The 72089-nt window shown below is 33.4% G+C and overlaps 2 protein-coding genes and 1 long non-coding RNA gene across 3 annotated transcripts; all 3 read right to left on the bottom strand.

Annotated features, from left to right (window-relative positions):
- Nucleotides 1–28742: 28742 nt before the first annotated feature.
- On the bottom strand, nt 28743–31203 carry LOC141570138 (uncharacterized). The gene is made up of 3 exons (XR_012494043.1): nt 31016–31203; nt 29338–29452; nt 28743–28852 (listed from the first exon to the last, which is right to left on the bottom strand). It is a non-coding gene; the product is annotated as an uncharacterized LOC141570138 (long non-coding RNA).
- Nucleotides 31204–44596: 13393 nt separating this feature from the next.
- LOC109454228 (NKG2-A/NKG2-B type II integral membrane protein) lies at nt 44597–46655 on the bottom strand. Its single transcript, XM_074326011.1, has 4 exons — nt 46441–46655; nt 45955–46050; nt 45396–45449; nt 44597–44886 (listed from the first exon to the last, which is right to left on the bottom strand). The coding sequence occupies exons 1-4, from the start codon at nt 46625–46627 to the stop codon at nt 44723–44725; spliced, it is 501 nt and encodes a 166-aa protein (XP_074182112.1). The 5' UTR covers nt 46628–46655; the 3' UTR covers nt 44597–44722.
- Nucleotides 46656–59119: 12464 nt separating this feature from the next.
- LOC109454307 (NKG2-A/NKG2-B type II integral membrane protein) lies at nt 59120–70795 on the bottom strand. The gene is given in 7 exon segments (XM_074324910.1): nt 59120–61057; nt 61290–61393; nt 68890–68955; nt 68957–69041; nt 69566–69619; nt 70109–70204; nt 70593–70795. Coding segments are annotated over 5 exon segments (471 nt in total). The 5' UTR covers nt 70780–70795; the 3' UTR covers nt 59120–61057; nt 61290–61393; nt 68890–68906.
- Nucleotides 70796–72089: the final 1294 nt, after the last annotated feature.

The raw sequence follows: 72089 nt of genomic DNA, 5'->3' as shown, positions 1-72089 counted from the left end.
TGAAGCTCTTCCTACACCATATTCAGGGCCTGTGTGTTTCAGAGACTCTGTTTGCTCCTGCAGGGATCTGCCCAGATAGATGGCAGCAGGGGGCAGGGTTGGTTGTGAGATGTGGTTGTGAGCAATGGCGGTGACCACCATCACAGCGCATCCTGCATCCAGGGCTCCCTGCCCTTTGCTGGAACTAGCTGGGTTGTGAGTCCGTGGCTGTGGGCTGCAGTTCTCAGAACTGAAAATATTCTGTTCTTTCGATCTGACACTGCTACCATTCATCTTCTAGCTCTGGGAGGGTGGGAGGGGGTGGCTAGGCTCCACGCCTAAGCCTTCCATCCACTGCTTGGCAGTGAAGGCTTAAACCTCCGTTTTTACCCTTCTTTCCTCATTCTTTTATCTGAGGTCTCTGCTTTGAGCATTGGGTTCAGCCATATTATATGCTGATCCTTCAGGCGGTACTGTTGGCTATAAGGGGAGCACTAGCAGTCTGAATTCTTCCCTCTCCCACAGCTGCAGTAGCTCTGGAATGCAGTGAGCTCAGAGCTCTGAGCTATGTCTGTGTCCTGCACACATGGGACTCACTTCCTGCTTCCCTCCTCCCCAGCTCACCCAATTTGCCCACCTTTAGATCATTTCAGTTGTGTGTCTCTTAGTCTTGCCTGGCTGCTGTGCAGGGAGTCCTTTGTGGCATTATAGTTGTTCAATTTTTTGTAAATTCTAGGGGAGATTTCAAGAGGCTCACCTCATGCTGCAATTTCAATGACATCCGTAAAATGCATGTTTGGGGAAATAAGCCTAAACAACATTCTTAACTTCAAGATATTAGTGGTATTTCAGAAAATTCTGAAGGGAAAATGATATCTAATACCATTTCTTTTCCAAGTTATCGTGGAGATTCCTTAGCACATTTAAGACCACCACAAGAAATTAAAGGCATTAAAGATACAAAAACTTAAATATTTTTGATGATGATATGTTAATCTATATAGAAAATAAAAAGTAATTTAATGGTCAGTGAATAGAAATAACATTAGTATAACTAAATGTAGCATTAATTTGCAAAAGCTGTTATATTAAAGGTCAATAATAAACAAAAACAATAAGTTTTTAATATATTAATAAATTAACAACAACAGGAAGCACTATAAAGTAGTTATGAGCAAATCTAACAGAAGTAAATAAGAGCTATATGGAACATATTATATAATTTTATAGAAATTTGTTCAAAAATAAACATTTTTAAATTAAATTCATTAGGATAACATTGGTTAATAAAATTAGGTGGGTGCAAAAGTAATTGCAGTTTAAAAGGTTAAATATAATTGCAAAAACCGCAATTACTTTTGCACCAACCTAATATATATTTCAAGTGTACATTTTTTTTATATTTGTTGTCTTGCTCATTTGTTGTTTTCAGTGTTATATTCCACAGATGTGTGAAATCACATAGTTTTTGGCTTTTTCTGTCTGACTTAATTCCCTTAGCATGATAATTTGATAGGACTACTGGATCTAAAATAAAGGTGTCAATGATCCTAAAATATTTTAGAGATTCAATTCAATTCCAGTTAATATCCAAGGTTTTGTTGTGAAACTTACAAAGCAGAATCCTAAATATTCATTAGACTGCAAAAGCCAAGAGTAGCCTGTTACTAACTATTGAAGATGAAGAAAAGGTAGAGGCCTTGTCCTGCTAGATATTAAGATCTTTGCTAAAGCTTTGTTAAGACAAAGTGATATGACAACATAGATCAGACAAACTGAAAAAGAGAAAATATACAGACATGAAAAAGCCACATGCATATATGAAAAAAATATATGAGGTACCATTGCAGATAAAGTAAGAAATGAAATAAATAATTAGTGCTGGGAAATTTTTTATACAAATAAAAACATAAAATTGGACCTCTACCATTTAGACATCATACGCAGAAGTATTAGGAACTTGTATACACATCCCTGTTCAGCATGAGAAAAATAAATAGATGAGAGTTGATATCAATTAAGAAGACTGGTTTAATAGATATTTTATTTATATTCATTTATTAAAAATAAAGAGACAAAATATAAAGTAAGATAAGGTGATAAATTATTACAAAATTTTAAGGAAAAGTAATCAAAATTCTTAAAGATAAATTTAAAATGGAAGGAAAACAAATTTTGTGTGGTGATATTTGAATAAACATGTTTATTCAACACATTTTTTTTTTAAGTGACTACCACTTTCTAGGTGCTATTCTAGGCCTTGAGAATATCAAAGTAAACAACTCAGACAAAATTTCTTGCCTTCATGAGGTTTACATTTTTGTGTATATGACATAAAATGGACAAGGAAGTATAAATAAGTTCAAGAATAAACAAGATAAGTGAATATAAAGCAAGTTAAAAAATGTTCTCTTCTGACATTCTTATACCAATGTCCTCTTCAGCTAATCAACATTGGTCATTAAATTTTATACATAGTAAAATAAGATATATGTATAGAAAATGTAAGCAGATATTTTCTTACAACCACATTTTTACAAATATTTAGTTCATAAGAAAAATAATGGATATTTAAATGTGGGCTTCTATGTGGAAATCTAAATCACACTTGTCTGAAGAGTTATTTTTATGTTAGTGCTTTAAATCTGAATGAGATTATGTCTTTCTTAAATAGAATACCGAGGAAAAAAGATAGGAGTAGGGTAGATATAGAGCATCTGAATAGTCTACTAATTTTATTTATTAATAGTTATAATAGAAACTTACAGACCTGTGGGGAAGTCACAAAAACATTATCTGCAAGTAAATTTCTTGAAATAAATACCATGATAAAGCTAAGCATGGCAGTTACGGTGTCATATGTAATAGCCCCTAAACAAATAGAGTGAGGAAAGGATTCTTTTTGAGAGGTGTATTTTATTTTATTTACTTTTTATTTTTTATTGAGGGATGATTGGCATATAACATTTATTAGTTTCAAGTATAAAACCTAATGATTCTATATTTGTATATATTGAGAAATGATCACCACAGTAAGTCTAATTAACATCTATCTTTAAGAATTCTGAAAGAGGCATATTCTAAGAGGAGTCCAGGATGTTGAGTTAAAAAAATTGAAAAGAAGGGGAGGTAAAAAAACAAAAAATGTACTTGTATAAGGAGATGTTAAGTAAAAAGAAATTCTAATTTTATTCTCAGTGTCCAGCATGTATTCACTCTGCATGTGTCATGATGAAACATCTGTTGAGAATTTCCTAAACATCAGTGATACTTCGGTGATATGTGAAATTAAAAAAGGACATGATGTAGCTATCAGAAAACATACTTCCTAATAAATAAAATTAAAACAACAAAAATGAATTAATGCATAAGCAATAATTTGACTACAAAAATACATGTATGAGCTTCATATATACATATTTACCTCACTTCTTAAAACTATTGGAAAAAGTTACAGTGCTTTGCAAGGGTCAAGTCATTTGAGAACAACGACCACTAATTCTATGAACCATTTAGAAATTACTTTTCTTAAGTGAGAATAACTACTAAGGCCTAACGAACAGGTCATCTTGGCAAGTAAGCTACAGGCTGACCTACAGGGCTGACCATGTGTTCAGCACTTCCTGTGTACCATAAGGGAGGAGGCGATGAGACCACAATGCAACTTTGTGGTGAGAAACAGTCTTCTTGACAGGATGCTCACTTCAAACTGACACCATAGCTGCATGTGGTCAGAGGTGTTTACTGGATGGTCGTCCAGAAATGGAAGCATAACATGTGTGGTTATGACCAAATGAAACTTGGGCAGTCTTGATTTTTTTTTATTAAAATTTATTGAAGTGACAATTGTTAGTAAATTTACATAGGTTTCAGGTATACAATTCTGTAATACATCATCTAAATATCACATTTTGTGTTCACCACCCAGAGTCAGTTCTCTTGATTTTTCTGTAGATGTGCTTGAATTGATAAGAGACATATAAAAAAGACAAATTCTAAAATTCACATGAGCAATTAAATTTTAAAAGGGGGACTGGAAGAAATATGGCTGAATCTGGATATGCGTGAGTATACTGAAGCAGAAGTGACATTCTGAGAAATACAGCAGTAAAAAATCTACAAACATACCTGAAGAAATATTTATTCAGAACCTATTAATTTAGAACCTAAAATATTTATTCAGAACATTCAGTTAGGTATTATGTACTCAGCTAGGCAAATATAATGTCAGTGAGTACAGAAGGCAGAGATCCCACAACTATTGAATATGTACTTCAGTGGGAAGAGAGGGAGAGTAGGTCACCATCCTGGTAACTAATTAATATTGCTTGGTACAGGTTCCTGAGCTAGTAATGGAAAAATAATTTCTTGGCCCCATCTCAGTTGAAACTTTCTGTAATTCTAAAAATAAGCAATTCTACTGATATGTCATTTCTTTCACAAAGAAATATTTTCATTATATTAACTTAGCCCATGCTAAAGGACTTCATTATTTTGTTTGTTTAATATCTATCTATATAATACAATAGAAAAATGTTTTTCCCTTATGGTATTGTCTTAGAATTTGTAAATAAATGGTCAAATATACAGCAAATCTTTTCAAAATTACTCTCATGTAGATCAAATGCATGACTTACAAATCAGATAACTTCAAATTTCTATTAGCATGATGGTTGTTTTTCTTTGATGCTTATTTGCTTTCCACTGAACCTTACATTTCCTACCACCATGGTAATCTACACATGCATAAAAAAATGCCATTAACAATTTCTGCATATTGCAAAAATGGATTTTGTGTTACTTCAGTGTTTTAATATCAAAGAATTAAAGAATTTTGTAAATGTCATAAAATATGTAAATTACTTTTCTAAAGTGCCTGGGGAAATAAACCTAGGGCTCAGACAGCACTTTTCCAAAGGAAAAAGTCTCATTTGTTGCAGATCTGGATAGAATCAAGGTCTCCTAAGTTACAATTTTAGTTTTTTTTTAATTCACCTAACAGCAGTTGGTCAAATTCTAATTGACTTATTATTTCTTTCTTTATTGCCTATAGATTCATTTGTGTATGCAAGAATAAAAATGCATGTGGTTTTAAACTCTACAATTCCTACCTTACCCGCTTGGAGCATACGAAAATAACCACGGAAAGTTTATAATGTCCCTTCTGTAGTTTTAGCCAATCTCCTAGAGCCTTTCTGTACTGCATTAATTTTTGTTCTCTACTATTTTACACAGAATGAACAACACCAGAGCATAACAAAATATGTAAACAAACAAACAAACAAACAAACAAAATTATTGATATTGTCATGAAGACTGTTTCCTATTTGGTTTTTGAGCTTGTATTTATTGAGAACTTCTGTGGCAAGCACATCGTTTGGCAACGGATATACATAGTTGAATAAAGTAAAAGCGCAGTTCCTGTCATCTAGTTGTTCACATTCTATTTAAGGTATAGACATATGCATTTGATTTTAAATCAATATGCAATTTAGAGTGGTAGACAAAATTACTGGGTATCATAGAACTGAAGATCATAGATGACAATTTCATAATGCATTGCCAATATCAACTATAAGAAAATGGTGTTATGAAAGGTGTCCTGGATTAGGTGATTTGGGAAGAGTGTTTTAAAAAATGGTTAGATATCAAGGGGAATGAGGTTAAAACACACCAAGAACTGAACAATATTTATGGGCAATAGAGTAAATAGCATTTTTTCACAGCCTTTGTTAAGTTTATTCCTACGTATTTTATTCTTTTTGTTGCAATTGCAAAAGAAATTTTTTTTTAATTTCTTTTTCTGAAATTTTATTAAAATTTCTTTTTCTGAAATTTTATTCTTAGTATATAGGAATGCAATGGATTTTTGTGCATTGATTTTGTATCCTGCAGTTTTACTGTTTTTGTTTATTGTTTCTAATAGTTTTTTAGTGGGGTATTTAGAGTTTTCTATATAAAGAATCATGTCATCTGCAAAAAGTCACAATTTAACTTCTTCATTCCCAATTTGAATGCCTTTCATTTCTTTCTCTAACCTAATTGCCCTGGCTAGGACTTCCAAACTATGTTCACTAACAGAGGTGAGAGGGATTATCCCTGTCTAGTTCCCGATTGTAGAGAAAATGCTTTCAGTTTTTCACCATGAAGAAGGATATTAATATCAGCTGAGAGATTGTCGTATATAGCCTTTAATATATTAAGGTACTTTCCTTCTATACCCATTTTATGAAGTGTTTTAATTATAAATGGATATTGTATCCTGTCAAATGATTGTTCTACATATGTTGATATGATAAAAAGGTTTTTATCCTTTATTTTGTTTATGTGGTGTACAACATTGATTGATTTGCATATGTTAAACCATGAATAAAACTAGACTGCTATCTCTCACCATGTTCCCAAATTAACTCAAAATGGATCAAAGACCTAATTATGACCTGAAAAAATTAATTTCATAGAAGAAATCCATTAAATTTATGGATATTGGGTTTAGAGAGAATTTTATGAATTTGACCTCAAAGACAAGGGAAGTAAAAGCAAAAATAAATGAATGGGACTATATCAAATTGAAAAGATTCTGCACAGCAAAAAAAAAAAAAAAAAAAAAAAAGTTATCAATAAAACAAAGAAGCAACCAACTGAATGGGAAAGATATTTGCAAACAACACCTCCAATAAGAGGCTAATATCCAAAATATATAAAGAACTCATACACTTCAACAACAAACAAATTCAATTAAAAATGGCCAGAGGATCTGAACAGATGCTTCTCCCAAGAACACAAACAAAAGGCCAAAAGAGATATGAAAAAGTGCTCAACTTCACTAGTTATTAGAGAAATGCAAATCAAAACTACAATGAGATACCACCTCACACCTATTATCACATTATCAACAAGACAAGTCATAATAAGTGTTGGAGAGTCTGGAGAAAAATGAACCCTCATACACTGCCAGTGGTAATGTAAATTGGTGCAGCCACTATTGAAAATGTAAGGAGTTCTTCAAAAAATTAGGAATAGAATTACCATTTGACCCAGCAATTATGCTTCTGGATATGTACCAAAAAAATACTGAAAACATTTATTTGCAAATTATATGTATTCCTATGTTCATTGCAGCATTATTCATGGTGTCCAAGACATGGAAATAACTGAAGTATTCTTCGATAGTTGATTGGATAAAGAAGATGTGATGTGCATATACATATTGGAATATTACTCAGCCATGTTATTGCAAAGAACATGATGGATCTTGAGATTATCGTGCTAAGTGAAATAAGTCAGGCAGAAAAAGTAGAGAACCATATGGTTTTACTGACATGTAGTATATGATGACCTATTATGTGCACATAATAAGGTCCAGCGGGTATTTTTAATCAATTTTTTAAAAAAATACAAATGTACCTCATGGGATTTAGTTTTATGATTCAAAACACAAAAGTTCACTTTCTAAATATCTTTAATTTTAGACAGATTATTAAACAATACTCTACGGTTTGTAGAATTTTCTCTTAGTAAGTAATGTCCAGGAGATGAATTATATGAAATTTAAAAAGTGACAAGTTCTCAAAGTTAACGTGAATAATCATTGTTACACTAAAATATTGTTCAAGTGTAGCTCCTAAATGTGATTTAAAAAGCAGAAAGCAAAATATTTCTTTGTAATCAAATGTATTTTTAGATTATTAAAGATATATGTTTGTATCTTTTATAGTAGTAATTCACATTTTTTTTTTAAATTTGGCCATTTATATGTATTTTTAAATTAAAGTATATTAGGGTCACAATTGTTAGTAAAGTTATGTAGATTTCAGGTGTACAATTCTGTAATATATCATCTATATATCATATTGTGTGTTTACCACACAGAGTCAGTAATTCACATTTTTAGTCTGAGGGAAGTAATGAAGTCAAGAGAATGCAAACCATCTAAAAAAAACTTTCAAAGTATGTGCATCATTTCTGTTTTGTTTTTGTTTTCAGTACTCTGTAGTAGTCAAATAGTCAATAGCAATGTTTCTTGCCCTTCTTGACCTATTCTTCATCTCCTTTCTAGCTTTCTAGCTTCATTTTTGTTTTGTTCCCCAGGAACACAATATTTCTAATTCAAGACATTTTATTTTCTACTTCTGCAGATATTGTTTTCATTTTCCCAATAGATTCATTATTTTCTTCACATTCTGTTTAAATATTATCTTCTAAAGTTGTATTCCTGAACACAACTTAATATGTTTTATTAATATGTTATATTTCTTACTTTAGTTTGTTTTTACTTGTATCATTTATTCTACCATGTTTATTTTGCTTTTAATATTTCTTTCTCACCAGACTATAAATTCTGAAAGGAAAGGGTGTTTGTCTTTTTATTAATGTACCTTTTGCATATAGAATAATCTACGGCACATACTAAGTGCTTAGCAAACATTAGTATGAGTTTTATGTACTTTTCCATTATTTATTTGGCATCAAATATAATCTATTCTGTGAATATAACTCAGTTCCTTGCACTAATATAAAAATATATTATGATGGTCTTCATCAACATTGTCTTAACTACTCTTGGTGTTTGTCACATTATATAATTTAACATTGAAAACTGAATCCTGGCTGTGGACCCCAAAGTTGCTTGTGAACAAGCTCCAGCCCCTCTCCACTGGGATGGGGAGTCTTTGAAAACATCATCTTAGACAATCATCTGTTGACAAGAGAGCACATGTGGAAGTCAATGTTTCTAGAGAAGTTCCAGCACACCACTGGAGCAAAAAAAACAACAACATATGTATATGAGTTTGGATGCATTGGAAAAGGTAAAAGGAGCAGCTTGACTTTACCCACATTACCCTTCCTAAAAATAACACCACTTAGGGCCAAGATCTTCACAGTCCATGATTTCCCTCACTGGGAAAAGTTAGAGTGTGAGTGAGCACCAAGCTACCATAGCTGCATAAGATGTTGCCAAAAAAGGCTCATTTCTCTCTCACCCCACCCAGAGTACTAAATCGTTAGACGTATAAATGTGGGACAGGTGGAGGCAGAGAGTGCAGCAGATAGGACTCTCAAAGGGCATTAAAGGGCTGCAGATCTTACTAACTGTGTCATAGACTCCATCAAAAATGCTGCTCGTGAGCTACTGGAGTGTCTCAGCTGTGGATCCCCCCAAATAACCCATGGGTACCCCCCAGTACTCAGTGCACCTTACTCCAGCACACCCAAACCCTATAGCCAACTCCCTATGGGCACTTCCAACTGCAGTAAAGAGAGCAAGCTTTGGCAGATGGACAGTGAGCACATGCAGAAATCCAGTCTGAATTTGCAAGCCAAGGAGAAACCACAAACTTGAGCTTTAGCACAACTTTTGGGAAAACAAAAGGAATGCTTTCAGCACCGAGCTTCACAATTCTGCCACAAGAGGGAGCAAGAACTGTGGAGCAGATGCACTCGTAGAAGGTTCTAGAAAGCCTCAGAAACACTAACAGAAGAGATGGAAGAGGATACTCTCCCAAAGGCAGTTAATAACGACTGGTAGAGGTGACTGATACTTCAAATACAAAGACGGCAACACAAAACTTCAAGGAGCATGAAAAATGACACCAATAAATATCACAGTAATCTTCCAGTAACCAACGCCAAAAACATGGAGATCTGCATTTTAACCAATAAAGAATTCAAAATGACGGTTTTAAGGAAGCTCAATCAGCTATAAGAAGAAAAGATAGATAATTCAATGAAATAAGGAAAACAATAGACTTGACCTATAGATCAGGCCAAACAAATCTAACATTATCTATCTATCTATCTATCTATCTATCTATCTATCTATCTATCTATCTACCTACCTACCTATACAAAACATTCCAGCCAACAGAGGCAGAATACATATTCTTCTCAAATACATATAGACCATTCTCTACATTGCATCATCTACTGATCACAAAATAAGTCTTAGCAAATTTAAGAAGATTGAAATCATACCAAGTATCTTTTCTGACCTTAATAGTATGACACTAGAAATCAATTACAAGAAAACAGGAAATTCACAATAATAAGGAAATTAAACATGCTTCTGAACAATCAGTGAGTAAAAGAAGGAATCAAAAAAGAAATTTAAAAAATACCCTGAGATAAAATAAAATAGAAACACAACATATCAGAACTTATGGAATGCGGCAAAAAGAGTTTTAAGAGGGAAGTTAGCAATAAACACCAACATTAAAAAAAAGGAGCTCAAATAGATAATCTAACTTTATGCTATACAGAACTAGAAAAAGAAGAAAAAATTAAGCCCAAAGTTAATAGAAGAAAGGAACAAAAATCAGAGGGAAAATAAATGAAATAAACAATAGAAAACAATAGAAAAATCAGTAAAACTAACAGGTGGTTTTTTGAAAGATTAAAAAAAAAAACAGAAAATATATTCACTAGACTAACCAAGAAAGATAGAAAAAGAACCCAAATAAATACAATTACAAATGAAAAAGGAGACATTCAACTGATACCACACAAGTATAAAGGACCATAATAGACTCAATGTACCAATTATGACACCAATGGAAAAACCTAGAAGAAACAGACAAATTCCTAGAAACATACAACTAACCAAGATGGTATTAGGAATATATACAGAATATGTACACACTTATTACTAGTAAAGGTAGTGAATCAGTAATTAATAACATCCCAACAAAGAAAACTCCAATACCATTGGCTTCACTGGCAAAATCTACCACACATTTAAAGACGAATCAATACCAATCCTTCTCAAACTCTCCCAAAAATATTGAAGAAGAGGAAACACTTCCCAACTCAAAGCCAGAAAAACATTACAAGTAAATAAAATTACAGGACAATATCCCTAATAAAAATAAATGCAAAGTCCTCAACAAAATATTAACAAAATTCAACAGTACTTTAAAAGAAATAGATGCCGTAATCAATTGGAATTTATCTCTGATATGCAAGGATAGCTCAACATCCAAAAATCAATCAATGTGATATACCATATTAACAAAATAAAGGATAAACATTTTATGAACATCTCAATAGGCATACTAAAAGCATTTGACAAAATTCACCACCATGATGATAAAAACTCTCATCAAACTGGGTAATGAGGAAATATCCCTCAAAATAATTAAGACCATATATATGACAAACTAACATCATACTCAGTTGTGTAAGGTTGAAAGTTTTTTCTCTAAGAATAGAAATAAGACAAAAATTCCCACTTTCACCACTTTTATTTAATATTTAACATAGTATTGAAAGTCTGCCACAGGGCAATTGGGCAAGAAAAAAAATATGCAGCCAACTTGGAAAGGAAGAAGTGAAATAGTTTTTATTTGCAGATGACATGATATAATGGATAGAAATCCCTCAAACTTCCACAAAACAAATATTAGTTCTAATGAATGATTAAATAAGGGGGATCAACTATATGGTGATGGAAGGAGAACTGACTCTGGGTGATAAACACACAATGGGATTTATAGATGATGTAATACAGAATTGTACACCTGAAATCTATGTAATTTTACTAACAATTGTCACCCCAATAAATTTAAAAAAAGAAAACGGCAAATAAATAAATAAATAAATAAATTTGCAGGATACAAAATCAATACATAAAAATCAACATTTCTGTACACTAACAATGAACTGTCAGAAAGGGAAATAAATAAAATAATCCCATTTACAATGAAAAGAATAAAATTCCTAGGAAAAATTTAACTAAGAAGGTGAAAGATCTATATGTTGAAAAGTACAAGACATTAATGAAAGAAATTGAAGTGGACACAAATAAATGAAAAAGTGTTCTGTGCTCATGAATTGGAAGAATTACTATTGTTAAAATGTCCATACTACCTACAGCAATCTACAGATTCAATGCAATCCCTATTAAAGTTCTAATAGCATTTTTCATATAGAGCAAACAATCCTAAAATTTGTATGGAACCACCAAAGACTTGAATAACCAAAGCAATCTTGAGAAAGAAAAACAAAGCTGGAGGTACCACTCTTTCTGATTTCAAACTATATTAGAAAGATATAGTAATTAAAACATTTCAGTACTGCCATAATAACAAAAACATAGATTAATGGAACAGAGAAGAGAGCCAAAACATAAACCCATGCATATATGATCAAGCAATTTTCAACAAAGAATCCAATAATATACAACGGAGAAAAGATAGCTTCCTCTTTAAGTGCTGGGAAAACTGAATAGTCACATACAGAAGAATAAAATGAATCCCTATCTACAGCATACATAAAAATCAACTCAAAATGGATTAAAAACTTGAATACAACAAATGAAAGCATAAAACTCCTGAAAGTAAACATAAGCCCCATGACATGGGTCTTGGCAATGATTTTTTGGATTTCACACCAAAAGCAAAGGCAACCAAATAAAAAATAAACATGTGGAACTACATCAAATGAAAAAAACTTCTGCTTAGCAAGGTAACCATCAACAAAATGAAAAGGCAACCTAGTGAATGGGAGAAAATATTTGCAAATCACGTATCTAATAAAGGGTTAATATCCAAAATATACAAGGACCTCATACAACTCAATAGCATAAAAGTAAATAACCTTATTAAAAATGGGGAAAAGACTCAAATAGACATATTACAAATGGATAAGAGGTACATGAAAAGGTGCTCAACATTACTAATAATCAGGAAAATACAAATCAAAACCTATACAATAAGGTATCACCTCACACCTGTCAGAATGTCTATTGTCAAAAAAACAAGAGATAAATGTTTGTGAGGATGTGGGAAAAAAAACCCAACAGAACCTTGTGCACTGTTGGTGGGAATGTAAACTGGTGCAGTTACTGTGAAAAACAATATGGAGGTTCCTGAAGAAATTAAAAATAGAAGAACCATATGATTCAGCATTCCCACCTCTGGATATATATGCAAATTAAATGAAATAGGATCTCAAAGACATATCTATACTCCCATGTTCATTGCAACATTATTCATGACAGCCAAGATAAGAAAACAATATGTGTCTATCAACAAATGAATACAGAAAGAAAATGTGGCATACTTATTCTATTCTTTAGATTTCACATATAAGTGAGATAATATGGTATTTGTCTTTCTGTCTGACTTATTTCACTTAGCATAACGTTCTCTAGGTCCATCCTTATCATTGCAAATGGTAAGATTTCATTCTTCTTTATGGCTAATACTCCATTGTATAAATGTACCACAGTTTCTTAATCCAGTCATTTACCGGTGGACATTTTGGTTGTTTCCATATCTTGATTATTGTGAATAGTGCTGCGATAAACATAAGGGTGCATAAATTGTTTCGAATTAGCATTCCCTGAATAGATACCTAAGAGTGAAATTGCTGGGCCATTTCCAGTTTTTTGAGATGCCTCCATACTGATTTCCATAGTGGCTGCACCAATCTGCAATCCCACCAACAATTCATGAGGGATCCCTTTTCTCCACATCTTCACCAGCTCTTGTTTGTTGATTTATAGTTGATTTATTGATGATAGCCATTCTGACCACAAGATTGCCATGGGAATACAAAAGACAGTTTGCGGAATATATCAATAATCTTGTAAAGATTTTGTAGGGTATTCGATGGACACTTGTTTTATTAGGGAGACCACTTCATGAACAGTGCAAGTGCCTGACCACTGCAGTGTACACCTGAAGCTGAATAATAATAAATGTCAACTATAATTATATATATATATATATATATATATATATATATATATATATATATATGGTCACAGGATGTGGAATACAGCATAAGGAATAGAGTCAGTGGAATTGTAACAGCAATATACGATGTCAGAGGCCTAGTAGAGATTGGGGGAGGTATTATCACTTTGTGAGGGGAATACCTGTCTAACTATTCCATTGTTTTGTACACCTGAAACTAATAAAAAAATGTTTTTTAAAATGTGGCATATATAAATAGATACAATAGATTATTTTTCAGCCATGAGAAAAAGAAATGCTGTCATTTGTATTTTTATCACATTATTTAAGTGCAACTCTTAAAAGCCCTATGAACAATTGCTTTATTCATCACCTGTTGTATTCTGAGAAGTGTAATTGAAGTCAGAAAGTTATGTGGAAAAAAAAATGGAATCTTTATAACCTGCAATTCAATAATGCAAAAGAAGAGAAAATCCAACACAATTTCCCTCAGCTGATAATATGCTTGTTCATTTGGAAAAAAAAAAAAAATGTTGGCAGAAGTTTTCCTGTTTTAAGAGAAAAAAGGCTGAATTATTTAAAGTTATAAACTTGATTTTCATGCCATCAGTGTTTAATTTTCTTTTTTTTATTACACTTTATTAAAAAAAAGGGATAACAACTTTTAGTAAAGTTATGCAGGTGTACAATTTCAGGTGTACAATTCTGTAATACATCATCCATACATCACATTACGTGTTCACTACCCAGAGTCAGTTTTCCTTCCATCACCATATATTTGATCCCTTTTATCCTCATCTACTATCTCTCTACCCACTTACCCTCTGGTAACCACTAAACTATTGTCTGTGTCTATGAGTTTTTGTTTCTTCATTTGTTTGTCTTGTTCCTTTGTTGTTTTCAGTTTTATACCCACATATCAGTGAAATCATATGGTTCTCGACTTTTTCTGTCTTACTTATTTCATTAGCTTAGCATTATAATCTCAAGATCCATCCATGTTGTCACGTGTAAAATTTTTTGTTCCCAATATTTCCCTTTTACAAACAAATGTATCTCATGAAATATAACAATAAAAATATTCCTATGGCAATTAAGGTAGATTATTATTCAGTGAATCTACATTTCATCCCTTCTGACAACTAAGAAAAGAGCATACTTTGCAATTAATGATAGGTTTGGCCATGTGACCTGTTTTGAGACTATTATGGGATTGAGAAAGTGACAATTTATGAGGTATGAGCCCAGGCATTAAGAAACACAGGTTTGCTTGCCACTCTGAGAGCTGTTAATCTCTGTTATATGAAGGACAAGTGTACCATGTAGCTCACTGTTCAGAAAATAAAATATGTAAAAGAAATCTTATCTGGACATGTTGTCTGGAGCCACGGGCATACATGTCTAACCTATATCAACTGAAGTCCAGCCAAACCACAAATGTGTGAATGAGAATGAATTCTTATTTTTAAACATCAGTTCCACAATGGGCTCTTTGTAACATAACTTGAGCAAGTAGACACAGCTACCATTTACATATTATATGAAATTGACTTTGAATAGTCATATGTTTTCTCTATGATATAAGGAATATAGAGAATATAAAAACTATTTCAATACTCAGAGACATGTATAAAAAATAATAATTTATTTTGCAAATAAAATCAAGGATAGGATCTCTCTCTCTTGTAATTGAATTATAGTACAACTATCTCTGAAACATCGTCAAGTTATGAAAGTTTATCCCAAATTCTGTCAATAACGAGCTGTTAGAATTACATAAATATTTTTTACCATTTAATTTTTGTTTTCTTCATTGTTTAACACTCTATTTTTCCCCTCAAAGCATTTTTCTAAGCATAGTAATGAGGTGGGTCGAATGACAGAGACAGCAAATTTAATAAAACAGGATATCTTCCAGAATATCTGAGAGCTGGTACAGGACAAAACAGACATGTAAAAAATATCAATGAGTACTGATTATACTCAATGAAAAGACCCAGTCTCTACCAAAAAGGGAATCAAATCATTGATAATGCTGCACCAAAATCTATTTAAAAGGTGCATGTTGATTCCATTCTCTGAGCAAGTGGGACAGATCCAAGTGGCTTTTATACAGCTTGTGCTTCTGGCACAGTAATCTCGAGGGTCAATCAACAATTTATTAATCTCAGCTCCAAATCTGTCCTTCATGGCCCTCTCTGAGATAATAGAGATAGATCCTATAACTTTTTCAACCTTGTCAGCTGGCATGATTTTGTTTTGCCTGAAAAAGGCACCGGAGAGACACTGCCAGAGAAAGGACTCTTGTTCCTGATTTCATGGTGCTTTCTCCCCATTGGCTCCGGGGTGAGGTTGCCAGTTGCATGTATGCAGGACGTCCTGTGGTGTTCACTCTCCAGCAGTTTTTGTGGCCAGTCCCAGTCATAGTTCCCTCTTATCCAACCTCTGCATGAGGACACCATGGTAGGGAGGTCTTCCTGCTTGCCAGTCACAGCCTGAGATCCATCCTCACCAATAACAGCCAGCGGACTGTGGAACTGCTCTATCCAGGGCAACTCAGCAAACATATCTTTTGTCAGCCACACTGTGTTCAGTGAAGTCTAAACCCAGCCTGAGGGAGTAAAGCTGTCTTCCAAGGCATTCCCCCTTTGGGTACTCTTCTTTAACCCTAGGGTATTCTTTCCTTTTTTTTTTTTATCCTGTAGATTATCTCTACTACAAAAACTTAGTAATTTGTTAAACCAAATTTGCTCTCTTTTTAATCTTTTAACCCCACTATTACACACTATGCTAGCCTGTATTGTTGAATCCTCATTTTCAACATTGAGGGCTAGGGCAAATCAACTAATTTGAAAATATAAATGGAATTATTCACCATATTGAGGACTTAGAAATAATAGCTCTTGATATGAAAATTTGCAATTTATACTTCATTTATTTTAATAAGTACCAAAAGCTTAAGAAACATATGACATGCACTTGGATATATATTTTAAAAATTAATAAAAATACAGATTTAAAAATAATTCTACAAGACCAAGGTGAAGCCTCACATAAACTATGGATGTTAAGTGATTATGATGCATCGATGTAGAATCATTCTCAGTAGCAAATGTATCATTTTGGTGAGTGATGTTGACCATGGGGAAAGCTCTGCATGTGTAGGGATGGGGGGAATATGGGAAATCTCAGTATCTGTCTTAATTTTGTTGTGAATGTAAAACTGCATTCAAAATTGTATCATAAGAGATAATTATAAGAAAATTATTTTATGGGTTTTAAGTAAATTAAAAATATGTTCTCTGCAGATTAACATTATACCAACTTTAGATAAGGCAAAGTGCCTGGTGCTTACAAACATATGTTTTTTTCTAGACAAGATTCAGAATAAAGCTGATGTGACTTAAACAACACAAATGCACAATTCTTGCTCATCTCTGAGGATATTGAGAACCTGAAATACAGAGAATAATATATCGTTAATCTGGTAATACATGACCTAATACTTTAATGAATAAATAATTTACTTAGACTAATACTAATCTGAATATTCCTTGTATAATTTTGTATGGAAATACTTAAATAATTGTCTTCATATAATTGTTCACATATTGCTTTTTCTTTCTAAGATTAATTACTTCAAGGCATAAAATATAAGCGTTCTCATGAAACTTACAGTTTGGAAGAGAAAGTTGAGCCATTTTGCCACACCCACAAACTATTATCGGTACTGTTCGAGAGTCCAATCCATGAAAGAGAGCAAAAGTGGCTCAAAAAATTCTAGTAGAAAACAAATTTTATGAGAAGTCAGATAAAAGCTTTTATAGTAATATGAATTTTTAATGGAATATAAAGTTAATTCTTTCTATTTTATACAGTCTTTCAATTTACATTATATATTTATAAACTGGACACATTAGGAAAATGTATTAGTATGACTGTATGAAGAGGAAAATTGACACAAATAATTTCAAGGGTGTGACAATTGACTAAAGACTAATAATAACTTGTGACGTATTATTGGAAAAACTCCTAGAAATTCAAGTAAGAATGGAGCAAATTTGTAGTCTTCTTGCCTAGGACCGCTCCCGTGTCACCCCTCATCCCCACCTCAGCTCAGTGAGTAAGAAGAACTGTAGTTTTTACAATTTGGAGAAGGCTGCACAAATCACTGGTGTTGTTGCCACATGGGGACACTTGATTAACAGTGGGAAAGGTGGTACTAAATTACCCACTACTTTTTCAGCTCTGAAGTACTCAATTTTCAAGGTTAAAACGAGGAAAACCAACCCTTTTTCTAGTCCGAGCTTTTAGTCTCCTTTGTGTCCAGCGCAGTGCCAGCCACAAAAATAGTGGAGAAGAAACAAAAGGGAGAGTGCACAAGAAGAGAAGACATTAGTCTCTACACATTCTTGGCTGGTGAAACAATTATGCACTGTGTAGAGCAAATAAAGATGAACCCAGTAAAAATTAAAAGCCAAAGGGGACTTGAAAACTAATTGCAAAGTTATGAACACTCCCCAGTACACACATACACACACAGTACATCAAATAACAGAGAGTGGGAGCCCCATTGACTGGAGGTATTTAAATATATTAAAAATATATAATTATTGGTTGTCAACCAACTTATACATACACAAGGGGAATCCCTAGGAAGCCAGGCTGAAAATAAACAACAAGAATTTTAAAAACTGAGAAGAGATATAAGCAAGCACAATGTATAAGTTTCTGCAGTACAAATTTATGCAAGTTACAAAAATGTAATACATCTAAGAGAAACGAAACAGAATCCATTTTGTTACATGATATATAAACAATGTCTATTATAAAAGTATGAAAAAATAGAAAGAAAATTGAAAAATGTCTTCCATACTTAGAGAAAACAATCAGTCAATAGAATCTAACTTTTACTGGGATGATATTTTAGATTTAATAGTAAAAATATTTTAAAGCAATTATTATAAATATATATACAAATTATAAAGAAAACTATGTTCAAGTACCTATATTTGAATATGATGACAGTGACAAAACATGTAGGAAACAAATTAAGAAAGAAAAACTATATAAATGAATGAATCAAATTGAATTTTACATTTGAAACTTATATAATTTTACTAATGAATGTCACCCCCATAAATTTAATTTAAAAGAGGTAGAACAAGCACTTAATAAAAGCACAGACTATTTTACTTTCTTTCCATCTTAAGACAGTGACCCTGCTTAGCAAGTCAAAGTAATTAACGAATGGATTTGTTTTTTTCTGTTCCTGCAAATTTTCTTGTGTAGAAAACAATTTGGAATCTAAAAGTGAAGTATGAAATGCCATGTCACATAGTTACTTTTAGGATTTAGTAATCAAAAGCTATCAGAAATTGAAATGAATTTCTTCCCTGTTTAATTTTAGCATTCTATGATGACCAGCTGTAGTGGGCTGAATTGTGTCTCCCCTAAATTTATTTATTGAAGCACTAAGCCCCAGTACCTCAGAATGTGACTGAAGTTTGGATATAAGGCCTTAAAGAGGTAATTAATTTAAAGGGAGGCTGTTAGGGTGGGTCCTAATCCAATATGCTTGGTGTCCTTATAAGAAGAGGAGATTAGGGTACACAGAGAGACATCACACATGTGCATGCACAGAGAGATGACCATGTGAGCACATACTGAGACCACAGCTGTCCGCAAGCCAAGGAGAGAGGCCTCAGGAGAAATCAAACCTATCAACACTTTGATCTTGGGCTTCCTGCCTCTAGAACTGTGAGAAAATAAATTTCTGTTATTTATTTTTTTAAAAAGAAAAGAAAAGAAAAGAAATTCTAAGCTGACAAATATTGCTGAAATGCAAAATTTACTAAATTTACATAAAATTTGAGATAGAGGGAGAATTGATGAAATTAAGCTTAAAAATTATTTATCCTGGAAGATAGAGGAAAAAAAGAGAAAAAGAAAAAAATAAGCAGAGCCTCAGCTATCTTTGAAAAAGAATCAGGATCCCTAACATAGGTATAAATGTAGTCAGAGAATAAGATGAGAAACAGAGACAGAAAAACAATTTGAGACACAATAAATAAACAACTTCTTAAATTAAATTTAAAAAATATAGACATATGAGTCTCAGCAAAGTACTAATAGAGTCAGCACATAGATTTCCACATCTCAAACATTATAATCAAATGATGAAGAACATTGAAGACATAAAGAAATAATCTTGAGGGAAAAGGCAGGATTATCAGGAGGCTTGAGTCAGGGTGAAAATGAGGGAATGGGACTAGATTGGACATGTCTAAAGAAGAGGTAGTACGTACATATAATGGAATATAGAAATAAGAAAAGATGAAGTACTGCCTTTTGTGACAACATGGATGGATCTTGAGATTGTCATGTTAAGCGAAATAAATCAGAAAAAGTCAAGAATCATATGACTTCACTCAAATGTGGGACATAATGTGGAGTACAGCAGAGAGAATAGAGTCAGTGGAATTGTAGCAGCAATATATGATGTCAGAGGGGTAGTAGACTGGGAGAGGATTATCACTGCGTAAGGGGTGTAAATGTCTAACTATTACATTGTTTTGTACACATGGAACTATAAAAAAAGCTGAAAGCAACAAACAAACAACACAAACAAACAAACAAACAAATTAATCAATTCTGGTCATTAAAAAACTACAATGTGAAAATAAAAATGTAGTCACAAAGTTAAAAAACTATTTGAATCTCTTAAGTTAAAAAAGAGCTCATATCCAAAATATTGGAAAAACTTCTAGAAAGAAAAAAAAACCCACATATGGGAGAATAGGGCAAGAGATATGAACAGCCACTTCTCATTTTTATGAGAGAATATCTTAATGATTAAAATAGCTCAGGTAAATGTGTTCAGTCTAATAGGAAGCAGGAAAATGTCATTAATGTCATAATGATACTGTTAAATAATGATCAGAACTTACAATATTAAAATTACTGATTCTACTAAGTTTCAGATCAAGAAACTATTTATGCAATAAGCTAGAAGAACATTGGAATAACTTAACAATCTTGACATAAACATACATTTATGACCCTGCATTTCATTCTAATACTTAAAGGACAATGTATTCTTATTATACATAAGTACAATTATGACAATATAATTACATTTATAACTTATATTATTATAAATATGATATTTTACTATATAAATATAAAATGGTACATATATGTAATATAACATATAAATTATAAATGCAACATAATATGTGCAAAAAAGACATACACAAAAATTTTCATAAAAAATATTCATACTACCTACATATTAAAAGGCAACCAAAGTTCTGAGCACAATAGATTAAAATACATCACATTCATATATTTCTGTGTTGAAATTAAACTACAGATAATTGCAATAATACGGATGCATGGAAAATAGTATAGGGGAGTGAAAGGAGACACACATAAAAATGCATACTGAATAATTCAATTGATAAAAAGTTCAAAAATAAGGAAATATAATTTATAATATTAAAAATATGAATATTAATTAATTGAGGAGGAAGGAAAATTGATAAGAGCATAGAGGAGCAGGACTACCGGGGATGGAAAATTCTGTTTCATGATCTGATTTGTAATTACATGAACCTTTTCAGTTTGTGAACAATATGCACAACATGATGTGTTTAATTTCCTTGAAATATGGTAAAATTAAATAGCAAAGTTAGTTTTAGTAAAAAAGCACTTAGAGAAGCATGGTTTTCTTTGAAAAGCAGGATCTTAAAATTATCAAATGTGCATTAGTGGTATAAAATATAGAAGTCAAACAATAGAATACTATGCAGACTTAAATAAACTAAAAATACGTACAAAAAATATTGCTGAATTCTACAAAAAGAATGACTGAAATAAGTTCTTAATAAAGTGTTTGTTAAAAATCTTACCATTTCTTCTTCATTATCTATATAAACTATGTTAGAGTTCTTGGAAGCACAGGCCCTCAAACTCTCAGTCCATGTTTTTCTTTCAGTGCTAATGTAATAGCAATTGTTGTAATATGTAAACCACTCCTTTCGACAACAAACACGATGATATGCTGAAGAAATTATTATCCCAAAACAATTTGAATTTAAAAAAATGAAATTTAACTTACATATTAGCATAGAAAAAATATATATACAAAGGATGCCAAAAAATGTGTACACATTTTAAGAAAAGAAAAAATGATTAGAATTGTAATACTCAATATATACCAAACACAAAAGATAAATACAAGTCACATTTGACTTCTGCAATTACAAGAAGTGCTCAAAGTGGTTACCATCAACATCCAGACACTTCTGATTATGACTAACTACTGCTTGAGTGATGCCGTCCACAGTATCCACTTGCATACATTTTTTGGCATCTCCCCCCCACCCATGTGTGTATCTTTGTCATACTGAGGGAAAATGTAAGATCCATCTATATGCTGTCTATTATAAATTCACTTTATATTCAAAGGTACAAAAAAAGAAAGTAAAAGGGTGAAAAATGATATACCTATAAACTGTAACCATAAGGGAGCTGAACTGTCCATTCTAATATCAGACAAAATCACTGTTAAAACAATAGATATTATTAGAAATAAAAAGAAACAATTCAAAATGTTAACGATGTCATTATAAGAAGAACAAAAAACAATTACAAACGTGACCACCTAACAACAGAACTCTCAAACACACGAGTAGAAACTGACAACATTAAAAGGAGATATAAACAGTTCAATGATTATAGTTGGACATTTAAAAGCTCCAATGTCATTCCAACCACAATAAGATATCACTTTACATTTGTTAGAATGGTTATCATCAACAAGACTAATAATAACAAGCGTTGGAGAGGCTGTGGAGAAAAAGGAGCCTTCATATACTCTTGCTGGGAATGCAGATTGGTGCAGTCCCTATGGGAGGCAATGTGGAGGTTCCTTAAAACATTAATAATAGAATTACCACATGACCCAGCAATCCCTCTTGTGGGTATATACCCCAAAAACTTGAAAACATTTATCCGTAAAGATATACGTGCTCTGAAGTTCATTGCAGCTTAATTTACGGTGGCCAAGACATGGAAACAACCAGTTTCCTTCGATAGATGATGGGATAAAGAAGTTCTGATATATATACACAACGGAATACTATTCTGCCATAAGAAAAGATGAAACAGTACCATTTGCAACAACATGGACGAAACTTGAGATTATTGTGCTGAGCAAAATAAGTCGGACAGAAAAAGTCAAGAACCATATGACTTCACTGATATATGGGATATAAAACTGAAAGGAATGACAGAACAAGACGAAAAAAAAACAAAACAAACAAACTCATAGACGCACACAATAGCTCAGTGGTTACCAGAGGGTAAAAGGGGAGTGTGGATGGCAGAAGAGGTAAAAGGGGTCAAATACATGGTGATGGAAGGAGAGCTGATCTGGGTGGTGAACACACATTATGATATATAGATGATGTATTTACAGAATTGTACACCTGAAACCTATGTAACTTTACTAACTGTTGCCACCCCAATAAATTTTAATTTTTGAAAAAGGGAATTCATTGTGTACCAATGGAAAAAAATAAAACACCAATGTCACTCTAATAAATTTAACAAAGTTTTTAAAAAAGATACAAGGGTGACAAATAAGTACATGAAAAGATTCTCAAGACCATTAGTCTTAAGAAAATTAAATTAAAACTGCTACAGATCAGACTTTTGGTTTGATAAGATGAAGGTAGATATTCTTTTTTTTATACTATCATCTATTAATGTGTTTATATAAATTTGTACTTATACATAGATATATTTATAAACATTTAAAAAAGATAAATACAATTTCTTTTATTGAAGTATAATTGACATATAGCAATATATTAGTTTCAGGTATACAACATAATGATTCAATATTTGTATATATTGCAGAATGATCACCACAATAAATCTAATTAACGTCTGTCACCATACACAGTTACAAATTTTATTTTTTAATTTATTTTTTAAATTTATTGGGGTGACAATTGTTAGTAAAATTACATAGATTTCAGGTGTACAATTCTGTATTACATCATCTATTAATCCCATTGTGTGTTCACCACCCAGAGTCAGTTCTCCTTCCATCACCATATATTTGATCCCCTTACCCTCATCTCCCACCCCCCATCCCCCTTACCCTCTGGTAACCACTAAACTATTGTCTGTGTCTATGAGTTTCTGTTTCTCATTTGTTTGTCTTGTTCTTTTGTTGTTTTTGGTTTATATACCACATATCAGTGAAATCACATGGTTCTCTGCTTTTTCTGTCTGACTTATTTCTCTCAGCATTACACTCTAAAGATCCATCCATGTTGTCACAAATGGTCCTATATCATCTTTTTTTACCGCCGAATAGTATTCCATTGTGTATATATACCACAACTTCTTTATCTATTCATTTATCGAAGGATATGGAAGGCAGTGTGGAGGTTCCTCAAAAAAATTATGAATAGAATTACCATGTGACCCAGCAATCCCTCTCCTGGATATCTACCCAAAAAACCTGAAAACATTTATACATAAAGACACGTGTGCTCCAATGTTCATTGCAGCTTTGTTTACGGTGACCAAGACATGGATATTCTTTATTTCTCCCACTAAATACAGCTAAAACTCCTGAACACTACACATAAAAAAGACAAAGATTAAAAGATACAAAACTGTGATGATAACGATGACAGAGCTGGGAACTCAGGACCTGATTAAAGAGTTGGCAGTAAGCTCCCTGGAATTACTTTTTACTTCATTTATCTGGACTGGATGCTGGACAGGCCAGCAAACCACAAACACCCAAGGGCAGACAAAAGTACCAAGAAAAGCCTTTTCTCTCTAGTCAAAGGACCATGAAAGCAGCAGGCCAGAAAGACAGAGAACTTTTAGATGCTAACTGCCTCATTTCAACCAAAAACCATAGAAACAGCAAAAATACCACTGAGGAATGAAGAGGAAATCAAGACATTCTCAGATAAAGAAAAACTAAGAAAACATTTCACCATGGGGTCCACTCTAATAGAATAACTAAAGGGAATTAGCTAAGCAGAAATTAAATGATAAAAGAGGGACTCATGGATCATCAGGAAGGAAAAGATAACAAAGAATAAAAATCTTATTAGATATATGACTATCCATCCCCTCTTCTGCTTTCTAAATTGTTTGATAGTTGAGGCAAAATTATAAACTGAAGCAAATTATAATATTCTGCCATGTGATTTTATATGTAGATTGATAAAATATTTAAAACAATTATATTATAAATGGACACAGTAAAGTGACAAAAAGGAGATAAGACTTCTCCACGTTACTCAAACTGCTGTAGACTGTGCAGACCGCGATTTATATACAGTAGTGCCCTCTTATCTGTGGTTTCAGTTACCTGCTGTTTCAAATACCCATGGTAAACCGGGGTCCAAATGTATTAAAAGGAAAATTCCAAAATTAAAAAATTCAAGTTTAAGTTTTCTGTAGTTCTAAGTACCATGATGAAACTCCTCCTGTCCCACTCCCTTCCGCCCAGGATATAAAGCCTGTCTTTACCAGCATATCTACACTGTATATGCTAAATGTTAGTCGCTACACTATCCTTAATGTTAGTCGCATGTAGCTCTTAGTTATCAGATCAACTGTCACTGCATCTCAGTGCTTGTGTTCAAGTCACCTTTATTTTACTTAGTAATGGTGCTAAAGCATGAGACTAGTGATACTGGCAATCGAATATGCCAAAGAGAGGCTGTAAATTCCTGTAAGTGAAAAGGTGAAAGTTCTTGATTGAATAAGGAAAGCCAAAAAGCTTCTGCAGAAATCGCTAAAATCTATAGTAAGAAATCACAATCCAATGAAATTACGGAGGAAAAAGAAATCTGTGCTAGTTTTGCTGTCATACCTCAAACTGGCTGGGTATAATAAAACGAGATATTTTAAGAGAGAAATGAGAGAACCCACATTTACATAACTTTTATTACAGTATATTTTATATTATTCTATTTTATTATTAGTTACTGTTCTTAATCTCTCACTCTGCATAATTTATAAATTAAACTTTACCATATGTACTTATGTACAAGAAAAACTATTGTATATATAAGGTTCAGTACTATCAGTGATTTCAGGCATCCACTGGGGTGTTGAAACATACTCCCCACAAATAAGAGAACTACTGTGTGTGTGCTTATGTATATACATATAATATTATATACATTATCATCTACATAGAGACATATATAATACCTACTATCTATATAAAGCAGATTAGCTCATATGTGTATATATAGAATTATATTTGCATATACAATTATTTATGAAAAGATAATCCTTGCTATAAATTATGATCTGTCAATTAGATAATGATAACAAAGGAAAACAATAAAACCTAGAGAGTAATGCAGGAATTTATCTTCATGAACCTTGACTGATTTCAGAAGTAGTCCAAAATGACCACTAACACCCAAAATGATATAGTCGACTCTGCTAACATTAATAAATTCTGGTCATTAAAATTCTCCAATATGAGAATAAAATGTAAGTCACAGGGACAAGAAACCTACTTGCATCACATAAATTCAAAAAAGAACTCTCATCCAAAAAATAACAAGAACTGCAAGGAAGGAAAATGACAGACAACGTATAGGAGAAATGGGCAAGAAACATTGCAGGTACCTGTCAGTCTCACAGAAAAGTGTGTCATGATTAGTAGCCCAGAAGGATGTGTTCAACCAAATAGTAATCAGGAAAATACCTATTAGTGTCATCATGATACTTTTCTATAATGATAAAAAATTATAGCATTAAATTCCTGATAGTACTACGTTTAAATCAAAGGACTATTTGGTAAAATGTGTATTTACTCAATAAACCAAAAAAAAGATGGAATCATTTAATAAATGTGACATACACATATATTTATGGCCCTACAATTTTATTCTGAGACATAGAAAATATTATATTAAATCATACCCATATACACTTATAATATACTTTTATCTATAAACTATTATAAATATTATATAAATACAATATATTCTAAATAACATGTATGTATAATACATAAATTTTAAACATATTGGAATATTTGGAAAAAAGATGTACAATGTACACAAGGATTTTCATCAAATATTTATAATATCCACATTAAAACAACTGTATTCTGAATGGTGTAGATAAAAAATTTCATGTACATGGAATACAGCAGCAAAAATTAACTACAGATAAATGCAACAGTGTGGATGAATTCCAAAAATCTCATATGTGAATGAAAGGAGACATAAAATGCGTACTGAATGATCCCTATTATACGAAGCTCAAATTTAAGCAAAGATAATTTGGAATATTAAAAATCAGAATAGTGGTTAAGTGGGGGAGGGAAAGTTGAGAGAATACACAGGAGTTGGCTATTGTGGACTGGAAACTTACTTTTCGTGATCTGATTTGTAATTACATGGGTCCTTCCAATTTATAAACAATCTGCACAACCATAATGTTTAGTGTCCTTGATATAATTTAAAATTTCATAGCAAAATTAAAGGCAAAACTTATTTTAGACAAAAGGTATGTATACAAGTGTGGTTGTCTATGGAAAGTAAGAACTGGAAATTATTAAATGTGCATTAATGGCATGAAATATAAACAAAAGTTTAAAGAATTAAACAATAGAATATTAATAGACTTTAAAACAAACTATGAATATATACAAAAATATGAATGAATACTACACTCATACTGTAGAACAAAGTAATATTTTAATAAAATGTTGGAAACATTTAAAATCTTACCATTTCATCTTCATTATCTATATAAAACAGGTTAGATTTCTTGGAAGCACAGGCCATCTGACTCTCAGTCCATGTGTGTTTTTCAGTGCTAATGTAATAGCAGTTGTTGGAATATGTAAACCACTCCATTGGACAAGGACCACGATGATATGCTGAAGAAATTATTACGAAAAAACAATTTGAATTAAAAAATAAAAACAAATTTACACATTTGCATAACTACAAACATATATGTGCATAACATTTCTATGCACCTTCACTGGCTGGTACATGTAAAATAAAATATAATCACACACACTCGTAGGGAATGGTCAGCCTCTCACCCCCTAATTTATGTGCCCAAACAATGAAAACACACAAACATAAATATCCATTTGAACACATCATGAAAATCAATGAACAAAACCACTTTTTTAGAAACAAAATTATTTTTCTCATAGCATAGCCGGAGGAAACATAAGACAATCAGCAACAGTGGGTATGGTGATTTAAAATGAACACTTCTTCATATTCTTCCATAAGAAGACGCAGTCTCCTAAAATTAGCATTTATGGACATTTATTGCCCAATGTTATAATTTATATATTCCAAAAAAACGTAATATTATTTTTGCGTATTCTGAGTTACAGACAAACTATAAATTGTACTAATATAGAACTTGGAAAATTATTTGTACCTTTCTGGATCCCTGTTGTTAAGGGGTTATTATTCTGCTCTGGGTTTTCAGTAGCTAGAAAAAAGGAGTAATTCTTATTTAAAAATTAATATTGATTTGCATAAATCATAATACTTTTTGTTTTTTACTTTGACATTTGGTGTAATGTTTAGGATAAAATAATCTGAAATAAAACTGATTTTACAAGACAGATTAATTAATTAATGAAAATTTTTAAAACTAGATTTCAAAAGCCTAAAAGGATCAAATTCCACTAAGGTATTTGGTTTAACCAATCTCAAGAATTAAGTTGTGTTTCTCAATAAGGTCTATGAGATTAAAATGAGACACGATATTCAGAAAAATCAGAATAAAAGTTCCATGACTAAATATAAAAAATACAAATCTTTGAATTATGAAATCTGAAAATAAATACATGTAATATTCTATAGAAATATTCGGGTAATTATACTTTTGAAATTCAAAAGAAACATTCCACATTTATTCTAAATGCATACATTAAAATGAGAGTTCTATTTCATAATATTATAAAATGTTTAGAGGCACTGATGAGCATTAGAGTGAAAAGTTCCCTTGAAATCTTTCAAAAAAGTACTCACTGGGAATAAAATGCATCATTCTTACTACAGTGTACATCAGGATGACGCAAATGACTCCCAGGATCCCAGCAATGAACTTCTCTGGAGGTGATTCTGATTCTGCAGGAAAGAAATAAAATACTGAGAAGGAGAGATGGAGACAACTGTTCAGACAGTTTACATGCATGGAATCAAATATATATAAAATTGAACTCCAAACCCATATCTACCATTGTAACCTTTCAGAATATGCCATTGCATTTTCAAGAAATATAATGCTCCATGAATTGTTGGTCAAAGACTGAACCCTACCACGATACCTGCATAAATTAGTCCTCAGATTTCATGTTAGAATATTGTATTCCAACTTCAACCTCTGATCCTCACTAATTAAAAATATGTGAGCTTATTCCCTACTGTTTCCCCACATCTCTACACCCAGCTGCACATCCTAGAACACTTATACTCTGGGTCTATTTAATGCTTTACCTTTGCAGTTGTCATTCTTGTCATTCCCTTGATGATCCTGACAAGAATTTGAAGGGTTGATTCCTCTTAGGATGTTTGCTGTTCAATTAGTAAAATGGAGCTTTTCATGCCCTTACCTTTTGGCTGCTGTCTCCTTGAGTCCTTAGCCAGATTCCGTTCTGAGTAGTTTTCTAGTTGGATATCCATCTCTGCAGCTGAGTAAAGTCAGGTTTGGTGCCTGTGATAACTTTACTTAAGTAGTTAACAAATGGGGTGAATAATGGCAAGACTCAGGATAGTCAAAGTGGGTGGAGTGTGAGATAAGAAACAGTGCTCATTCTACAGTTGACCAATGGGAGGTCGTTTCCTAATTTACTTAGAGCTTTAAATAAGTTTTTCACGACAGAAGAGTAGTTCATAAAATGATATTCGATGTTTGGCACAATATTATTGGTTAAAGCAATGAAAAGTAATAGATTAGGAATAAAGAGTTTCATGAAAACTAATATTTTGTTAAGCTAAAGTCAGATTCCACTGAAACATTTTAACACCGTAATAAGAACTGTGTGCAAATTAAATTGTTGTATAGAAAATCAAGTGATGCACCAATATTTATGACAATTTTTAAACTGACTAATGGTTAAAGATTGAGTGTTCTAAAGTTGGGGAAATAGTAGAGCTGGAAATATTTTATGTGCTGAAAAATGTTACATGACATTAAAGTTATCCAAAATTAAATAATAAAAGCATTACAACTAAAAATTTATTTTAAAATAGTTATTTTACACAAGTAATTTGTAATTTATTTAATGGCAGAGATTTAAAATCATAAAATGATAAATAAATGTGTAGATTATTTATGGAGGAGCAGTTGGGGTGCAAACTTCCCAAAAAATCTTATGGCTGTCAAAATCAGTCAGGGTAGCTTTAGCTGTATAAGAAAATGTAAAAAAGCAGATAACATAACATAATCATTCAGTCAATGGGCTCTGCTGTCAGTGAGATCTAGAATAAATTCTGGCTTTGAAACTTACAATATATGACCTTATAAAGTTACCTAGTATCTAGCAACCTAATTTACTGCTAAAATGGGAATAAAAGTATGCAAGATATAACGCATGTAAAACACAATACTCAATCTCATTTATAAACTCTCAGTAACACGTTACATATTTTAATTATCACTTTCATACATTTGCCACGTTACTATTGCTGATTCACATCAGTTAGATACTGTAATATAATTCATTAGACAGGAGTCTCTTACCACTGCGAAATCTGTTTTTCAATGTTTTGTTCAACTTGTAAAAGGTCTTTTGATTGTTTAAAATTAAGTTTAAAGAAGGTTCTGTGGAGGATACCTCATCCTGATTTTTATTACGAGTCAAATTGATTTTATTTAATCAAATTATATCTAAGAAGAATTATGTTTGACCTTCTCGATATAATGAATTCATTTTAAGAATATATTTTTAAAGACTGGGTAAATATAAAATAACATACAGACGTAACTATATCTGTTCATTACAAAATCCAAAGCTAACTGTTCGGGATGCTTAGGATTTCATAAAACCCAATTATTCATGTGTTTATTTTCGTTAGTCATTTTCCACAGGCTAACACTTGAATATTTGAAGATGTCCTCCAACATATTTCATATTTTATTCTTGTTTTTACCCTAAGTTGTACAAATCAGAATACCAATGTTTTCTTTCTTTGATTGCATATTAATTGTACCTAAGCTGCATCACATCTAGCATTTGTAGTCTCCACTACATGAGACGCGCTAATAGACAAGAAAGTAGAGACACATACCTTGTTTGGGCCAGAAAGTCGTACATTCTTTAGTGAAACAACAGGTTGCTCCTTTAAACAACCATATCTGTGGTTTTCACAGACTGCATGTGAAGACTCAGAGTGAAACAAAAGTGGACAAAGTAGATATTTCATCACTATGTCATTTGAAGTTTGAACAGGAAATTCTTTCACTTTGGCTATTTTGAAGACAGTGTAACTTATCACACACGTTCACAATATAGGAGACTCTGAATTTGTAGTTTTCCATTTCATTTGTCCATTGGCAAGTGCCTCTGAGAAGTTGTTTGCATATTCTAAAAGATTTCTGGGGACAAAAGATGTGACGACTCATGCTTGATTCCATCTTAATCACAAGCACTGAAAATTTTGGCTTTATTAAGAGGATCTTAGATGTTGAATTCCTACTCTTAGATGGTTGCTAAATACTGGCATTACCTACTTTTTATGTTTATTATGCCATTTCAATTATAATGAAAAAACCCAAAATCATAATCTGATTAAATAGGTATTAAATATTTGTCCCTGTTTCTGAAGAATTACTACATTTTCAACTTTAATGTAACTGTTAAATTATGAATTCCGAAAACTATCTTCTCAATTTTTCTGCCCTATTTCTTAAAATTGCTGCATTTAATTATGTTATTTATATATAAGTTATCTAGGGTTTCCCTGATAAAAATTACTGTCTCTGTGAAGGACAAAACATAAAGAATGTTTAACTACATCACAATGTAAGAGATAGAAACATTAAATTACTACTCATTATATCATTCATTGATTCATCCTCCAGTCATAATTAGTTTCCTATATTTGTTGTAAATGAAAAAAATTCAAATTTAACAATGTAGGGGGAAATAAGGGTAATTTTTTAAAATTTCAGTTAACCAAAAATGGGGATGACAGAAAAAGTGGACTTTGAAAACATCAATTAATGACGAATTAATATCAAAAGAAATAAAACATTAAATCTAAATTATCTACTATGTATCAGATGGAGTTTTCATGTTTCCCATCTTGCATCATGAAAACGGGCAATGTTTATCCATCATTCCTAAGGAAATTAAAATTGGAAATACCATGTGATCCAGCAATCCCACTTCTGGATATACATACAAAGAAAATGACAGAATTGTCTTGAATAAATATCTGCATTCCCATGTTCACTGCAGCATTATTTACCATAACTAATGTCTCCAATGGATGACTGAATATAGAAAATGTTTCATATATATGTGTGTGTGTGTATGTAGCATACATATTATGTAATATATAAAAACATTATATATACATTAATTAGATTATTATATAAACATAATAATGAATATTTATATAAAAATCCAATGAATGTAGGAGTTATGACAATTAAGTTTGTAAATTTGTCAAGATGATGTTGCAAACCTTTTTTGATATCAGAGGTATTATCCATTATGAATTTGTAACACTGGACAAACATTAACCAAGGTTACTATTTGGAAGAGCTGAAAAGCCTCTATGAAAAAGTTAGAGAACCTGAGATTTTCCCAACAATTTATGGCTCTTGCCTCACGATAATGCACCAGCTCACAGGACACTGTCTGTGAGAAAGTTGTTAGCCAACAAACAAAATAACTGTGTTGGGATACCCTCCCTACTCACCTGATCTGGCCCCCAGTGACTTCTTTCTTTAACCAAAGGTGAAGGAAATACTGAAAGGAAGACATTTTGATGACATTCAGGACATCAAGAGTTATACAAGGACATCTCTGATGGCATCCCAAAAAAAGAGTTCCAAAATTGCTTTGAAGGGTGGACGAGGCACCATCGTACGTGCATAGCTTCCCAAGGGGAGCACTTCGAAGATCACCATAGTGATATTCAGCAATTAGATATATAGCACTTTTTCTAGGATGAGTTCGCAAATGTAATTGTATATATGTATTTTAAATAATTATAATAATAATTTTAATAATTATTTTTAAAATAATTTTTATTATTCAACTACAGTTGACATACAATGTCATATTAGTTTCACTTGTAAAACATAGTGATTAGACATTTATACAATTTATGAAGTGATCATTCAAATAAATCTAGTACCCATCTGACACCATATATAGTTATTACAATATTATTGACTATATTCTTTATGCTATAATTACATCCCCATGACTATTTTGTAACTACCAATTTGTACTTCTTAATCCCTTCACTTTTTTCACCCATCCCCGCTACACCCCTCCCGTTTGTCAACCATCAATAAGTTCTCTGTATCTATGAGTTTTCTTTTGTTTTGGTTGTTCATTCAGTTTGTTCTTTAGATTCCACATGTGAAATATTATGACACGTGTCTTTTTCTGCCTGACCTATGACATCAGCACAGTACCTTCTAGGATCATCCATGTTATTACAGATGGCAAGATTTCATTCTATTTTATGGCTAATATTCCATTAGAGGATATTAGCCATATACGTACTACTCATTTTTTATTCACTCATCCATTGATGGACACCCAGTTAGCCTCCCTATGATGGCTATTGTGAATAATGCTGCAATGAACATATGGATGTGTATGTCTTTTCAAGGCAATGTTTGGGTTTCTTCGGATGAATACTCAGAAGTGGGGATACAGAGTCCTTTTTTGTCTCTTGTTATAGACTTTGTCTTAAAGTTTATTTTGTCTGGTATAAGTATTGCTACCCCAGCCTTTTGATTGTTTGTTTCCATTTACATAAAATAACTTTCTCAATCTCTTTACTTTAGTCTGTGTGAGTCTCTTGTAGGCAACATACGTAAGATTTTTTTTTTTGTTTTCCTTTTCCACTCAGCCACCCTATATCTTCTGATGGAGCATGTAAACTATGTACATTGAAATTAATTGTTTTGTTGCTGGAGATGTAATTATTGCCATTTTATTATTCATATTTTTATCTTATTTTTTGATTCTTCTTGAAGGAGTCACTTTAACATTTCTTTTAATACTGGTTTGGTGGTGATGAATTCCTTTAGCTTTTTCACTTCTAGGATGTCTTTAGGTGTCCTTAGACTCTAAATGATAGCTTTGTGGGATTGAATAGTCTTGGTTGGACATCATTGCTTTACTTCACTCTGAGTGTTTTGTGCCAATCCCTTCTTGCCTGCAAAGTTTGTGTTGAGAAATCAGCTGATAGTTTTATGAGAGTTCCTTGTAGGTAACTGATAGCTCTCCTCTTGTTTTTAAGGTTCTCTCTGTCTCTCATCTTTGGTATTTTAACTATTATGCATTTTGGAGTGGGCCTCTTTGGGTTCATCTTGTTTGGGACTTCCTGCACTTCCTTGTCGCCTATTTCCTTCACCAGGTTAGGGAACTATTCCATCATTATTTCTTCAAATAGTTTTTCAATTTCTTGCTCCTTATCTTCTCCTTCTGATAGATTGCTTGTCTCAAGTTTGTTTAGTTCTTTTTTGGAGGTTTGTTCTATTCTTTCATTTGGGACCTGTTTCTTTTTCTCCCCATTTTGACTGCACACTTGCATTTGTATTTATGTATTAGACAGACATGCTGTGCCTCCTGGTCTTGGTAGATTGGCCTTATGCTGTAGGTGTCCTGTGGGACCAGTGGTGTATTCTCCCTGGTCACCTGGGCCTGGTGCCACAGGTGTATGAGTTGTGTTTGCCTCCTGTTATAGTTGAACCTTGGATGCTGTTTACATGTCAGTGGGAGGGATTGACTCACAGGCTCCAATATTGTGTGGACTGGCTGTGACTATAGTGGAGGAGCATTCTGCAGGGGTGATCCTGTGGAGCAAGATTCATTTTAGTGGGTCTCTGGTGCCTGCCCAGTCTTCTCTTAGGATATGTTACCTATGGTGGATGACAGTTGGTGCTTTGGTGCTATTCAAAGCCAGCCACTGGTTGTGCCAGCCTTAGGGCCTCCTGGGAAAGACCCCAATGTACGCCAGTTCAGCCTCCACTTGTGCTCTGCCCAGAGCCACCTGGTATGAGCCAGAAAGCGATCTGTGGATGCTTCAACCCACATTGCACTTAAAAATTCCTGGGAGAGTCTCAGCTGTGAAGCGAGCCTGGCTGCCACTACTGCTGGGCTTCGGGATGCTTAGCAAAAGGTATGGGGTACAGTGAGACTAGACGCTGCTTATTTGATGTTTGTGAACCTTTGAGACTTAGGAACATCGGAAGCATGAGCCAAGACAGTCTGATTGTATGGAAAAGCCACTGGAAGCAGCTGGGGTGGGTGAATCAGGGTCTCAGGGAATCACCAGGGCAAGGCTAAGGGTGTTAGCCAGGTTGGTGGAGACTCAGATATGAAGGCTGTGTGTATCTACATGCTAATGGGGAGAATGCTCAACAAAGTAACAATGGCTCCTACCAGCACTTCTGTCTAGCAGAAATATGCCCCTCCAGTACTTGCCTTAAAGTCAGACAATTCAGTCCTCCCCTTATGTCCCTGGTGTCCTAGAGCTGCTGCCCCAGTGCTGGAACTCTGAATGAATCCATCAATGAGTAACTCTGTTGCATGCGCCTTTTAAGAGAAATGACTGGGACTCTCCATGTCACTCAACCACAGTCTTCACAGGTTTCACAGCCAGTTGTCGGGACTTCTCTTCTGGGATGTGGAACCTAGGACTAGGAAGCCTGGTGTAGGCCTTGGACCCCTCACTGTTCAGGAGGGACTTTCATAGCTGTGATATCCCTCCTTATTTTTAACTGCCACACGTAGTATAGGACAGCCCATTCTATGTCACTGCCCCTCCTACCAGTGTCTACATGGCTTTTCCTGTATATTCTCAGTTATACAATTGTTATTAAGCCAGACTTCAGGCGATTCTCAATGATGGTTGTTCTGTAATTTAATTGTAATTTTGATGTGGTTATGAGAGGATGCAAGCACAGCATGTACCTACTCCACCATCTTGTCTAAAAACTGTTCATTGAATTATTTTTCAGCTATGAGAAAAATAAATTTCTCTCATTTGTGACAAGGATGAACCTGGAAGGAATTATGCTAAGTAAATAAGCTAGAAAGAGAAAGATAAATACTGCATGGTATCATTTATATGTGGAATTAAAGAGAAACACAATTCATAGAAATAGAGTAGAAAAGTGGTTGCCAGGGGCTGGGGATGAGATCCTGTAATTTTATATCATCAGACCCAATCTTTTGATATTTGCCACCTTTTCATAGAAGACATTCTAGTTAACTGGACTTTATTACCATTCATATTTTGCAATACTCTGTTATATTTATCTGTCATTTAAATTTTATGTGCTCTTTCTTATTGATCCAAAAAGCAAGTGAACTGTGACTTCTGATTTTATGCCAGGATATTTTCTCCCCTCTCTTCTGAGAGCCTTCACATCACCCTGCCAACCTTTCATTGACACATGGTGGGAATTCAGTTTTCATAAACACCAAACCAAATAGTTTTCCCAGTTACCGTGAAACCAGTTACAATGACACCCATGACACAATTTGGACATTGACCTGCCATTTTTGCTCATTTTCTGTATTTCACATTTAACGAATAGTGTCACACTCCCATGCCCTCCCCCAAATTGATATCCACCCAGAGCCTATAAATGTCACCTTTATTGGGAATAGAGTCCATGCAAATGTAATCAAGTTAATATGTGGTCATAATGATACATAGTGGGCCCTAAATTAATGCAACGGATATTCTAAAAGAAGAGAGATTTGGACACAAAGACAGAGACACACAGGGAGAGCAATGAGATGACAGAAGCAGAGTTTGGAGTATTATGTCAGTGAGCCAAGGAATGTCAAGACTGGGGGCTACACCAGAAGCTCAGAGAAAGGCATGGAACATAGTCTCCCCTAGAGTGTTCAAAGTAAGGACACCCCTGTTGACGCCTTCATTTCCGTAGGCTAGCCTCCAGAAAATTGGTTGTTTAAACCAAAAAGAAGTTGAAATAGATAATATAATAAGTTAGACGGTAAAAAAAAATATTGTATGAAGCATTTTGAATAGAGTAGGCGGAATTGGGAGTGCCATTTGTGAGACGGAGCTGAAATTCCATTGGGATTCCTTGGGAAGGTAGTATTTGGACAAAGGTATGAATTTGGTGAGAAAAGTAGGGTAGCAGATAAATGGAAAAGACCGTTTGAAATTGAGAAAACATCTAATGAAATTTCCTATTGAAGAAGCATTTCTAAATATTTGAGGTTTAGCAAGGAGGATGATATAGCTGGAGCAGAGTGAGTGAATAGACAGTGCTAGCTCATGCATTCTCAAGAGAGGTGATATCCTCAAGTGGACAAAAAGTGATTTTTGACAGTAGTGAAAAAAAATCTCACTTTATGTACAAAGTACAGATATACATAAAGTACACAAGAAAGTACATAAATACATAAAGAAGAGTGTAATACATTTGTGGTTTTGAATTTTCATGGGTAGGTCTAAGAAAACATCTCTGTGAAAGCTCCTTGGTGGCTTGAGGTTGAGGGAGAAAAAAAAAGGTTGAGAAACGTTGTCTTACAGGATAAGATGCAAGAGATAATAGGGCTCAGATCATTGGCTTTGTAAGGCTCCAGCTTCTTCATCATGAAGCATGGAGAGACGCTCCTAGATTTAAAAAGATGAGGAGTTGTAGGAGATCTTTATATATATATATATATATATATATATATATATATATATATATATATATATATATATTGCAATTTTTGCAATTTCTTTAACCTTTTAAATGCAATCACTATTGCACCAACCTAATAAATTAGATATTGGCCCAAAACAATGGCATGTATTGTTTGCAAATATCTCCTGTCATTTTGTTTGTTCCCTCTATGTTTTGTTGATGGATTCGTTTGCTGTGCAGAATCTTTTTCGTTTGATATATAGTACCATCATTTATTTTTTATTTTACTTCCCTTGACTTTGATGTCAATTCATTAAATCATCTCTGAACCTAAGGTCCATAAGTTTAGTACATATGCTTTCTTCTGCAATTTATTGTTTTATGTCTCATGTTTAGGACTTTGATCCATGCTGTGTTATTTTGGTATACAGAGAGCGATTGCAGTCTAGGTTTATTCTTTTCACGTGGTTTTCCAATTTTCCCAGCACCGTTTATTGAAAAGGCTTTCTTGCCTCCATTGTATGTTTTTGGCTCCTTTGTTGAAAATTATGTGCCCATATGTATGTGGGTTTATTTTTGGATTCTCAATTCTAATCCATTGCTGTGCATTTCTGTTTTTCTTCCAAATCCATGCTGTTTTGATTATTGCCACTTTGTAGTATAAATTGAAGTCAAGGAGTGTGGTACATCCAGCTTTGTTCTTTTTCAGGATTGCCTAGGCTCTCCAGGCTCTTTTGTAATTCCACACAAATCTGATGATTATCCCTCTCCTGGGTATAAACACAAAACTCTGAAAACATTTATCCATAAATATATATGTACTCCCATGTTCATTGCAGCTTTGTTTACCGTGGCCAAGACATGGAAACAACAAAGTGTCCTTCTATAGATGATTGGATAAAGATGTTTTGGTACATACATGCAATAGAACACTACTACTCTGCCATCAGGAAGTATGACATGCTGTCATTTGCGACAACATGGACAGATCTTGAGATTATTAAGCTAAACAAAATAACACAAACAGAGAAAGTTGAAAACCATATGTCTTCACTCATATGTGGGATATAAAACTGAAAGCAACAAAGGAACAAGACAAACAAAGAAAGAAAAATTCATAGACATAGACAATAGTTTAGTGATTACCAGAGGGCAAGGGGGATGATGGTAGAAGAGGGTAAAGGTGGTCAAACAGATGGTGATGGAAGAACTGACTCGGTGGTGAGCACACCGTGTGATATATAGATGATTTGTTATAGAAATGTACACGTGAAACCTATGTAATTTTACTATCCATTGTCACTCTCAATAAATGTAATTTAAAAGAAAAATAAATGATGGTTCAAGACAAGACAAAATTACAATAAAAATTTTCACTGGGATTTTGATGGGAATTACATTAAATCAGTATCGTGCTTTGAGTAATATGGCAATTTTAACTATGTTGATTCTTCCAATCCATGAACTCAGAATACCTTTTCATTTCTTTGTATCTTCTTCAAATCTTTTAATAATGTCTTATTGTTTCAGTGTATAGGTTCTTCCATCCTTTCTTAAGCTTATTCCTAGGTATTTTATTCTTTTTTTTTGTTGCAATTGTAAAAGAAATGTTCTTGTTGCTTTTTTTCCCTCCATTTTTCTTCTGAAATTTCAGTGTAAGTATGTAGGAATACATGGATTTTTGTACATTGGTTTTGTATACTGCAACTTTACTGTATTTGTTTATTGTTTCTAATAGATTTTGGTGGAGTCTTTAGGGTTTTCTATATAAAGAATTATGTCATATACTAACTTTGTAGTTCTTGCATAGTAATCTTGGGGCTGATCCACAATTTATTAATCTCAGCTCCAAATCTATAATTCATAGTCCTCTTTGAGATAATGGAGCTAGATCCTATAACTTTTTCAACCTTGTCAGCTGCCGTGATTTTGTTTTGCCTGAAAAAGGCAATGGAGAGAAGGCCAGAGAAATGACTCTTGTTCCTGGTTTCACGGTGTTTTCTCTCCTTTGGCCTCTATGGTGGGGTTGCCATTGCATGCAAGCAGGAAATCCTGTGGTATTCACCCTCCAGCAATTTTTGTGGCCAATCCTAATTGTAGTTCCTTCTTTTCCAACCTCTGTCTGTAGATAGTGTTAGGGAGATCTTCCTGCTTGCCAATCACAACCAGAAATCCGTCCTCACCAATAACAGGCAGCTGACTGTGGAACTGCTCTATCCAGGGCAACCCAGTGAATGTGTCAGCGACAGGTTTGTCTGCAGCCACACTGAGTTCAGTGAAGTCTACAACCCAGCGTCAGTGTGTAAACCTGGCTTCCAAGTCATTTCACCTTTGGGTACTCTTCTTTAACCCTAGGGTATACTTTATAATTTTCTTTTATCTCCTGTTTGTAGGTGATCACCCCTACAAAATTCAATAATTTTTTAAATCAAATTTCCTTTCCATGTTGACTTTTGACTCCACTATGACTTACACACTATGCCAGGCTTTGTTGTTCAATCCTCATTTTCAACATTTGAAGGCAAGGAGAAATCAACTAATTTGAAAATATAAATGGAATTATTCACCATATCGAAGACTTAGAAATAACAGCTCTTGATATTAAAATACATTATCTATTTTAATAAACAGCAAAATCTTATGAAACATATAACATGTACTTGGGTATATGTTTTAAAAAATAATTAAAAATATAGATTTAAAAATAATTCTACAACACCAAGGGTTAAACCTCACATAAACTGTGGATTTTAAGTGAATATGATGCATCAATGTAGATTCATTCTCAGTAGCAAATGACCATTGTGGTGAGTGATGTTGATCATGGAGGAAGCTCTGCATGTGTAGGGAAGGGAGAAACATGGGAAATCTCAGAACTATCATAATTTCGTTGTGATCTAAAACTGTCCTCAAAATTGGATCATAAGAAATAATTATAAGAAAATGTATTGTATGAGTTTTAAATAAATTAAAAATGTGTCCTTTACAGATTAGCATTATACCAACTTCAGATATGGCAAAGTGTCTGATGCTTACAAACATATTGTTTTCTATCTAAACAGAAATCTTGAGAAAACCGGTGTGAATGAAACGACACAAATGCACAAATCTTGCTCATCTCTGAATATATTGACAGCCTGAAATACAGAGAGTAATGTATCATTAATCTGGTAATACATGATCTAATAATTTGATGAATAAACAATTTACATAGGCTAATACTTATATACCTATATCTGAATAGTTCTTGTATAATTTTGCATGGAAGTACTTAAATAATTGTCTTCATATAATTGTTCAAATATTGTTTTTTCTTTCTAAGGTTAATTACTTCAAGGCATAAAATATGAGTTCTCATGAAACTTACAGTTTGGAAGAGAAAGATGAGCCTTTTGGCCACACCAACAAACTTATATTGGTTCTTAAGGAGATGTCAATCCATGAATGAGAACAGAAGGTGTTCAAAAAATTCTAGGAGAAACAAATTTTATGAGACAGAAAAAAATTCTTTATACTAATATGAATTTCTAATGGAATATAAAGTTCACTGTTTCTATTTTATTCAATTTAATTTTCATTTTACATTATATACCTATACTGTGAACACATTTGGAAAATGTGTTATTACTAAAGAGGGCAGTTGACACAAATAATTTCAAGGCTGCAACAATTTACCAAAGACTAATAATAACTTGTGACTTATTATTGGAAAAGTTCCTAGAAATTCAAGTAAGAATGGAGCAAATATGTAGACTTCCTGCCTAGGACCACCCCCACGTCGCCCCCCACCCCACCTCAGCTCAGTGAGTATGAAGAAGTGTAGTTTTTACAATTTGGAGAAGGCTGCCGAAATCAATGTGATATTGCCACAGGGGCACACTTGATTAGCAGTGGGGGAGGGGTGCTAAATTGCCCACTATTTTTTCAGCTCAAAATGCTGAATTTACAAGGTTAAAAGAGAAAAACCCACCCTTTTTCTAGTCTGAGCTTTTAGTCTCTTTTGTGTCCAGCGCAGTGTCAGCCACAAATATAATGGAAATAAAAGGGAGAATTCACAAGAAGAGAAGACATTAGCTCTCTACACATTTTTGCCTGATGAAACAAAGGTGCACTTGTGTAGAGGAGAAAAAGATCATCCCAGTAAAAATAAAAGACAAAGTGGACTTGACAAAAGTCCCAAGAACAGGCTTTTTTCTCTAGTCAAAGGACCAGGAAAGCAGCAGGCTAGAAAGACAGAAAACTTTAGATGCTAACTGCCTTATTCCAACCAAAAGCACAGAGAACTGCAGAGAAAATACCACTCAGGAATGAAGGGGAAAATCAAGACATTCTCAGGTAAAGAAAAACTAAGAAAACTTTTCACAATGGGGCCCACTCTAATAGAATCGCTAAAGGGAATTATGTAACAGAAATTAAAGGATAAAAGAGGGACTCTTGGATCATCAGGAAAGAAAAGATAACAAAGTATAAAAATCTTATTGGATAGATAGACTATTCATTTCTTTTGTTTTCTAAATTGTTTGATAGTTGAGGCATAATTTTAAACTGAAGCAAATTATAACATTCTGCCATGTGATTTTATATGTAGATTGATAAAATATTTAAGACAATTTTATTATAAATGGACACAGTAAAAGAACAAAAAGGGAGATAAGTTTTCTCCATGTTACTCAAACTGCTGTAGACTGTGCAGACTGTGATTTATAAACAGAGATGCTCTCTTATCTGTGATTTCAGTTACCTGCTGTTTCAGATACCCACGGTCAACCAGTGTCCAAAAGTATTAAAAGGAAAATTCAAAAATTTCAAAATTCAAGTTTAAGTTGTGTGTTTTTCTAAGTATCGTGATGAAACTCCTCCTGTCCCACTCCGTTCTGACCAGGATATAAAGCCTGTCTTTGTCCAGCTTATCTATGCTGCATATGCTCCCCTTCCCTGATTGTTAGTCACAAGTTGCTCTTGGTTATCAGATCAACTGTCGCAGGATCTTAGTGCTTGTGTTCAAGTCTGCTTTATTTTCCTTAATAATGGTACTAAAGCATGAGACTAGTGATACTGGCAATCGAATATACTAAAGAGAGGCTGTAAAGTAATTCCTGTACGTGAAAAGGTGAAAGTTCTTGATTTACTAAAGAAAGACAAAAACTCTTCTGCAGAAATCACTGAAATCTACACTAAGAAATCATGCTCTATCTGTGAAACTATGGAGGAAAAACAAATCTGTGCTACTTTTGCTGTCATACCTCAAACTGGGTGGGTATAGGAAAATGAGATATTTTAAGAGAGAAATAAGAGGAGCCCACATTTATGTAACTTTTACTACAGTCTATTTATATCATTGTTCTATTTTATTATTGGTTAATGTTCTTAATCTCTCACTCTGCAAAATTTATAAATTAAACTTTATCATATGTACTTATGTACAAGAAAAACCATTGTACATATAAGGTTCAGTACTATCAGTGACTTCAGGCATCCACTGTGTTCTTGAAACACACTCCTCACAGATAAGAGGAGAACTACTGTGTGTGTGCTTATGTATATACATATGATATTATATACATTATTATCTATATAAAGATAAAGATAATACCTACTATCTATATAAAGCAGATTAGCTCATATGTATATATATAGAATTATATGTTCATATATAGTTATTTATGAATAGATAATCTTTGCTATAAATTACGATCTATCAATTAGATAACGATAATAAAGGAAAACAATAAAGTGTAAAGAGTAATGTAGGGGATTATCTTCATGAACCTTGACATTTCAGAAGTGGGTCCAAAATGATCAGTAACACCCAAAATGATATAGTAGACTCTGCTAACATTAATAAATTCTGTTCATTAAAAGACTCCAATATGAGAATAAGAATGTAAGTCACAGGGTCAAAGAACCTACTTGTATCTCCCAAATTAAAAAATGAGCTTATATCCAAAATATAACAAGTACTGAGAGGAAGGAAAATGACAGACAACATATAGGAGAAATGGGCAAGAAACATGGCAGGTACTTTTCATTCTCACAGAAGAGAATGTCATGATTAGTAGCCCAGAAGGGTGTTTCCAACCAAATAGTAATCAGGAAAATGCCTATTCGTCTCATCATGATACTTTTCTATAAAGATAAAAAATTATAACATTAAATTCCTGATAGTACTACGTTTAAATCAAAGGACTATTGGTAAAATGGGTATTTACTCAATAAACCAAAAAAAATGATGGAATCGTTTAATAAATTTGACATACACATATATTTATGGCCCTGCAATTTTATTCTGAAACATAGAAGACTAGTTATATTATAATCACACTCATATACAACTATAATAATGTAACTTTATCTGTAAACTATTATATTGTATCTATATTATATAAAAACAATATATTCTACATAACATGTATGCTTAATATATTAATTTTAAATATATTGTACAATTTGGGAAAAAGATGTACACAGGGATTTTCATAAAATATTATGTATAAAACCACATTAAAACAAGTGTATTCTGAATGGTGAAGATTAAAAATGTCATGTACGTGTAATACAACAGTAAAAATTAACTACAGATAAATGCAACACTGTGAATGAACTGCAAAAATCTCATATGTGAATGAAAGGAGACATAAAATGCGTACTGAATGATCCCTATTATATGAAGCTCAAATTTAAGCAAAGATCATTTGGAATATTAAAAATCAGAATAGTGGTTAAGTGGGGGAGGGAAAGTTGAGAGAATACACAGGAGTGAGCTATTGTGGACTGGAAACTTTCTTTTCATGATCTGATTTGTAATTACACGGGTCCTTCCAATTTGTAAACAATCTGCACAACCATGATGTTTAGTGTCCTTGATATAATTTAAAATTTCATAGCAAAATTAAACACAAAACTTATTTTAGACAAAAGATATGTATACAAGCATGGTTGTCTATGGAAAGTAAGAACTGGAAATTATTAAACGTGCATTAATGATATGAAATATAAATAAAAGATTAAAGAATTAAATGATAGAATAGTAATAGACTTTAAAACAAACTAAAAATATATACAAAAATATGAGTGAATACTACAATCATACTGTAGACCAAAATACACTTTTAGCAAAATGTTGGAAACTTTTAAAATCTTACCACTTCTTCTTTATTATCTATATAAAGCAGATATGAGTTCTTAGAAGCACAGGCCGTCTGACTCTCAGTCCATGTGTGTTTTTCAGTGCTAATGTAATAGCAGTTGTTGGAATATGTAAACCACTCCTTTGGACAACGACCAGAATGATATGCTGAAAAAATTATGAAAAACAATTTGAATTAAAAAATAAAAAACAAATTTACATATTTGCATAACTACAAACATATATGTGCATAACATTTCTATGTACCCTCACTGGCTGGTACATGTAAAATAAAATACAGTTACAACACTCACTGAGAATGGTCAGCTTCTCACCCTCTAATTTAGGTGCCCAAACAATGAAAACACAAACATAAATTTCTATTCTAACCCATTAATGAAAGTCAATGAATAAAACCACTTTTTTAGAAAATAAAATTATTTGTCTCAGAGCATAGCAGGGGGAAATGTAAGCCAGTCAGTAACAATGGGTATGGTGATTTAAAATGAATACTTCTTTATATTGTTCCATACGAAGGACCATTCTTGTAAAATTATTATTTATGAACATTTATTGCCCAATGTCATAATTTACATATTCAAAAAACGTAATATTATTTTTGCCTATCCTGAGTTACAAACTGTACAAATATCAGAAATTTGAAAATTCTTCTGTACCTTTCTGGATCCCTGTTGTCAAGGGGGAATTATTCTGCTCTGGTTTTTCAGTAGCTAGCAAAAAGGAGTAATTCTTATTAAAAAATTAATATTGATCTGCATAAATAATAATACTTTTGTTTTCTTACTTTGACATTTGGTGTAATATTTAGGATTAGAATAATCTGAAATAAAATTGATTTTACAAGAAAAATTAATGAATTAATGAACAGTTAAGAAAATATATTTCAAAAGCCTAGATGATCAAATTCTACTACAGTATTTGATTTAACCAATCTCAAGAATTAGTTTGTATTTCTAAATAAGGTCTTTTAGCCTTCCAAAGCATGTCTTTGAGTTATGAAATCAGAATTTATATGTATATATGTACATATATTTGTAAAATGCTGCCTGCAATCATTCTGATATTTAATCTTCGACAAATTCGTCACCCTTTCACATTTACTCTAACTGCATATGTTAAAATTAGAGGCCTAGTCCTTAATATTAAGAAATATTTACAGGCACTGAGAATCATTGAATTGAAAAGTTCCCTTATAATCTTTAAAATTTGACTTACAAGTAGTAACGGCTATCGTTACCACAGTGGACAGCAAGACAACACAGATGACTCCCAGGATCCCTGCAAAGAGCTTCTCTGGAGATGATGAAAAATCTACAGGGAGAGAAAGGGAAACACTGAGGAATGAGATGGAGATAAACACTTAGGCAATTTACACGAAGGGAACCTTTCTGAACAGAAAATCATATACATAAACTAGGACCCCTGACTCATGTCTACCATTGCAATCTTCCGCTCAGAATATATCACTGCATTGTCAGGAAATACAATGCTCCATGAGTTGTTGATCAAAGACTACACATTACAACGATGCCTGAGTAAAATCAGTTCAGATTTCACATTAGAATGCTGTATTCCAAATTCAAGCTCTGATCCCAACAAATAAAAAGTGTTTCTCCACATATTTCCTACTGTTCCCCACATCTCTGCACCCCAACAGCACATCCTAGAACAGTTATACTGTGATTCTATTAAATATTTTACCTTTGCAGTGGTAGTTCTTGTAATTCTCTTGAAGATCGTGAGAAGCATTTTGAAGATTTAATTCTGCATAGGTTGTTTCCTGCTCAGTTACTGAAACGGAACTCTTAGTGCTCTTAGGTTTTACTTGCTTTCTCCTTGAGTCCTTAGTCAAACTCAGTTCTGTATAGGTTACTCTTTGGTTATTCATCTCTGCAGCTGAGTGGTTTCAGAGACTGTGCTCTAAGATAAGGGTACTTAACAATGAATGGTATTTATATATGCAATGATGTAAAAGTGGGTGGGGTAGAGGGTGAGCTGGGCTCATTTTGCAGTAGAAGAATCTAAAGATCTTGTTTTAAATGTTCTAGACCTTTAAATAAGTGTATCATGGTTAAATACATTTTTAAGATATTCTGAATTCGATAATATATTTTTGGTCTGAGCAATGAAAAGTGATAAGTTAGTGAGGAATAAAGAAGTTCATAACCAAGAATAGCCTCAATTTAAGTCAGATTACAGAGAAATGTTTTTAACATCATTAGAAGGTCTGTAATAAAAATTAAAATTCTGTTAAAAATGACTCACAGAATTATTTATGATAGTTTTGAAATTCAATAAGGTTAAAGACTGAGTGCTCAAAGATGGCAAATTATTAGTGTTGACACATATAGTAATTTCCTGCACTAAATTAATTTCATTTAGTGCCTTACATTTATTTAGTAAAGGGAATGAGTTATCAAATGATCTTTTATTTTGAATGATTGTGAAGTTATGAGAAATTATTACAAATTTAAAGAAATATTTCACGTGTTGTAAAATGTTACAGACACACTAAACTTATTGAAAACCTAAAAACTATTGACAACAACATTTTTAAAGTACTTATGTAATAGAATACATAGGTAGTGATTTAATGGTAAAGATATAATAGTATATAATGATAAATACATACATAAATCATTTATAAAAGAACTATATGTTGTTTTAAACTCCCAAAAAGTTCCTATAACTTTCAAAGTCAATGAGGGTAGCATTAATTATGTAAGCAAAGTAATGAATTAAACCATGTAATTTAATAACTCAGTCAATGGGCTCTGTGATCCGTGAGATCTAGAATTAAAGCTGATTTGAAATTTATAATATATTGACTTTGAAATACTTACTTAGCGTCTAGCAACCTAGATTATTAATGAAAGTGGGAATAAAAACAGGTAGTTCTAATGCATGTGAAACACTTAATACTCAATCTGGCTTTTACAAACTCTCAATAATATTTTAGTTATGTCAATTATGATTTTAACATATTTAACATGTCATTAATTCTTACTTATGTCAGTTAGACTCTAACATAATTCTTTCGACAAGCATTTCTTTATCAGTGTGATGTCTTTTCTTGTAATGTTTCGTTAAATTTTTCAAAAAAGTGTATCATTGTTTATAATTAACCTTAAATGAGCATTTTACAGGAGCTACCTCCTCTTAATTTTTACTAAAAGCCAACTGTTTTTATTTAATCTAGTAAGTGTACGAAGAATTATGTTTAACCTTCCCAATTCAAAGAATTCATTTTAAGAATCTATTCTAAGGTTGGCTTAAACATCAAATATAATATAGAATTATGTCTTTATTAATTAACAAAAATCCAAAAATAACTGTTCTTTGTCATGATTCCTCTGGGATTTTACCCTATATGTTTTTATTTTCAAGCCCAAATATGCATATGTATATACACTTGAGTAATTTTCCACAGGCAAGAAGTTTAAGAAAATTTTTACCCTGAATTACTTAAATAAAGATACCAATGTTCTTTTTTATTAGCTTGTTAATAATACCTCAGTTGCATCACATCTAGAATCTGTAATCTCCCACTACATAGGATGGGCCAGTAGAGAGACAGGAGAGTAGAGACACATACCTTCTTTAGGCCTGAAAGGTGAGCATCCTTTCGTGGGAGACCACGTTACTCTTGTAAACAAACAATATCTGTGGTCTTCACAGGCAGCCTAGGGAAAGCTCAGAGTGAAGCAAGGTGGAAAAAGTAGATTTCTTATTAATGTGACACTTAAAGTTTGAACGTGAAATCCTTACCCTTGGGGTATTATGAAGACAGGTTATCTCTTCACACACCTCCAGAATATAGGATACTTTGGGTTGGTAGAGTGTCACTTAGTTTGCCCATTGACAAGTGTCTCTGCGAAATTATTTTCTTATTTTAAAAGATTTCTGGGGACAAAAGTCTTGACCACCCGTGCAGTTAACTTGCTTCCATCTTAATCACAAACACTAACAACTTAGGCCTTATTTAGGGTATCTTAGATGTTTAAATTCTGCTCTTAGGCAGGGTTGCTAAATTCTGGCATTACATACTTTTCCTTATACTCTCATTATGTCATTTCTATTATAATGGGAAAAATGTGAAATCATAATCCCATCAACAATAGGTACTTCATGATATTTGTCACTAATATTCTGAAGAATTACTGTTTTCAACTTATGGTGACTGTCACAATGATCATCAGTTCCCATAATTATCTTCACAATTTCTCCTCCCTAGTTCTTAAAATTCCTTCATTCCTTTTATTATTCTTACATAAGTTATTTATATTTCATCTGATAAAAATAATACCTCTGTGAAGGATAAAACAGGAAACAATATTGAACTACATCACCATGGCAGATATTGAAGTATTATATAACCACTAATTATATTTTTTGTTGATTCATCTTCCAGTCATAACGGTCTTTCTTTTAATAGAAATATTTGTTGTAAATGACAAAAGTCGAAGTTTTGCTGTGTAGGAGAAAAACAAATTAACTAATTTTTTTTCCCTTACCAAAAAAATGGGAAGAGCAGGAAAAGTCGATATTTATTTATTTATTTTTCCATTACAGTTGACATTCAATATTATATTAGTTACAAGTGTACAGCTTAGTGGTTAGACATTTATGTAACTTATGAAGTGCTCCCCCAATAATAGTACACCCTTGACACCATACATAGTTATTACAATATTATTGACTGTACTGCTTGCTGTACTCTACATCCCTGTGACTAGTTTGTAACTGCCAATTTGTAGTTTTTAATCCCTTTATCTTTTTTCCCAACCCCCACCCACAACACCTCCCTTCAGGCAAACATCAGTTCATTCCCTGTATCAATGAGATTTTCTGTTTTTTTTTCTGTTCATTTGTTTGTTTTTTAGATTCCACATATAAGTGAAATCATATGGTATTTGTCTTTCTCTGACTTACCTGAAAATATAGTAGACTTTCAGAACACAATTAAATGACACATGAGCAATAAAGGAAACTAAACTTTACAGCATATTGGTTTGGTTCACATTTATTCTGAAATGATTACCACAATAGGTTCAGTTAACATCCACCTTCTCATATAGGTAAGTTAAAAAGAAAATACAGATGAAAAGAGTAAAGGGAAACAAAAATTATCCTCACAATGAGAACTGAAGATTTACTCTCTTCACAACTTTAATATACAATAGTTTCCCCTTATCTCAGCTTTGCTTTCAGTTATAAATGATCAACCGCAGTTCCAAAGTATTAACTGAAAAATGCTAGACATATTAATTTATTAGTTTTAAATTGTGTGTGCTCCTTGTTACAAGATGAAATCTCACACCATCCTTCTTAGTTGGGCCCAGGACTCGATCATCCCTTTTTCCAGCAATATCCACACTGTGCTGCTGCCCACCGTGTTTGTCACATAGTAGCCATTTTGGTCATGAGAGACTGCTGTGGTTCACAGTTCTTATGTTCCAATAATGCTTATTTTATAAAAATTATAATTATGATCATCAGATGGAATGCAGCACTCAAGTCACGTATGCAACACCAAAAGTTTACAACCACTGCAACAATACTTTGATGAGTTTAAAAGACAAAGAAACTTCCACTTACAATGCTCTTCCAAAAGCATTTGGCAAAAAATCTTTTAACTATTGAGGATCTCTAGCCATTGCCATTGTCTGCTCCTGCTATTCAACCAGCGACATTGTCTTGTCTTGATGATCCAGCATCGTAATAAGCACATGATCCTCTTTCTGACGTATTGACAGACGGTTAATAGCAGCCTACTGCTACTATGTCACAAAACCGACATGGTTCACCTCATATCATGTAGGCATTTTATTATTTCCCTTCATCACAAGAAACAGGAGGGTGAGGACTGTACAATAAGACATTTTGAGAGAGACCATATTCTCAGAATTTTAATTACACTATATTGTTATAATTGTTCTATTTTCTTATTAGTTATTGCTGTTAATCTCCTACTGTGTTAATTTATAAGTTAAACTTCATCGTAGGTATGCAATTATAGGAAAATAATACACAGTATATATAGCGTTCGGCACCATTCATGTTATCAGGTGTCCATTGCAGGTCTTGTAAAGTATCCCCTGCATAAATGAGGGAGCTACTGCATATAATGCATCAGTGTCAGCAACAGTCATTATGTTGTACACTACATTCTAGTATTCATTTATTTTGTAGCCGGACTTTGTACCTTTTGATGACCTTTTCCAATCCTCCCACCAATCTTCCACCTTTGGTAACCACAAGTCTGATTAGTCTTTTATGAGTTTCTTCTTTGTTGTTGTTGTTTTTAGATTCTGCATATTAGATCGTACAGTATTTGATGACAATAGCTTTATAGCATAGCTTGAAATCAGAAAGTGTGATGCCAACTGCTTTGTTCTTTGTTCCTCAGATTTTTTTTTTTTTTTTTGGCTATTCAAGGTCTTTTGTGGTTTCATATAAGTTTAGGAGCATTTTTTTCTACTTCCATAAAATATGCCATTGTAGTCTTGATAAGGATTGCATTGAATCTATAGATGGCTTTTGGTACTGTTGACAAATTAGCAATATTAATTATTCCAGTATGTGAACATGGGATACCTTTCCATTTATTTTTGTCTTCAATTTCTTTCATCAATATCTTGCAGTTTTCAGTGTAGAGACCTTTCACTCCTTAGTTAAACTTATTTCCAATATGTTTTTGTTCTTCATGCTATTGTAACAGGGCTCTGGCACCTGCACAGTCTTCTCTTCAGGTGTGTTATCTGTGGAGGTGGCCAGGTGGTGCTTTGGGCTGTCCACAGCCAGCCACAGGTCATGCCAGCTTTTGGGCCTTCTGAGAAGGGCCCCAACACAGCCCAACTTCAATCTCCAGCTGTGCCCTTCCCGGAGCCACCTGGCATGAGCCACAAAGCAATCTGCCAATCTCTTCCACCCATGCTGGGCTTGAAGGTGCCTGGGAGAGGCTAAGCTGTGAAGCAAGATGGGCTTCCAGTACTGCCAAGCTTGGGGATGCTTAGCAAAAGGTATGGCGAACATTAGGGCCAGACCCTGATTTTTTGTCATTTGTGAACCTTTGAGAGACTTTTGGAAAATCTGAAGTATGAGCCAACACATGTCAATTGTATGGAAAAACCACTGGAAGCAGCTTGGGTGGACTCACGCGTTCGGTGGAGCAGTGTCTCAGCGAATCATTAGAGCAGGCCAATTTTGTTAGTCCGGTTGATGACGAGTGAGATATGAAGGCTTCCTGCATCTGTACGCTAGTGGAGAAAGGCCTAAACTGAGGAACAATGGCTCTTGCCAGCACTTCTGTCTGGAAGAAAGATCCCCTCCAATACTCATCCTGAAGCCAGACAATTCAGTTCCTCGCCATATGTCCCTGGTGCCTTTTGAGCTGCTGCCCCAGCACTAGATCTCAAAATGAGGGGGTCCATCGGTGAGTAAGTCTGTTGCATGGGCTTTTAAGAGAAATGTCTGGGACTTCTACATCTCTCTCAGTCACAATCTCCACTGGTTTGACATTGTGGGGACTTTTTGTCCTGGCACTGGAACCCTGGGTTAGGGAGCCTGGGATGTGGCTGGGTCCCCTCACTGCTCAGGAGGGACCCATAGTTGAGTTTTCCCTCCCAATTTTTAACTGCCACAGGTGTGTATGAGATAAACCGTTCCATGACACTGCCCCTCCTAATTGTTTCTACATGGCTTTTTCTGTATATCTTTAGCTACAGGAATTCTGTTCAGCTGGACTTCAAGCAATTCTCAATGGTGTTTGTTCTGCAATTTTAATGTGGTCGTGAAAGGATGCAAGCACAGTATTTAGCTACTTCATCATCTTGACCAAAAAACTACACTCTTTGGATTATTATTTACCATTTTCACAAGAATGATCCCACAAGGCATTATTCGAAGTGAAATAAGCTACACAGAGAAAAATAAATATAGTATCGCATGGTATCATTTATGTGTGGAACTAAAAATAAATCAAATTCATAGAAACAGAGAGTAGAAAAGTGATCGCCTGGGGATGAGGGAGGGGAAAATAAGGAGAGGTTGGTAAATGGTATGAACTTTCATTTATAAGATGAGTAAGTTCTGAGGATCTAATGTATTACATGGTGACTGTAGTCAATTGCACTGTGTTGCATAATTGAAATTTACTAAGAGTAAAACTTACATATTTTCACACACAAAAAAAGTAAATCACACAGATTTAAAATATCCCAATTGATATGCACCCTCCTGAATAAAAGAATTTATAGCAAAACAATATATAATATGTTTTTATCCCATTCTTTAAGGGTAACTTTATGAAGCCCTGTGAACAGCATAATTACTTATATGTACCTTTGATATCCTAAGAAGTATAATTGCGGTCAGAAAATTATGGGATGAAAGTATGGGGTCTTAAAACATGAACTTCATTAACACAAAGAAATGAAAAGCCATCAGAAAAACTTTGCCTAAGAAAATGCTATGCTTGTTCATCAGAAAGAAAGGTTAGCAAAAGTTTTCCTATTTTCAGAGGAAAGGGCTAAATTACTTCAAGTTATAAGCTTGATTTTCATGTCATGAGTTTTTAATTTTCTTAACTAATTAAATGCAGAAATGGTCTTGGCATGGAGGAGATTACTTCAATTACAGCACTGAAGAGACAAACAATAGTCTGACTGATGTTTTAATCTTTAACCAATTGGCTTAGCTGTGAAAATTAGTCTAAAATGAGTAATATGGGATGTATTCATTAAAACGAAAATTATTGGGCCAGCCCGGTGGCTCAGCGGTTGGAGCTCCATGCTCCTAACTCCAAAGGCTGCCGCATCGATTCCCACACGGGCCAGTGGGCTCTCAACCACAAGGTTGCCAGTTCAACTCCTTGAGTCCCGCAAGGGATAGTGAGCAGCGCTCCCTGCAACTAAAAGATTGAACACGGAACCTTTAGCTGAGCTTCCACTGAGCTCCCAGATGGCTCAGTTGGTTGGAGCAGGTCCTCTCAACCACAAGGTTGCCTGCACCCCCTGCAACTAGCAACGGCAACTGGACCAAGAGCTGAGCTGCGCCCTCCACAACTAAGATTGAAAGGACAACAACTTGACTTGGAAAAAAGTCCTGGAAATACACACTGTTCCCCAATAAAGTCCTGTTCCCCTTCCCCAATAAAATCTTTAAAAAAATAAAATTATCTAGTGTCAGATATGTTTACTGATCACCTATTTCACTATTCTTTTTCTAGTTATTTTTTCTCTGCTGTGCTTTTTCATTCTGGGCCTAAAATATCAGAATCAATAAATATTGTTGGATAGTGGAAATACAGCCTTCTAATCTCTGAAACTTACATAGGCATTTCCATTTGGTCTGGTCTCTCCACTTCTGATGGACTTAGTACAAAAGCCACTTTTAAACAGATCTTATTGTTGACAAGTGCTGAATGTTATGAAGAAACTAGGAAAAGACTAGTTGGGCATCTTAAGCAGGTTATAAAACAAACACATTATATACTATATAAATTGTGGGATTAAAAAATGAGGTATTTTAAAGATAAGGTTTGTCTCTAAATTAAATTAAAATTTTGGCACTTTCTAACTTACGTGGTTCAAGTTAAGAAAATCTCAGTCTGGTTAAGGCAATTCATATTGCATTCTTTTGTATTTACCATTAAACAACTGGAAATCTCTATACAGATGAGATCCTATGATTTTACATAATCTAACCCATATCTTGTGGATTTTTCCACCCTCTCATAGAAGAAATTGTAGTTAACCGGGCTCTATTACCATTCATCTTTTGCAATGCTCTTTTGTATTTGTCGGTCATTTAAATTTTATGTACTCTGTCTCATTGACCCCAAAAAGAATAAAACAGTTTTATTTGTGAAAGGGAAAGCACACAACACTGGTAACCTAAAGAAGTTTAAGTGTCATTCAAAATGTGACCTGTGTATACCTGAGTATGAGCTAATTATTCCCAAATAATAATGATTACTTCTACTAAAACTAGTTTATTCTGTTTCTTTTTTTGTCAGTTTCTTTTTTTCTTTTCTTTTTCTTTTTTTTTTTTTTTTTGATTGTGATAGTTTAAAGTGTTAAGAGTGTTTAAAGCAGGGGTGTACAAACTTTTTTCAATGTATTTCACCAAGGGCTAGATGCGGTAGAATACACAAACAGCTGGGCAACTCACTCGAGGTAAAGTACGTATTGCCTCACCTGGTTTATTTAAGTAAACTAAATACATTTTTGGAATTTGCTGCAGGCCAATTAACAATGGATTGCGGGCCGCAGTTGACCTGCGGGTCGCAGTTTGGACCAGCCTGGTTTAAAGGTATGAAATGTCATGGCAACATGAATACTACGTGAACTGTTCCTTTTGATTTATTGCCAGGGTATTTTCTTCTCCTCTCTTCTGAGATCCTTCACATCACTCTGCCAACCTTTAATGTATACATGGTAGGAATCGAGTTTTCACAAACACCAAAACGAATGTAATTTCCAGTTACAATTATACCCAGATAAAAAGTTGAACACTGACCTGCCATTTTTGTTCATTTTCTGTATTTCCCATTTTCTTGAATAGTGTCACACTCCATGTCCTCACCCAAATAGATATTCAACCAAGCCTAGGAATGTGATCTTATTTGGGAATAGAGTCTTTGCAAATGCAATCAAATTAATATGTGGTCATACCGATGTAGGGTAGGCCCTTAATTAGTACAACTGATATAATATAGGAGGGATATTTAGATGTAGAGACAGACCCACACAGAGAGCAATGCAATGACAGAGTCAGAGCTTGGAGTAATGTGTCTATAAGCCAAGGCCTGGGGACTACACCAAAAGCTCAGAGAAAGGCATGGAACATAGTCTCCCCTAGAGTCTTCAAAGTGAGGACAGCTCTGTTGGCACCTTCATTTCAGACTTCCAGCCTCCAGAATTGTGATAGAATACTTGTTGTTTAAACCAGAAAAAATACGTTTGAAATGTATAGTATGTTAGAAGGTAAAAATAATAAAAAAAATGAAATGTTTTATGAAAACATTTTGAAGAGAGTAAGTGGAATTGAGAATGCCAATTGTTGAGGAAATTGAAATACCATTGTAATTCATTAGAAGTGTAGTATTTGGAGAAAGATATGAATTTGGTGAGAAAACTAGGATAGCAGACAAATGGAGAAGGCCATTTGAAATTGAGCAAACAACTAATGAAATTCCCTATTGAAGAAACATGTCTGAATATTTGAGGATCAGCGAGGAGGCTGACATAGCTGCAGCAGAGTGAGTGAAGGGAGCAGTGTTAGCTCATGCATTCTCAACAGAGGCGATAGTGTTGACAAGTGGACAAAAATGGATTTTTGAGGGTAGTGAAAAAAATCTCACTTTATGTATAAAGTGCAGATATACATAAAATACATAAAGAAAAAATGCAATATATTGGTGGTTTTTAATTTTCAGGGAGATGGACAGGGAAAACATCTCTCTGAAAGCTCAACATCTCTCCTCTCTGGCTTGAAGTTGAGGGGGAAAATGGAAAAAAAAAAAAAAGGTTAAGGAACATTGTATTAGAGAACAAGATGTAAGAGGTAACAGGGCTCAGATCATCCAGACTTTGTGAGGCTCCAGCTTCATTGTAAAGCACGGAGAGCCACTCCTAGATTTAAAAAGATGAAGAGCTGTGTTAGTTCTTTACATATTCAGATACCGGCCCAAAATCACAGCTTCTGTTTGCAAATATCTCATGCCTTTCTGTTCATTGCCTCTTTGATTTGTTGATGGTTTCTTTTGCTGTGCAGAAGCTTTTTAGTTTGATGTATAGTACCATCACTTATTTTTGCTTTCACTTTCCTTGACTTTGAGGTCAAATTCATAAAATCCTCTCAGAACCCAAGGTCCACCAGGTTAGTACCTATGCTTTCTTCATTGCAATATATTGTTTCAGGTCCTATGTTTAAGACTTTGATGCAGTTTGTGTTAATTTGGGATATGGTAACACGTGGAGTGTAGTTTCTTTCTTTTGCACATGGCTTTCCAAATTCCCAGCTCCATTTATTAAAAAGACTTTTTTTCTCTATTGTATGTTTTTGGCTCCTTTGTTGAAAATTAACTGCCCATATATATGTGGGTTTATTTCTACGTTCTCAATTCTATTGCATTGGTCTGTGTGTCTGTTTTTCTGCCAAATCCATGCTGTTTTGATTGTTGTCACTTTTAGTATAAAGTTAAGGAGTTGATACCTCCACTCTCCTTCATGTTTTAGGATTGCTGCTGCTACTCAGGCGTGTAAGGAAGATGACGAAGAAAATTTGCCTTTATTGGTTGATGTGAGCTTTTGTCCATTAGCTTTTATTTGTTCCTGTATGTGAGGTGATTTCTGTACTATGATCAGGAGTTGAGTAAATTCCTCCTATGGTCTCATCTCCTGAGCGGGGGAGATTTGAGATGATGTTGTTTTCTGGGTCTCATTCTCTTGAGCAAGAGAGATATGGGATGAGGCTGCTTTTCTTTCCCCTTTGGTCTCATCTCCCGAGCAGGGGAGACATGAGATGAAGTTTTCTGTTTAGTCTCATTCTGTCGAGTAGGGAAGATATGAAATGATGTTTGTTTTTCTGTCTGTGTTGTGAGGTGATGGTTAGCTTAGGGTTAAAAAAATTCTTGATCAGGGGTTGAAAGAATTCCCTCTTTGTTCTGTCTGTTTCACCCACATCAGCAGATGAAGAAGTAGCTAAGTTGTATCAGGACGATGTGACAGACACATTGCCAGGCTTTGGAAGACCTTGGGCTGATGGTCCCAAGAAAGAACAGTAGATATTGCTTATCTGGATGAATTGGCCCTTTGGCCTGATGGTCAACATTCATATCAGTAACTGCCGGACCCTCCCAGAACTGGCCATTCCCGGAGGGGGAGGCAGGAACAAGAAACTTGGCTCTAAGTTACAGCTGAAAAAAATATATAAGACAGACCACAGTTGGCTGTGTTAATTAATAATTATTATTTCATCATTTGGTCATTTGTCATTGGTGATTTTTCATCATTCTAACATTTTGAAGACTTCTAGCAACGTGCAGCTTACAACATCAGGGAATGTCCTGACTTTCAGCTGTGAACCTGGTGAGGTCTGGCTGGTTCCCGGCCTCTCCAGTGTTGTTCCCCATGGTTAGCCTTCTTGAGAACTTGTCAGCATCTAGAAAACTTGTATGCAGCTTAAACATCAGAAGACTCCCTAACTTCTAACAATAACAACAACAACAACAGCAACATTCTTCAGATTGTTAACACCTTAAAAACTTAGATGCAGCTTGCAGTTTATAACATCAGAAGACACCTTGACTTCTAACAACAACAACAAAGACAACAGCAGCACCATTCTTGGGAACGAACAAGCAGCAGTGTGGGAGACGCCTGAGTTTCTCTCAGCTACAGGTCTACAGACCTGACAAAGTTTTGATTTATGACTTTTCCAGTGCTGTTCTCCCCCAATTTGGTGAGCTTTGGACATCTACTGTAGCAGTTACTATCCTATAGATCTTATTACTGCTTTTGGACAATCCTTACTGATGTTATTATTTGTGTATTAAGCCAAGTGATTTTTGATCAATAGTAAACATATGTTGGGGTCTCTTAAACTTACATGTATGTATACTCCTTTGACTTGACATTGGTATCAATGTATATAGTTTAGTCTTAACCACCTTCACTTTCTGTCATTAGCACATTCTGTTAATTGCCTTTGTCTATTACTATTGCATACTGCTAAGTAAATTGATTAGATATTGACAAATAAATTCATTAGCCCCACTCTAGCATGTGGCCCTCCTCCGTCTTTTCCCTGCTCATCATTACAAGGCTCTTTTGTAATTTCTACAAATCTGATGATTATCCCTCTCTTGTGTATATACACAAAAATCTGATAACATTTATCCATAAAAATATATGTGCTCCGATTTCCATTGGAGGTCTATTTACAGTGGCCAAGACATGGAAACAACCAAAGTGTCCTTCTATAGATGATTGGATAAAGAAGATGTGGTATATATACACAATGGAATACTACTACTCTGCCATAAGAAAATACAATATTCTGCCATTTGTGACAACATAGATGAATCTTGAAATTATTATGCTAAGTGAAATAAGTCAGACAGAATAAGTCGAGAACCAAATGATTTCACTGATATGTTGTATATAAAACTGACAACAAAGGAACAAGACAAACAACTGAAGAAACAAAAACTCATAGACACAGATAATAGTTTAGTGGTTACCACAGGGTAACTGGGGAGAGAGGTGGTAGATGAGGGTAAAAGAGATCAAATATGTGGTGATGGAAGGACAACTGAGTGTGGGCGGTGAACACACAATGTGACATATAAATGATGTATTACAGACTTGTACACTTGAAATCTATGTAACTTTAATAACCATTGTCACTCCAATAAACTAAAAGAAAAAATAATAGAAAATGTTAAAAAAAAAGAGTTGTGCAGTTGAAAACTATGAAATTTTACTAACAGTTATCACCTCAATAAATTTAATTTTTTTAAAAACAAATGAAGATCCAAAAGAAAAATAATAAAAACAAAAATTTTCGTTAAGATTTTGATATGAATTGCATTAAATCTATATAGCACTTTGGGTAATATGGCAATTTCAACTTTGTTGTTTCTTCCAAGGCATGAACTCAAAATACCTTTCCATTTCTTTGTGTCATCTTCAATTTTTTTAATAATGTCTTATAGTTTTCAATGTATAGATCCTTCACATACTTTGTTAAATTTAGTCCTAAGTATTTCATTCTTCTTTACTGCAATTGCAAAAGAAATGTTATTTTTCTCCACTTCTTTTTCTGAAATTGCATTTTTAGTATGTAGAAATGCAGGGATTTTTGTACATTGATTTTGTATACTGCAACTTTACTGTATTTGTTTACTGTTTCTAATAGTTTTTGGTGGCGTCTTTAGACTTTTCTACACAAAGAATTATGTCATGTACCAACTTTGAAGTTCTTGCACAGTAATCTCAAGGGTGGATCAACAATTTATTAATCTCAACTCCAAATCTGCCCTTCATGGCCCTTTTGAAATAATGGAGATAGATTCTATAACTTTTTCTCCCTTGTGATCTCACGTGATGTTGTTTTGCCAGATAAAGGCACTGGAGAGACACTGCCAGAGAAAGGACAGTTGTTTCTGGTTTCAAGATGCTTTCTCCCCGTTGGCTCTATGGTGGGGTTGCCAGTTGAGTGCATGCAGGAAGTCCTGTGGTATTCACTCTCCAGCAGTTTTTGTGGCCAGTCCCAATGACAGTTCCCTCTTTTCCAACCTCTGCCTGAGGACACCATGATAGGGAGGTCTTCCTGCTTGCCAATCACAGCCTGAAATCCGTCCTCACCAATAACAGCCAGCAGACTCGGAACTGCTCTATCCAGGGCAACCCAGTGAATGTGTCAACTGTCAGAATGTCTGCAGCCACACTGTGTTCAGTGAAGTCTGAAACCCTTCCCAAGGAAGTAGACCTGGCTTCCAAGTCATTCCACCTTTGGGTACTCTTCTTTAATCCTAGGGTATACTTTATCATTTTCTTTCATGTCCTGTTTGTAGGCGATCACCCCTACAAAATTTAATAATTTTTAAATCAAATTTCCTCTCCCTTTTGACTCCACTATGTCTTACACAGTATGCCAGCCTTTGCAGTTGAATAATCATTTTCAACGTTCGAACGCTATGACAAATTAACTAGTTTGAATATATAAGTGGTATTATTCACCATATTGAGGACTTAGAAATAACACCTCTTGATATTAAAATACATTATCTATTTTAACAAACAACAAAATCTTACGAAACATATAACATGTACTTGGGTATATATTTTAAAAAATAATTTAGAAATATAGGTTTAAAAATAATTCTACACCAAGGGTTAAGCCTCACATAAACTATGGATTTTAAGTGAATATGATGCATCAATGTAGATTCATTTTCAGTAGCAAATGACCATTTTGGTGAGTGATGTTGATCATGGAGGAAGCTCTGCATGTGTAGGGGAGGGAGAAACATGGGAAATCTGAGTACCTATCATAATTTTGTTGTGAATGTAAGACTGTCCTCAAAATTGTATCATAAAAAATAATTATAAGAAAATGTATTGTATGAGTTTAAATAAATCAAAAATATGTCCTTTACAGATTACTATTATACCAACTTCAGATACGGCGAAATGTCTGGTGCTTACAAACATATAGTTTTGTATTTAAACAGAGCACATATAAAACCTCGTGTGAGCGAAACGACACAAATGCACAATTCTTGCTAATCTCTGAAGATATTGAGATCCTGAAATACAGAGAATAATATATCATTAATTTGGTAATACATGATCTAATACTATGATGAATAAATAATTTACTTAGGCTAATACTTATATACCTATATATGAATAGTCCTTGTATAATTTTGCATGGAAATAGTTAAATAATTGTCTTCATATAATTATTCAAATATTTCTTCTTCTTTCTATAATTAATTACTTCAAGGCATAAAATATAAGAGTTCTCATAAAACTTACAGTTTGGAAGAGAGCGCTGAGCCGTTTGGCCAAACCAACAAACTTGTATTAGTTTTTAAGGAGAGGTCTATCCATGAATGAGGACAGAAGGTGTCCAAAAAATTCTGTGAGAAACAAATTTTATGAGAAAGCACAAGAAAATGCTTTATATTAATATGATTTCTAATAGAATACAAACTTCATTCTTTCTATTTTATTCAATTTAATTTTCATTTTACTTTATATACTTACACTCTGAACACATTAGGAAAACGTGTTATTACTGAAGAGGGAATTTGACACAAATAATTTCAATTTACCAAAGACTAATAATAACTTGTAACTTATTGGAAAAGCTCCTAGAAATTGGAGAAAGAATGGAGCAAATTTGTGGTCTTCTTGCCTAGGATTGTTCCCATGTTGTCCCCCACCCCACCTCAGCTCAGTGAGTAAGAAGAATTGTAGTTTTTACAATTTGGAGAAGGCTGCTAAAATCAATGGTGTTGTTGCCAAAGGGGCAGACTTGATTAGCAATGGGGGAGGGGTGATAAAGTGCCCGCTATTTTTTCATTCAAAGTGCTGAATTTACAAGGTTAAAAAGAGCAAAACCCACCCTTTTTCTAGTCTGAGCTTGTGGTCTCCTTTGTGTCCAGAGCAGTGCCAGCCACAATAATAATGGAGAGGAAATAAAAGGGAGAATTCACAAGAAGAGACAACATTAGCTCTCTACAGGTTCATGGCTGATGAAACAAAGGTGCACTTGTGTAGAAGAGATAAAGATGATCCCAGTAAAAATAAAAGGCAAAGTGGACTTGAAAACTAATTGTAAAGTTATGAGGACTCCCCCTTATATGCATACACACACAAGTACAAATAACAGAGTGTGGAAAACCTATTGACTGGAGGTATTTGGATTCTTTAAAAATGTATAATCATTGGTTATCAACCAAACTATGACTACACAAGGGGAATCCCCAGGCAGCCAGACTAAAAACAAAAATAAATAGTTAGAATTTTAAAAACTGAGAAGAGATATAAGCAAACACACTCTAAAGAGAAGATCTGAAGTAAAAGTTTTGATCATCAAAAAAATAATGAATCCAAGAAAAATGAAACAGAATTAAGTTTCCTACACGATATTATCAAAAATATGTAGTTATAAATTATTAGAAAACATACAAAACACAATTTCTATACACAAGGAATACAGTCAAAATAATGTTTTATTGAGAAAAGATGTTAGATTTATTATTAAAAATATTTTAGAGTAATTACTTTATATTTATGTTCAAATAATTGTATTTGAATACGATGGCAGTGATAAAATTGTGCCAAACAGAGGAAAAACACTACATGAATGAATCAAATAGAAATCATGAATTGAAAAACATTACCTGAAATGCAAATTTACTAAATCTATATAAAATTTGAGACACAGAGAGAGAATTAATAAAATTGAAGATGGTGTTTAAAACTTTGTTTACCAAAAAAATAGAGAGAAAAATAAGTAGACACTCAGAGACTTTTGAAGCAGTATCAAGAAAACTAACATAGGTGTAAATATACACTGAGAACAAGAGAGACACATAGAAAAACAACTTGGAGACATAATGAATAAACAACTATTTAAATTTAATTTTAAAATATTGTAGGCATATCCGATTCAGCAAACTATACATAGAAACAGCACATAGAAATCTAACTCTCAAAATATTATAGTCAAATGACTGAAAAACATTGAAGAAATAATTATGAGGAAAAATGTGGGAGCATGATGTACCTTGAGTCAGTGTGAAAATGAGGCAATGGGTGAGATACTTCCCAACTCCAGCAGCACATAGACCACATTATCTCACCCAGAATCCACATTTGTCCTGCACCCTATGCCAGATGAGGGAGATGAGTACTTAATAGGGGTATATAGAAAATCTCTGTCTTGTCTCAATTTTCCTGTAAATCTAAACTACTCTAAGAAAATCAAGTCAGTGTCTTTTTTTTTTAATTGGTAATGATGAATTTTATCTTAAGTGTTTTTTGCCACAATTTAAATGTAAAATAGAAAACAAAAAAATTTAAAGAAAAGAGGTAGCCTTGAAATAAGCAAAAGAACACTTATCCATTATATATAGGAAATAACAACATGATTAATAATGAGTTCTTATCAGAAAGAAAACAGAACAGAAAGCAGGAGTGACATATTCAAAGAGCTGAAAGTACTGGGGGGTGGGGGGAAAACAACAAAACCTGTCAAACAAGAATTCTTAATTCAGCAAAACAGTCCTTCAAAAAAGAAGTTGCAATAAGGAACTTACAACATACACAAAAACAAAACAGAGAATTTCTTATTAGCAGACCTGCCCTCCAAAAATGTTCTTCAAGCTAAAAGTAAATGATACTGGACGGTAACTCAGACCCACAGGAAGGAAGAGCAGTAGAAATGGTAAATATGTGGGTAAACTTAAGCATCTGTGTTTCTGTCCTTGTGATTACTTTTAAAAATGAGATTATTTAAAGCAATAATTCTGACACTGCATGGTTAGGTCTCTATGATTGCAGCTCTGTGCTGGAAAATGGGAACCTTGTTTGGGATTGGGGAAAAAACCTCATTTGTTAGCATATGTTTATTTTTGGTTTGCAAAAATCCCTAGAATGATTAATTACAAGTCATCTTTTTGTAAATCATGAATGCCAGGTCACAAAGGATGTACATTACTGTTTATTCACAAACCAGTGCTGGCTGACTGGGTACAACATTGTTAGAAGGAATAGTAAGACCCCAACAGACAAGAGAGGAAATGGAGCTATATTGAGGCTAAGTTTCTATATTTCACTGGAATATAGTCAGAATTAACTTTAGGTAGACAGTGATGAGCTAAGGATGTCTCATATCTACAACAACTAATAAAAAATATATATATCCAAACCATCAACAGAGAATTAATATGGAATGCTATAACAATACATGTTGAAGACAAAAGATTCAGGAATTATGGAAGACAAACCTAAAGACATGGACATAGAAGAAAGAGCAAACCAGCAGACCTAAATCCAACTATACCAATAATTATATTAAATGTGAATAAAAACATATTTTAATCAAAAGATAGAAATTGTCATACTGAGGGAAAATGTAAAATCCATCTGTATACTGTCTACCATAAATGCACTTTATATTCAAAGGTACGAAAATGAAAGTAAAAGGGTGAAAAACTGATATACCCTATGAACTGTAACCATAGGGGCCTGAACTGTCCATTCTACTATCAGACAAAATAACTGTTAAAACAAGAAATATTATTAGAAATAAAAAGAAACAATTCAAAATATTAACGATGTCATTCCAAGAAGTACATAAAACAATTGTAAACATGTGACCACCTAACAACAGAACCCTCAAACACATGAGTAGAAACTGACAACATTAAAAGGAGATACAAACACTTCAATTATTATAGTTGGACATTGAAAAGCTCCAATGTCATTCCAACCACAATAAGATACCACTTGACACCAGTTAGAATGGCTATCATCAACAAGACTAACAGCAACAAGTATTGGAGAGGCTTGGAGAAAAAGGAACCTTCACATACTGTTGGTGGGAATGCAGATTGGTGCAGCCGCTATGGGAGATAGTGTGGAACTTCCTGAAAAAATTAAGAATAGAATTACCATATGACCCAGCAATTCCTCTCCTGGGTATCTACCCAAAAAACCTAAAAAACATTTATCCATAAAGCTATATGTGCTCTGAAGTTCTTTGCAGCTTTATTTGTGGTGGCCTTCCATAGATGATTATATAAAGAAGTTGTGGTTTATATACACAATGGAATGCTATTCTACCATAAGAACAGATGAGATAGTACCATTTGCAAAAACATGGATGGAACTTGAGATTAGTATGCTGAGCGAAATAAGTCAGACAGAAAAAGTCGAGAACCATATGACTTCACAGATATGTGGCATATTAAACTGAAAGGAACAATAGAACAAGACAAACAAATAAAGAAACAAAAACTCATAGACGCACACAGTAGCTCAGTGGTTACCAGAGGGTAAACGGGGAGTGTGGATGGCAGAAGAGGTAAAGGGGGTCAAATATGTGGTGATGGAAGGAGAGCTGGTCTGGGTGGTGAACACACAATGTGATATATAGATGATGTATTTACAGAATTGTACACCTGAAACCTATGTAACTTTATTAACCATTGTCACGCCAATAAATTTTAATTTTGAAAAAGGAATTCATTAAATACCAATGGAAACAAATAACTCCAATGTCACTCCAATAAATTTAATGAAAATGTTTTAAAAGACATAAGGGTGACAAACAAGTACATGAAAAGATTCTAAGACCATTAGTCTTTAGAAAATTAAATGAAAACTGCTACAGATCAGACTTCTTATTCTGTTAAGATGAAGGTGGATATTCTTTATTTTTCCCACTAAATATTGCTAAAACCCATGGACATTATACATTAAAGAAAACAAAGATTGAAAGATTCAAAACTGTGATGAAAAAGATGACAGAGCTGGGAACTCAAGACCTGAGGAAAGAGATGGCAGTAAGCAACCTGGAATTACTTTTTACTTCATTTATCCTGGACTGGAGGCTGCAGAGGCCAGCAAAACCACAAACACCCAAGGGCAGACAAAAGTCCCAAGGAGAGGCTGTTTTCTCTAGTCAAAGAACCAGGAAAGCAGCAGGCTAGAAAGACAGAAAACTTTAGATGCTAACTCCTTATTCCAACCGAAAAGCACAGAGAACTGCAGGGAAAATACCACTCAGGAATGAAGGGGAAATCAAGACATTCTCAGATAAAGAAAAACTAAGAAAACTTTTCACCATGGGGCCCACTCTAATAAAATAGCTAAAGGGAATTATCTAAGCAGAAATTAAAGAATAAAAGAAGGACTCTTGGATCATCAGGAAGCAAAAGATAACAAAGTATAACAATCTTATTGGATATACAGACTATTCACTTCTTTTGTTTTCTAAATTATTTGATAGTTGAGGAAAAATTATAAATTGAAGCAAATTATAACATTCATGCCATGAGATTTTATATGTATATTGATAAAATATTTAAAACAATTATAAATGGACACAGTAAAAGAACAAAAAGGAGATAAGTTTTCTCCAAGTTACTCAAATTGCTGTGGACTGTGCAGACTGTGATTTACATACAGTAGTGCCCCCTTATCTGTGGTTTCCATTACCTGCTCTTTCAGATACCCACGGCCAACCCGTATCCAAAAGTATTAAAAGGAAAACCCCAAAATTTAAAAATTCAAGGTGAAGTTGTGTGTAGTTCTAAGTATCATGATGAAACTCCTCCTGTCCCACTCTCTTCTGACCAGGATATAAAGCATGTCTTTGTCCAGCGTATCTATGCTGTATATGCTCCCTTTCCCTCATTGTTAGTCCCAAGTTGCTCTTGGTTATCAGACCAACTGTCACTGCATCTCAGTGCTTGTGTTCAAGTCACCATTATTTTATTTAATAATGGTTCTAAAGCATGAGACTAGTGATACTGGCAATCAAATATAACAAAGAGAGGCTGTAAATGCTTCCTGTAAGTGAAGAGGTGAAAGTTCTCAATTTAATAAGGAAAGACAAAGAAATCTTCTGCAGAAATCGCTAAAATCTACAGTAAGAAGTAATGCTCCATCTATGAAATTGTGAAGGAAAAAGAAATTTGTGCTAGTTTTGTTGTCATACCTCAAACTGGGTGGGTATAGGAAAATGAGATATTTTAAGAGAGAAAAAAGAGAGAGCCCATATTTACATAACTTTTATCACAGTCTATTTATATAATTGTTCTATTTTATTATTGGTTAATGTTCTTAATCTCTCACTCTGCAAAATTTATAAATTAAACTTTATCATATGTACTTATGTACAAGAAAAACCATTGTATATATAAGGTTCAGTACTGTCAGTGATTTCAGGCATCCACTGGGGTGTTGAAACATACTCCCCACAGATAAGAGAATTACTGTGTTTGTGATTATGTGTATACATATGATATCATATACATTTTCATCTATATAAAGATATATATAATACCTAATATCTTATAAAGCAGATTAGCTCATATATATAGAGAGAGAATTATATGTTCATATATGTTATTTATGAAAAGATAATCTTTACTATAAATTTTGATCCATCAATTAGATAACGATAATATGGAAAACAATAAAGCCTAGAGAGTAATGTAGGGGATTATCTTCATGAACCTTGACTGATTTCAGAAGTATGTCTAAAATGATCAGTAACACCCAAAATGATGTAGTAGACTCTGCTAACATTAATAAATTCTGGTCATTAAAAGACTCCAATATGAGAATAAGAATGTAAGTCACAGGGTCAAAGAAACTACTTGTATCTCCTAAATTAAAAAATGAGCTTATATCCAAAATATAACAAGTACTGAGAGGAAGGAAAATGACAGACAACATATAGGAGAAATGGGCAAGACACATGGCAGGTACTTTTCATTCTCACAGAAGAGAATGTCATGATTAGTAGCCCAGAAGGGTGTTTCCAACCTAATAGTAATCAGGAAAAGACCTATTAATATCATCATGATATTTTTCTATAATGTCAAAAAATTATAACATTAAAATTTCTGATAGTACTAACTTTTGAATCTAAGCACTATTTGGTAATATGTGTATTTACTCAATAAACCAAAAAAATGATGGAATCGTTTAATAAATTTGACATACACATATATTTATGGCCCTGCAATTTTATTCTGAAACATAGAAGACTAGTTATATTATAATTACACCCATATACAATTATAATAATGTAGCTTTATCTGTAAACTATTATAAATATTGTATCTATATTATATAAAAACAACATATTCTACATAACATGTATGTATAATATATTAATATTAAATATATGGTAATAATTTGGAAAAAGATCTACACAAGGATTTTCATAAAATATTATGTATAAAACCCACATTCAAACAACTGTATTCTGAATGGTGTAGATTAAAAATGTCATGTACATGTAATACAACAGTAAAAATTAACTACAGATAAATGCAACAATGTGGATGAATTGCAAAACTATCATATGTGAATGAAAAGAAACATAAAATGTGTATTGAATGATCCCTATTATATGAAGCTCAAATTTAAGCAAAGATCATTTGGAATATTAAAAATCAGAATAGTGGTTAAGTGGGGGAGGGAAAGTTGAGAGACTACCCAGGAGTGAGCAATTGTGGACTGGAAACTTCCTTTTCGTGATCTGATTTGTAATTACATGCATCCTTCCAAATTATAAACAATCTGCACAACCATGATGTTTAGTGTCCTTGACATAATTTAAAATTTCATAGCAAAATTAAACACAAAACTTATTTTAGACAAAAGGTATGTATACAAGCATGGTTGTCTATGGAAAGTAAGAACTGGAAATTATTAAACGTGCATTAATGACATGAAATATAAATAAAATATTAAAGAGTTAAACAATAGAATATTAATAGACTTTAAAACAAACTACAAATGTATACAAAAATATGAATGGATACTACAATCATAATGTAGACCAAAATAATCTTTAAATAAATGTTGGAAACATTTAAAATCTTACCACTTCTTCTTTATTATCTATATAAAGCAGGTGTGAGTTCTTAGAAGCACAGGCCATCTGACTCTCAGTCCATGTTTTTCTTTCAGTGCTAATGTAATAGCAGTTGTTGGAATATGTAAGCCACTCCTTTGGACAATGACCACAATGATATGCTGAAGAAATTATGAAAAAACAATTTGAATTAAAAAATAAAAACAAATTTACACATTTGCATAACTATAAACATATATGTGCATAACATTTCTATGCATCTTCACTGGCTGGTACATGTAAAATAAAATACAATTACACACACTCACTGAGAAGGGTCAGCCTCTCACCCACTAATTTATGTGCCCAAACAACGAAAACACACAAACATAAATTTCTATTCTAACACAAGTCATGAAAGTCAATGAACAAAACCACTTTTTTAGAAAACAAAATTATTTGTCTCAGAGCATAGCAGGGGGAAATGTAAGCCAGTCAGTAACAATGGGTATGGTGATTTAAAATGAACACTTCTTCATATTCTTCCATACGAAGGACCATTCTCGTAAAATTATTATTTATGAACATTTATTGCCCAATGTTATAATTTATATGTTCCACAAAAAAAGGTAATATTATTTTTGCCTATCCTGAGTTACAAACTATAAACTGTACTAATATCAGAACTTTGAAAATTATTCTGTACCTTCTTGGATCCCTGTTGTCAAGGAGGAATTATTCTGCTCTGGCATTACAGCAGCTAGAAAACAAAAAGCAATTCTTATTAAAAAATTAATATTTATCTAAATAAATCATAATGTTTCTTAGAATGAAATTTGGTGTTTTGCTTAAAATTAGAAAAATCTGAAATAAAATTGATTTTAAGAAAAAGTAATAAAGTAGTGAAGATTTAAGAAAATATATTTCAAAAGCCTAAAGGATCAAATTCTACTACAGTATTTGATTTAACCAATCTCAAGAATTAGTTTGTATTTCTCAATAAGGTCTTTTAGCCTTCTAAAGCATGTCTTTGAGTTATGAAATCAGAATTTATATGTACATATATTTGTAAAATGCCGCTTGCAATCATTCTGATATTTAATCTTCGACATATTCGTCACCCTTTCACATTTACTCTAACTGCATATGTTAAAATTAGAGGCCTAGTCCATAATATTAAGAAATATTTACAGGCACTGGCAATCATTGAACTGAAAAGTTCCCTTATAGTCTTTAAAACTTGACTTACAAGTAGTAACAGCTATCATTACCACAGTGGACAGCAAGACAACACAGATGACTCCCAGGATCCCTGCAAAGAGCTTCTCTGGAGATGATGAAAAATCTACAGGGAAAGGGAAACACTGAGGAATGAGATGGAGATAAACGCTTAGACAATTTACACGCAGGGAACCTTCCTGAACAGGGAATCATATACATAAACTAGGACCCCTGACCTATATCTACCATTGCAATCTTCCTCTCAGAATATATCACTGCATTGTCAGGAAATACAATGCTCCATAAGTTGTTGATCAAAGACTACACAATACAACGATGCCCGAGTAAAATTAGTCCTCAGATTTCACATTAGAATGCTGTATTCCAACTTCAAGCTCTGATCCCCACAAATAAAAAGTGGTTCTCCACATATTCCCTACTGTTTCCCACATCTCTGCACCCCAACAACACATCCTAGAGCAGTTATACTGTGTATCTACTAAATATTTTACCTTTGTAGTGGTAGCTCTTGTCATTCCCTTGAAGATCGTGAGAAGCATTTTGAAGATTTAATTCTGCATAGGTTATTTCCTGCTCAGTTACTGAAATGGAACTCTTAGTGCCCTTAGGTTTTATTTGCTGTCTCCTGGAGTCCTTAGTCAAATTCAGTTCTGCATAGGTTACTCTTTGGTTATTCATCTCTGCAGCTGAGTGGTGTCAGAGACGATGCTCTAAGGTAAGTGTACTTAAGAAAGAATGGTATTAATATATGCAATGGTGAGATCTCTTACAGTAAAAGTGGTGGGGTAAACGGTGAGTTGGGCTCATTTTCCACTAGAAGAACCTAAAGGTCTTGTTTTAAATGCTTTAGAGCTTTAAATAAGTGTCTCATGGTTAAATACATTTGTAAGATATTCTGAATTTGATAATATATTTTTGGTCTGAGCAATGAAAAGTGATAAATTAGTGAGGAATAAAGAAGTTCATGAATAATAATATCCTCAATTTAAGTCAGATTACAGAGAAATATTTTTAACACCATTAGAAGGTCTGTATTAAAAAGTAAAATTCTGTATTAAATTGACTCACAATATTTATGATAATTTTGAAATACAATAGGGTTAAAGACTGAGTGCTCAAAGATGTGGATTTAGTAGTTTTGGCATATATAGTAATTTCCTGCACTAAATTAATTTCATTTAGTGACTTACATTTATTTAGTAAAGGGAATGAGTTGTTATCAAATGATCTTTTATTTTGAATGATTGTGAAGTTATGAGAAATTATTACAAATTTAAAGAAATATTTCACATGTTGTAAAATGTTACACACACACTAAACTTATTGAAAACCTAAAAAAATATTAACAACAACATTTTTAAAGTACTTATGTAATAGAATACATAGGTATTGATTTAATGGTAAAGATATAATAGTATATAATGATAAATACATACATAAATCATTTAAAAAAGAACTATATGTTGTTTTAAACTCCCAAAAAGTTCCTATAACTTTCAAGTCAATGAGCGTAGCTTTAGTTATGTAAGCAAAGTAATGAATTAAACCATGTAATTTAATAATTCAGTCAATGGGCTCTGTGGTCAGTGAGTTCTAGAATTAAAGCTGCCTTGAAATGTATAGTATATGACTTTTTGAAATACTTACTTAGCGTCTAGCAACCTAGATTACTAATGAAAGTGGGAATAAAAGCAGGTAGATATAATGCATGTAAAACACTTAATATTCAATCTGGCTTTTATAAACTCTCAGCAATATTTTAGTTATGTTAATTATGATTTTAACATATTTAACATGTCATTATTTCTTACTTATGTCAGTGAGATTCTAACATAATTCATTAGACAAGCATTTCTTTATCAGTGTGATGTCTTTTCTTGTAATATTTCGTTAAATTTTTCAAAAAATCTTATCGTTGTTTATAGTTAAGCTTAAATGAGCATTTTACAGGAGCTACCTCCTCTTAATTTTTACTAAAAGCCAACTGC

This window comes from Rhinolophus sinicus, linkage group LG02, assembly GCF_036562045.2.
Source record: "Rhinolophus sinicus isolate RSC01 linkage group LG02, ASM3656204v1, whole genome shotgun sequence".
In the NCBI taxonomy this organism is placed as follows: domain Eukaryota; kingdom Metazoa; phylum Chordata; class Mammalia; order Chiroptera; family Rhinolophidae; genus Rhinolophus; species Rhinolophus sinicus.
Note: the sequence above shows the minus strand (reverse complement) of the source record. Positions and strands in the feature narration are given on the sequence as shown.

Bases quoted from the DNA above. Each gene is read 5' to 3' on its own strand.
- LOC109454228 (XM_074326011.1), bottom strand. From the start codon at position 46,627: ATGAATAACCAAAGAGTAACCTATACAGAACTGAGTTTGACTAAGGAC. The intron at 45,450-45,954 runs GTAAGTCAAATT...CCTTTTTGCTAG, and splicing joins AACGATAGCCGTTACTACTT to CTACTGAAAAACCAGAGCAG. The intron at 44,887-45,395 runs GTACAGAAGAAT...TAATTTTTTCAG, and splicing joins GACAACAGGGATCCAGAAAG to CATATCATTCTGGTCGTTGT.